Source organism: Natator depressus, chromosome 4 (genome assembly GCF_965152275.1).
Source record: "Natator depressus isolate rNatDep1 chromosome 4, rNatDep2.hap1, whole genome shotgun sequence".
NCBI classification, from domain to species: Eukaryota; Metazoa; Chordata; order Testudines; family Cheloniidae; genus Natator; species Natator depressus.
Window position 1 is genome coordinate 97,623,087 of NC_134237.1, and position 61,166 is coordinate 97,684,252.

At 41.1% G+C, this 61,166-nt stretch overlaps 1 protein-coding gene across 3 annotated transcripts; it reads right to left on the reverse strand.

Moving 5' to 3' along the window:
- Positions 1-464: 464 nt before the first annotated feature.
- KLF3 (KLF transcription factor 3) lies at positions 465-41,721 on the reverse strand. 3 transcript variants are annotated; one of them, XM_074951545.1, is made up of 7 exons: positions 41,644-41,721; positions 28,477-28,530; positions 19,831-19,921; positions 11,518-12,013; positions 10,764-10,914; positions 6,911-7,071; positions 465-5,012 (listed from the first exon to the last, which is right to left on the reverse strand). In XM_074951545.1, exons 3-7 carry the CDS (start codon positions 19,885-19,887, stop codon positions 4,831-4,833), a joined length of 1,047 nt encoding a protein of 348 aa, XP_074807646.1. In that variant the 5' UTR covers positions 19,888-19,921; positions 28,477-28,530; positions 41,644-41,721; the 3' UTR covers positions 465-4,830. The 3 variants fall into 3 exon arrangements, with proteins under 3 accessions (XP_074807646.1, XP_074807644.1, XP_074807645.1); XM_074951543.1 differs by lacking the exon at positions 41,644-41,721 and adding an exon at positions 33,382-33,782; XM_074951544.1 differs by lacking the exons at positions 28,477-28,530; positions 41,644-41,721 and adding an exon at positions 33,382-33,782.
- Positions 41,722-61,166: the final 19,445 nt, after the last annotated feature.

Sequence of the window (61,166 nt, forward strand, 5' to 3'; positions counted from 1 at the left end):
AACTTTTTGAAAACGTTAGTATAAAAAAGTTTGGTTGCTAGGGAACAGCAAATAATAAAGAGGTAAGAGTAGATGGAATCAAAATCCAGTGAACTGTTTGCACTAAGTTTTTTTGTTTTGCTTTACCCTCTTCATTCAGATGTATCCATAAGAAATGTGATGCATGGACTGTAGTGAATCTACCTTGACTCTATATGATTCATAGATCAGCATACTCTTTAATGGATATAGAAGTATTTTGCATGAAAATATGTATGGTACTTTAGATATTCCAACAATCTGACTTCTGAATCCTAAAAAACCCTTCAGAAATGGGAAATTAAGCTTCTGGATTTTTTTGTTTTGCATTTTAACAAGTGCTGATTTTACATATTTTGAAAGCTTCTTTTCTGAACTTCCTGGTTCATATGTAAGTATACTCTGTTGTATGGTATATAACTACATGATCACATTTAATATTCTGATGGTTTTATTAACAAGTATAATACATATTGTATACTGTATATAGTATGAGAACTGTACAGTACAAATTTATGTTCACAGTTTGACATGACAAAATGTCATTACTGAATTCCCATTGGACTACCAAAGTAGAAACAGTGAAAGTACATTAAACATTCACATCTTTAGTAAGAAAGATTACCAAAATGTTTCAGTATTTGCAAGTTATAGTAATGCATGCTAGAAACCTTTAATTACCCAGTCTTATTAGCTTATAAAATATATTACATTTTATTAAAAAAATTTCTGTATAGTTTATACAAGTAAATGTAATATCCCTGCTACATTTGCAGGTAATGTTTTAAGAAATGCTAAGCAGAAAGATTATTTTGACCCTCTAACATTTAAAGTACATAAATAGCAGAAAAGTGCTAATATCTGTAAGACAATGAACATTTTTGTAACCCTCTTAATACATGTAAAATGTTTTTTGTTTTAAGAAAGGATTTGCATTCATTTACAGTTTGCTAACCTTGACAGAGACAAAACACAGACAACATATTCAGACAAGCTTGTGGCATTAGACAGATCACTACAGAACTACAGTGTATATTTAAATAAAACCATATTACTGTCATACCTGTTTAACTCCGAAGGATTGTCTCGGAAATATGTAATCCATTTTAATGTTGAATGGTACATACAGGTACAATATCAGTATAATGGTATTCCAAGTTACATACTGTACAGTGCAATACTGCTAGTGCACAGGTTTTTCTTTTAAATACACAAAGCAAATCCTGCAGCAGAGTTGTGTGTGTGTCTTTAGACCCAGTCCTGCTTCCATTCAGGTCAACAAGAGGAGGAGTGAGCTCTCTAGACTGGAGCTGATGCTTGTTTAGTATTTCCTTAGTTATATTTTTTTTTGGATGCACTCCCCAAACCAAAGTTAGAGTTAATGCCCCATTTAAAATGCAGATTCACATTTTAAACTAAAAAGATAAAATTTACTTTGTAATCGCTTTTCTGACTTCCCAGAAGATATGACGCCACATATATAAAGTGAAAAATCCTATAACAAGACATTTACATGAAACTACCTTATTTAGTTACCAGTAATTAAGATTCTATTTAATGTTTAAATTTAAACCTGCTGTCAATGTCCTATATCATAAAGCATATGGCCAAGGGCATTATATTGCATCTTAACAGTATTTCTCCCTACAACTCATTATAAATATCTTTAAACAGAGGCAAACAGGTTAACAGCTGATTTAATAGCCTACATGTCAGGGATTTAATGCTCTGCTGGAGTAACTTCATTAACTTCAGTGGAGTTATGCCAGAAGACCACGCAGCCCCAGATTATAGTGAGCAAAAGATGCAAACACTTAAAACTGTTTTATGGAAGACAAAAAAAAAAAAAATTAGCAGCACAGGAAATTTAATCTCACAAAAAATACCAAATTTGATGCGAATAAATTAGTTAAAAGTAGAAATAGAATTAGAATGTCTGACACCTGCCTTTCTTTATAGGATCCTATCTGCTTGTTTCCAGGTTTTAATTGAGTTGTTTTCATCCACAGCATGCCAAACACCTATCCTCCTGTGATATGTTTAAAAGTTCAAATTCAGGAATTGAGCCTGTGGCAGCTCATTGTGTGGAGCCCCTATTAAAGTCAATAGAGTTCTTCAGCTATGGAACAGCTAGCTGTAAATAACTAGAGCTTAATTTTGTTATCAATTTTGATTCTGTGATGTTACGGGCACTTGGAAAAAAAAAATTGTCTAGTCTACGCTAGTTCTCTTTCCAGGAAGTTTTTTCGTACGTGACAGAGCCACGTATCAACAGAAGGCTGAGAGAATTTACCTGGTAATTACATTTCTATCCAGTTACACAACTATAAATCTGGCATAGCTTCAATTCCAGGATTCCATAGATTCCAGGAAAGTTACTCCAGACTTACAGTGGTGCAGGAGAGCAGAATGTGACTCAGATCCCTTACACCAGCATTCACACAAAACTTCCAGGTGCTGGGAGATACGGTATGAAAATTCTCATTCCTCACTGTATGTTTTGACTGTGTAACACCACAGCACTGCAAAAGGGTAAGAGATTCCTTAGATCAGAGGCTCTCAACTTCTTTCTTTCTGAGGCCCCGCCAACATGCTATAAAAACTCCACAGCCCACCTGTGGCACAACAACTGGTTTTCTGCATATAAAAGCCAGGGCCTGCGTTAGGGGGTAACAAGCAGGGCAATTGCCTGGGACCTTTGGCTTCAGCCCTGGGTGGTGGGGCTCAAGGCCTCTGCCTTCAGCCCCATGTGGTGGGGCTTCAGCTTTCTGACTTGGGCCCCAGCGAGTCTAATGCCCTGCTTGGTGGAACCCCTGAAACCTGCTCACGGCCCCCCAGGGGGCCCCAGGCCCCTGGTTGAGAACTGCTGCCTTAGATAAATGGATGTCCAGTTCCATACTTTAGTATATGTTAATTTTAGAGCAGGGGAAATATTTCATATTTTACGTCAGAAACACCCTTTGCACTTTTCTGTACAATAAGTGAAAATATCCCTAATTACTCTGACACTCGGCATTAAAGTTCAGATAGCTGTAAGGTATAATTTTATTCTTTACCCCCCCGAACATCTATACATTGGCCTATATTTATACTACTGGAGACGCGCCCCTTCCTGCCAGTTTTGCTGACAGAGGGGAGCAGCTGTCGATGTCAGGTAAATGTGAACCACACTGCCAAGAGAGTAAACTGGCACAACTCTTGGATCTGTAGGATTTTCCAGGTGTCCACAGTGTTTAGGGTCATGAACACTTCCTGCGCCACCGGGTCTCAAATTCTTTCGCATAGAGGGCAGCATGCAGATATTTTCTTTTCCAGTGGGTTTTTCCATGAGGTGAAAATTTGACTGACATTTTCATATTGCAGGAACTATGCCTGATTTGCATAATGAACTGAACAAAAAACGTTGTGGTGCATGACAGTCTAGACAAATACATCTGGTTTCCATGTGGTGCCACAAAAGCAGCCAACTAATAAATGCAGGAACCTCCCTTTTAATGCAGTTAACACCTCCAAAGTTCTGGAACATATTTAGCACCAAACTTTAGGTTATTTATTTTATTTTGTTAACTGAAACTGGGAGTTGAACCTTTCTGACTCAATTTTTTAATACAACAAGCACATCCATGGGATCTCTTGGTCCACCTAGCATCAAGAAACCACAGAGCCACAAATCAAATCACAGAGTCATTAAATGGCTTATCAAGCCTACTCTTGTCATTTGAGACATTTACAGAACTCAATTTCTCACAGGAAGTGCTTCCTATTGGATGCCATTTAGCTTTCTGCCATCAAAAAAATCTTGTGAACTAAAATTTAAATACTGTAGTGTATCAAATTGGCACTCACTTCCACCAATGGTACAGTTTGGAGCATTCTGATATGACAATTGCTGCTTTTGAGGTACGATGAAGTTTTTAAAAGAACAGGGGAGTGATTATCAAGGGATACATCTTTACCCCTGAAATGAGGTATGGTAGGTCTCTATGAATGTCATTTCATGTCATGTCACAGGAGTACCGTGTGTGTTCCATCTGTACGGCTGCACACAAAACAGAGATAGTGTCACACAGGAATCACACACTTAAGGAATCTACCGAAGCATCATGCAATAAACACAAGCTCACGTACTGCAGTATAATACAAAAGATAGGTGACGTTGGTTTAGAGGCACAATCATGTGTATACATCAATTTCTGCTGATGATTCTTCAAATAATATTATTAATTTAGCCCAAATCAGTTATCACTTAATTTTTCATGATGTAAAGAGAGTACTTTGCTTAGGTTAGCTATTACAGTGTCATTCACTGTCTTGGCAGAGGGGATTTCTACAGTGAGAAGTGTCTTTCTAAAAGTGTTGCTTTAAACATGCTGCTGTAACCAGCAATGTTGGAAAGTCCATTCATTGCACTGTTGAGCATAAAAGGAGAGCGTATCCTTTGCAGGGCTCATAAATAAAGTCTCTGGCAAGGACTGGATATTCAATAACATTTACTAGTTGATCAATATATGCTGGCTATATTATAAGGCAAAACCAACAAAGTTGCTAGTTTACAAATTCCCTTATTCACAAAGGAATACATAACATATACTGTCTGCAGGACGGGTTTGCTTAGCATCCCTCGGAAAAAAAAAATGTTCACATTCTTTAGGTCTGACCCGTGGCAAGGACATAGCAGGGTTAGATAACATCTATTACTGACCATATGGAAGCGTTTAATTGTGTAAGATCAGAGATTCAGACCAGCTGAATTCAAATTAAAATGCACATGTAAAAAAGAAAGTGTGATGGGAGTTGAGGGACAAGAGACATTCAGACTAGCATATGGCGTTTCCTGTGGAGAGCAAGATGGTCCGAGCGTGAGAAACTACGGTCACAGTCCGGGCACTGGAAGGGTTTGATTCCGGTATGTTTACGGAAATGTCGTGTTAGTTCATCAGAACGAGCAAACTTCCACGTGCATCCCTCCCAGGTGCACTTGTATGGCTTTTCACCTGGGAAAGGGAACAGAAAATGAGGGATTTAAAGTGGGGAAAAAAGGGTGGGGCTTCTCTGGGGTGTTTCTGAATGTTAACACACAAACATGTGAACTGCTTTATACCATACGATTCATCCTCTCTCCCCCATTCAGACCCCAGCTAATTCTCTTCTACTCACCCAAATTGACCTATCTAGCTAGCATAGTTTGTGAAGTTCTTGGTTAGCTTATGAATTTCTAAATGTGCATGAAGTGACTAGGTCAAGAAGGGTTGTGTGTTACATCTTGTTTGTATTACTCTGTCAACACATCCCTCCCTTTCTTACCCCTACATGTTTGTACAGCATCTAACACTACAGGGTCCCAATTTGGTTGCAGTCGCTATGAGTTACTGTAATGTAAATAATGATGTTGTCATAAGAGGTATAGTTAAAGGTGGATCCGCTTAACTAATTTCCTTTCTATGAGCCTGATTCTCATTTCCACTAAGCTCCATTACATTGCTGGGGAGTAAATGGCCATAGTGTAACTAGGAATCAGGCCTTGTGTCTTCTCTGAACAGGTCTTACTGTCACAAACTTCCAGTGTATGTCCAAACAATGTGTCAAGGCATGCCTGGAACATGGTGATTGAGAATAGGTATGGGGACATCTTTATTTGAAAGAAGCTCTTAGAAAAGAGCATTCAGAAGGAACCTGACCAGTGTTTAAGAGTGGCTGGATGCAATGCCGAAACCTTAACAGACACTTTACATTTGGCACCCAGTTCAGGCCTGTGTAAATGAGTGCTACTCCTATGGAAGTCTCAAAGCCAAATGTAGCAGTGATGTAAGTTGTGAGGTAGTGCAGCTTGCACTGATTTGGCATTTGGTGGGTGTGCAAATGAGTACCTTGCATGCCATGTGGGCAGAAGTGGGTATAGCAGAAAGAAAAGAAAAAAGCAACTGACATTAGCATATAAGAGATACTAGGAGGAGCTTACTTTGACTTACAACCTCCTGCTAGCTGCTTTTCCTGCTCCATCCCCCTTCTACTCCATGGCCTGTAAGGGCATATTTAAGCTTGGAGTGAGGGGGGTTATTCCCAGCTCAAGGAGATATACACTAGCTCTGACTGACCTAGAGTGCTAAGAACAGATTGTTGCCGGAGCAGCACAGCAGGCAGGAGGGGATGCCTAGAGTACGTACCCAACTGAGACCACAGGCAGGCACGCGGGGTGGCTACACTGCTCATATCATTGTGGATACACTCTGTTTGCAGTGTGCTAGTTCAGTCAGAGCTAGTGTGAATATTTCTCCTTGAGCTTTCACACCCCTAGCTCCAATTGTAGACATACCCTATGTTACACACATTTTAACATAAGAACAGCCATACCGGGTCAGACCAAAGGTCCATCTAGCCCAGTATCCTGTCTTCCGACAGTGGCTAATGCCAGGTGCCCCAGAGGGAATGAACAGATAATCATCAAGTGATCCATTCCCTGTGGCTCATTTTGCAAACCCAAATGAATGTCTAACCTGTCTAACCTGTCTGACTTCACCATTTATACCTGACATGTAACCTACCATTACCACTGAATTTTAATCTTGGGTTTCCACAGCCAACCCAGACTAAAGGGAAGATTTTACCACTACACAATGGGACTTCCTGGGACATGTGACTAGGACTCAGTGAGCTGGCAGAAGGAGATACGGTTAGATTGCTTTACCCCTTCTTTCTTTAAAATGTTGTCTTGGTGGTCTGTACTTTAAACAGAACTCGGATAAATTTATGTTAGCCCATATATTTCCTTTAGTTTGAAAAAGCCTGAAGCACCTGTTAGATATCTAGAACTGGTCTTCTGCAGAAACCAGAAGTCTGGCCTGGACTGACCCAGACCAATATGGATGAAAGGAAAGTGTACCAAGACTCATACCTGTATGCGTTCTTCTGTGAGCTTTTAGGTGGGAGCTTTTAGTATAGACCTTGTTGCAACCTTCATAATCACATCTGTGTATTCTGCGTTTCCTTTGTGTGTCTGGAGATTCCACAGGTAAAGGTCTCTTTCCTGGCTGAACTATAACTGAAGGGTGATTCCTATGAAAGTGAAGATGTAGGTTATGACTGATGAAAAGTATTTGACAAAGTAAACCTCATTCAATGATCCACAATAAAGCCCCTTTATTCACTACCACTCTGTCTCTTGGCAGTGTGAACTACATTACGTGTATGTAAAAGAATTTAAGACGACTTAGCAAATTTCATAGATTTTAGCAATAATATTTTGATTCTTTCCTCTTTTGAGTTTATTCACTTTGTGGCATGAGCAAAACCAAAGATATCCTTCTCAGCATGCTTGGATTTTAATTTATTTTTACTTATAAAGAAACGAAAGTCAGACTCTTGTTTCTCAGGCAAGTATGCTCAGGATTTCCAAACTCTCTCACTGAGTTTCCAGTTAACTTTCATTGCTTTTGTTTACATTTTTTATTCTTCCTTAGAAGACAGCTAATTTGTTTTTAATTTAAAACAGCTTTTCCATATTATTAAAGACATCATATCTTTAGTCTTAAAGCAGAACTCAGAGTTTTTATTGTTCCAGCCACTCCTTTAGAGAGTAATTAAGAATTTCCTGTTTGGTGCTGGCAGAAGGGTGCGGCCTCCCTTTACGACTGACGTCAATTCCTAAAAGTAGAGTTTAGACTGCATGTCACACCCACAGGATGTCTGAAATTGGCACTCCACCTTCATAAACATGATTTTCTTGCCTTTAACCCCACAGGTACTATTCAGGTAAGACATATACATATTTTTTTATATATATATATATATACACACACACACACACACACACACACACACACACACAATTATGTGTATATTGAACAAACACACCTTTCTAAGGATATTATCAGCTGCATATATAAAATCACTGGGACCAGTCATGAACCTGCCTTCTATGCCAATGTTAGAGGAAGGAAAAGAGCAAAATATATATTTTTAAACAGATAGGCCTTTTAAATCACACAGCTTCACCGGACACATTTTTCAACTGATTAATGAATACATATTACAGAGTCTTATATATTTTCTAGCTTTTAAGTGAAACTTAATATGCCATTTTCCACAGCTCACATTGGCCAGGAACAGCAAACCGCAGCCACTGGGACCTGGGGGGGGGCCGTGCCTGCGGACAGTCAGCGTAAACAAACTGTCTCGCGGCCCGCCAGCAGATTACCCTGATGGGCCACATGCGGCCCAGAGGTTGCCCACCACAGCTATGAGTCCTGAGTCACTTGGTGACTTCTTTGTGAGCCTAAAGTGCCATGAGTAACTCAAAAAAGCATATCCAGCGATGGAAAGATTTGTTGTTCAACATCATATTAACTGTAGTTAAAATATTATGATGGGCTCACCAGATAATGCTGTTATACAGTCCCACATGTTCCCAGAATGTGAGCAAGATTTTAATCTTAGAAGAAATGTTCTATTATTGTTAGTTTTGTAATGCAGTAGTCCTTTGACAGATGTTGTGGCAGACAGAAGAGAGTAAATTCTCTGCTTTATTCTCTGTATTTGGAGGCAATTCTTGAGACACCAGCTTCTTGAGAAGTAGGCATTGGTGTGCAAGCTGACATTGGTGGAAGAGGAGGTTGCCTGCATGCAGTTTGTGATGGCCTTTGTTCCAGACTGGTATAGGTGTGTAAATAAAGCAAGTTACACTTAGAGTACACGCAGACTCTCTCTTTCTTATTTCTCTTCCATTGGGAAGCCAACCTGCAATACTACAAAATTCTGCAAGTGATTTCCAGAGTGGGACACTGGTTTAAGAAATGAGACAATGGTGTCGGAAGAAGGGCCAACATTATTAAATAACTGCTGAAATAAAAGATCATCTGTAATTCCATAAGGTCTTGTCTCTGCTTACACAAGCATATCTGAATTCATTTGAGCCTTGCGCATGTGGGTGTTTTTCTCAAACAGCTAACAATGTCTTCCAAAAATCATGTTATGACAGTTTATTTAAGCACGGCCTTGTCCCCACACCCACAGCCCACGTGATGAGGGTAGCATGAGTCAAACTTTGATTTCACACAAACAAGAAAACACAAAATTAAGGCTTCATATTACGTTTCATCCATGTCTGTGTATGGCAATAGTCTGAGAACAATACATGAACTTTGATTTAAAGGGAGAACTCGGATATTTCTTTAATTCCTACACAACAGATATTGACTTTGGGTTAAGATAGCTAGATTGTACAACCCACCAATGCTCATTGTAAGACTTCAATGGCTTTTATATATTTTACATACAACCCCCCACCCCTTTCAATATTTACATAGCAAATTCAAGCACTCAAGAGTTAGAAAATGCCAGATTTATGGTTGCTTGTGCCACCTTCATTCAGTCCCCTTATATGTACATCCATGCACTGAAAAGGCAAGGGTCCTGTAGAAAAATAGCATGTTATTATATAAATATAATAATGCACGTTCAGAAGCGGACCAAATTAAGGTTGCATGCGAAACTCAAAATCTGACTCTAACTTTCAAGTGCTTGATTTTGCAACTAAAATAATGTTAGTTTAGTGCAATATTTTGTATATGATGTCCTAGGGTTTTTTGAAAGGACAAAGTTAAAAACTATTATGTACAAATGACCTCCCTATCATGCATCAATAGTAGGATCTGAACCATGAGCCTTCAGCACTACAGCTCAGATTGCAACCATTGCAGGACTAACAACACTACATGGCAGTAGGAGAAGGCTGATATGCCAGAGTGGAGGAAGGGCTGCTGGTGCCCTATGCTGGGTCCAGGGGGTGATCAAGGGGAGTCCAGCCCAGCTCATTCTCTCTGCTCCACCCTAGGCTACTAGATCCAGGGGTTTATTGCTTGGCTTTCTCTCCCTGCACCCCTGGGAGGTAGGGGACTCCTGTCCCATATGATGCTTCTGGTAGGGATGAGACTTTGGGGCCATGTGCCAGGCTGTCGAGGATGGAGGGATTATTGGGGGAAGCCCAGCCCAGCTCTCCCCAACTACTGCTATAACTGTTCTGGCACTCCCAGGCATTCCCAGCATAGTGTCGTCTGCTTTGGCAGAAGCATGGGCCAGGCTCTCTAGAACGTTCAGTGACTGTGGCGGCTGCCAGAATTTTCCTGAGGAAATGGTGATTTTTAACACTACAACTGAGGTAGATCTGAATGGAGTTACATGGGACAAAAACGGTATTTCTGTAGCCTGAGGAGTTTCTCCCTGGAAATATCAAAGGCCTGCTACCACCAGGAGGTGTTGCTGCTTCTCTAAGAAAAGGTCACAAAAATTCACCCCATCCCCAATGTAACATTTTTCCAGGTTACCACAATTTAATAGCTGTTTAAATATGGGCCTGGTTCTGCGAGACTATTACAGGAAGAACTACTGTTGACGGTACTGGAAGCTCCATTTGTAGTGGTTTGCAGGACTGGGCCCTATATCACTTTAGGAACACATTATATAACTACAGAAGATCTATGCAGTTCACATGTACATAGCATGCACACTAACCATTACACTGCTGAAAACAAAGTTGAGGCTGAAGGGCAGAGGAGGAAAAAACTAAGCACGAACTCCAATTCATTTACAATCTGCAACCCTTATTTATGATATTTTACTACATGCTTCAAAGCACAGTAGCTTTCCTCTCAAAGAACTTTTGTTGCCCCCGTATATGGAACCCAATGTATAGCAAGGCAGTATGCTTCATTGTTCAACTGAAGATAGATACTTTAGGACTAATTACTTACTCTTGCAACATTACTTGCTGAGGAGACAAGGAGGTCATCATTGGAGGAGACATTTGTTCAGGATAGAACTCGGTTCTTGGTGGTTCGATTCCTGGTTCTACTTTGATTGTTTTCTTTAATGTGGGCTTCTCATAAGATTCAATTACAGGCACTAGAGGAAAAAAAAATCAAATATATATATAAAAAAATCAAATATATAAAGAGTTATAAAGAGTTATGTGAGTTATTGATATCAATAGATTTATATGGGTATCAATAGAGCAGAATTTGATCGAGTAAAACTAGGGGAAAATATTCACACAGTAAAGTCTAGGTATTGTATGTTTTAGAAGAAAACAAAAGAATATTTGTCTCTCTTTTTCATTTCCCTTCAAAATATTCTGGCTTATCCTAAAAAACTCAGGGATACACAGTTATTTTTCCAGATTTGACTAGCAAAAAACGAGTAGTGGCACTACTTGTTTTGCTGGCCAGGGAAGAAAATGTGTCATGCCCCTTTTCCACAGCAACTGAGCAAAACAAAAAAACCAAACCACACCAAAGCAAACTAAAAAAACAAAACTCCTCCTCCCCTTATAGTCAGCTGACTGGAGTGGAGGAACACCTCCTCTCCTCCCCAAAACAAAAACAACCCCAAACCATTGAATGGCACAGCAGTACAGCAAGCCCCTGGAAGTTGGTGCCCAGGGCAACTGTGCTGCGTAAAAGAGCACTGGTCCCGCATAAAAGAGAAACATAGCACAACAGCACCCACCTGGCATGCTACTTGGATTTTCCAACTCTTCTGCAAGAACAGTAGACACCATTATAGGTTGATGGAGATGTGGAGCATACATAAAAGGAACAGGCTGGACCACAAGTGGCTGTATAACTGGAAGTATTCCAGGGCTCCTAAGTCCAGGGCGTGAAAGAGCAGCCATTACTGGAGGGATTGTTAATGGCATGGAAAAAGGCTGAACTCCTGGGGGAGGTGGTGGCGTGAATTTTTTCATAGGCGGGCTGGGAGAGGACAAAGTTAATCCAGGTGAGGCTCTTCTATGTACAGTCTGAAATTTCAGAGGAGAAGGAGAACTTCCAGCTGAACATGGTGAGCTTCGTTTATTCACTGTAAGGTCAACTGGCTCCATTTGGATTCCATTAGCTAGTCCTTCTGGGGTTGGATAGAATTTATTGTGCAACATATTTGGGGTAGGATAAATGACACTGTATTTGTTTGGCTTCATTTGGTCCATGTAATTGGACTGGTATGACTGTGAGAGGGGAAAAAAAAAAAAGAAGATGAGAATTGATACAGAAGCCATAACAGGGGAAAAAATAAAAATCTAGTGCTAAGTTACTAATGGCTGATCAAGTGAAGGAAAACAAAAAAGATGCAGACATGACATTTTCATGTACTCCTTTCTCTGAGAGAATCTACAAGATTTCTCACAGGGGAAATTATTCAATTCCTGATTCACTAATCATTTGGAAGCAATACACAATACGTGATGAAACAGAGAAAAAAAAACAGACAACTCAAGACTTATTCAAAGTGCTTTACAAACATTTATTAAGCTTCATATCCATCCTTCATGGTAGGTACATTAGGTACTATCCCCATTTAGAGATGGATAAACTCAGGCACTATGGAGACTAAGCAAGACAGTGGTGAAGCTGGAAATAGAACCCAGGCATCCTAAATCCCCCGACTGTTCTAATAACTGGAAAACACTGTGCCTCAATCTTCATTAAAACAGAAATCTAAACACAAACCCCCCTCCCAAACCAAAACGTATGCAACTGAGCTCTGCAAACAGTATCACAGACAGTAAATATGAAAAAGCAAATTGGGAAATGAGTACATTCTAAACCATTTTTTCAGTGTTTTTTCTTGGAAGGGGGTTGGGGAGAATGCAGCTAACTTAGCTGTTTTAAACTTGGAAAACAGCTATCCGGAAGGGGGGGCAAAGTCTGATTATCTGAGGTGCTGAGTCAGAATTTCCTGTAAGTCAAGGGGAGGAAGTTGTTGATGCTTATGCCCATTCAAGATTAGGCCCATAACTGACCCTTTCATACCTAAGCAATAACATTTTCCAGTAAAACACTGAGAATCACCATAGCATTGCATAATATGTATCACCTCTGAGATACTCTACTGAACAGTTTCTCATATTAAAAGTGTTTAAAACAATGTTATTTTTAATGAAGATAACTAGTTATATGAACTGATGAGATGTGCCAAAATATGAACTATACAAAGTGTAGACTATCCATTCTACTAATTTTTGATATCAGCAGTTTTATTAACTGACTTTCCACTTGTGGTTCTTGGATAAGTCAATCCTCGCTCTGTAGCTATGCTGTTTCCTGACAGGAATAAAACACAGTTTAGATTTTTGGAAGCACATTGGACCAGAAAGGGTGTGTGGGGTAAATTTTTAAAAATGGTAAGGATAGAGATAATTTATGAGCATAAAGCTAATGGACTCTAGTATACAATCACTCCCACAATATTTTTAAATGCATTTTGTTAGGGCTAAAAATTCTAGCTAGGTCTTGCCTTGCTCTTACATCTGTATTCTCCTCCTCCTCCCAGGTATATTTTAACTGTTATTCATTTGAAGCTTAGCCAAAAACATTACTGTAAAATGTTTTGGATTTATTGCCTTTGTTTTGATTATTGCAAGAAACAATTCTATGACACTTTAGAAAATGGGAAGTTCTTCTGTAGCACTCCTAAGATTGTAGGTAGATACAGCAACAAAGCTGAGTAGCTTATTCTGTACTCTATGCATACACATAACTAGCATTAACTTTTTTAAAAAAGTTACATACACATAGGGAAATTAGAAGAGAACTGCCACCTATGTGGTTGGTAATAACATTTTTCATTTCTAGAACTTACTTAAAATTATATAATGGATTAAATGTAAGAATCTTTGTAGCAATTATATTCAGTTGATCTTAAAGGATTATTTTTCATATAAAATAGAACTTATGCTTATACCTATAGTAAATTAATAATTTAACTAACATATCAGTATTTGTTTTTGATAATAAAGTTCACAGGAATTAATGTTGTAAATCTTAACTATTTTAGCATGTGTGCGTCTCAGAGCAAGATATATACAGAACTCACAGAGCACTGTTAGATAAGGAAATAATTATATTTATTAGAATTCTGAGTGATCAAGGCCACAGACTACTGATGGAGTTTAATATTTAACAGTATTTAGCATCTGCTGAATCTGATTAAGGCGTGGATGTAGATAGAAATTCAAACACTTAATACGTAAGCTGTATTAAGTGCTTATGTTAAAACTTATGTTATTGGCCTACAGTACAAAGTCCACTTGACTTCACTATGCTGTAGAAACATTTAGTGGTACAGCTAGACATCAGTGGAACCCTGGAAGAATTATCACAACATCACTATGTGTACATTAATTTTTTGAACTGCGTTCCAACATCAGTGAACAATAGTAGAATTCCTAGAACATTTTTCATCCAAGTAAAGTAATCTTATATTCAGCCAATATAAGGTCTTGAACCTATAGACATTTGTGTATGTGACTGCCTTCATGCACAAGAGTAGGCCCATTGTGTCACAGTCTGCAAAAGTTTCTGCAGAACTGGGGCCTAACAAGTCTTTCTGTTTTTAAAACCATGCTATATTGAGAAGGCCTAGGAGGATTGTAACGGAGTACTGGAAAGGCAAAATGAGGAAAGACTATCCAATTAAAATCTTAGTTTAGAGGAGAGAATTTTTTCAGTAAAGTAGGAATCCGCAGAAGAATGAAACACCTTTGGGCTATAACCTAGTTCATTAAAACATTTTTCTTTCTTTCAAGACTCCAGGTCAAATGAAACACATTGGAAAAATGCCAATCTATTAAAACAGTAGTGCAGAAAAATATTGCAATGATTCTGAGCTGTTTGGGGAACTTCTTAGTATTAGTTTAGAAAAGTTAGAGCTTAAATTCAAAGTAATAAAGACTTCAAAAATTAGGATGATGACAATTATATTTTTAAAACAGTTGATTTGTTGGGGATTCAAACCTGCTCTTGAATTGCTTTGAATGAAAGGTTTTCATTGTTGTAACTAAACTGGCACAGATTTGACTTAAGTCAGCTATTCTTTTGTGCCAGACTGGAGAGGTTGTCTCATTTTTCTAAGCTTTCCTTCACTCTGAGATTTTACTTGCCATGTTCCTATTTGAACTGCAGAAAACGTTAGTGATAAAAAAAAGTAGGAGACAATGTTTTTCCTTACAGAATTTTTTCCTACTTAGTTTTGTAATCTTAAAAAGTAAAAGAAGAAATGCTAGGTATAGAAAACCTTAGAAGTCAATGCAGGTATAAAGAAAACAGAAAAAAGTTTAACAAACTTCTCAGTTCAGATTATACATATAAAAATCATCCAAAACATAGTCAACCATTTTCTACATTATATTAAGCACATAAAAAACTGAAACAAAAGGGCAGGCTATGACATTACAGATCAATGTAAAGTAAGAGTATTCTGTCAATCAAACAGACTCAAATAGCATATACAATACTACCCACTTATACTGAAACTCATATAGTGCGCTAGTGACTGCACTTCAAGTTAGTGAAAGTCACTTTCAGCTGAATCTCATTCCTCTTATATTGAAGCTTCATTTGTCTTCTAGAAGAGTGAAACTTCATTATGAATTAGTTTTAATCCCTCTGGAATACAACAATTACCATGATCAGATTGATAAGAATTGATACTTTTCAAAAAGACTGTCACTGCCCCCTACTTCTCCACACTGGCCTGGAAAAGCTTGCCATCACATAGGGGGAGCAGTAAAGAAGAATCTCTTACTACAAGAACTCCCAATAGTAATCAAGAGAAGTGGTCTGTGATCTTGCTCCCCACTAGGAGTGATTACCTGGCCTTCCAGAACCTCCAGTCACAGCAGCCAGTGTCCCTGAAGCCTGCAGTTTCAGGGGGTGAAGAAAGGTCTCCCATAAGAGATCTTTTCCTACTGGTAGATCCCGTTCTTCTAGGTAGGAACTCAGTTAACAGTGATGGTTTGTGTGAAAGATGTACCTAAAGATGGCTCCAAATCAGCAAACAACTTAATAACGTGGTGAGCCTTCCACTGAAGTCAATAGCACTACTCACATGCTCAGAGTTAAGCATGGGGTTAAGATCTGTACTGAACTGAGGGTTGTTAAAGAATCCCACCATTGTCCTGTGACTGCAGAGGTGGTAATGGGCCACTATACCCTGATTGGTCCCTTACACTATCTGCTAACTATTTATGCTAAAAAATGCGTTCCACCTTGCATTTAGCTGTGATACTGGGAGTACCTTTCTTAGACCTGAAGAAGAGCTCTGTGTGGCTGAAATCCTGTCTCTCTCACCAACAGAAGTTGGTCCAACAAAATATATTACCTCACCCACCTTGTCTCTCTAGTGTCCTTGGACTGACATGGCTACAACAATACTGCATACCCATCAAACACACACCCCTTAACTTTACAGTGACAATATAAAAATGTTTTCTGTTTTGTAATGCTAAAAATAGAGAATCTCCTGCCAATATGCAAGGAACATTTTACAAGTAAGAGAATAACGCAAAATACCTTAGAATATAATTAACTCCAATTTAGACTCAATTGTAGATTACTGAAATACTACAGGATACTGTATCACCACAGAAGATTAAATATTAATTGCTACATTCCATAAAAAAAGTTTGTGGTGAAACAACTCAACTACTTGACAGGCTTAGTTGTCCAGTTGAAGTCACACGAGAAGGGTGACCAGGATTTAACCTGAAATACTATATAATTTCCCCCAAAGCATTTTTATAATTCATGCTTACAAGATGAGATTTATTTACAAGTGCACTAGTTACAAAATACCTCAAGGTATCATGCAGCTAGGGCACTTTATCTTAAAAAGTTGCAAACCAAATAGTTTTGGAGACTGCTTTGGGACACAAAGGTTGTTCACTTCAATTCCAGAAGAAAGTAGGCACCGCAGAAAAAAAGCAACTTGGCAAGTAAATTGTCACTGTCTTTGCCCAAGCATTTAACAAATGCTTGTAACAAATATTCACTTTATTTTAGGTGGAACTGAGATAACACTGTAATTAGATCTATTATATACCATCATTTAAATGTTTTCTTCATATAATAAAATGTGCACAATAATTCAATGCCACTAAGCGTATGGGCCAATAGTAGGATGACAAAATACTTTGGGTGCGTGCTTTAACCATCTGAGAAGTGTAGCTAATTCTTTAAACCACATACCTTGAAACAAGCTTTGGTGTTAAAACTTTGTAATTTGTTTCCTTCCCCCACCCCAAACTTGTCATAATGTCATAAGCTAGCGGTGTTTTTGACATAATTTTGCATATACAATACATGGTGCATTCTGACATATTTTAATCTGGTTTTGCTATTAAAATAACTAATGATTTTTAATAGTTTCATTTTGTTTGATTTCTTACAATGCTATCAAAGCAGCAGATACAACACGTATAAGGCCTGATTTTAAAGGCTCTGAGCACTGTTGGCTCCCAGTGAAGTTAATGGAATGCTCATCTCCTCTGAGAATATGGACAATAGCTCTTCCGCTACCAATCCCATGGGAGATGGTTAAGAAAGTTAGCTTGCTTAGGCCTGGTCTACACTTAAAAATTAGATCAACCTAGCTACAGGGCTAGGCCCTGAGTGCAGTAGTTAAACTTGACCTAACCCCTGTTGTAGATATAGCTAGGTCAATGAAAGAATTCTTCCATCAACCTAGCTACTGTCTCTTGGAGAGGTGGATGAACTACATAGATGGAAAACCCTCTTCTGTTGATGTAGGAAGCATCTATGCTACAGCAACACAGCTGGAGGATAGACAGCCCCTCAGCCACTATGCTACTTTTCTTGCCATGCTCTCTTCACACTGAGATCCCCACGCTCTTTAAAGGGGGCTACAGGCCAGCTGTCTGCTAAGGCCATGTCTACACTTCAGCATAGTTATGGAACTGTAGCTATGCTGCTGTAACCCTGCAGTGTAGATGCAGACTACAGAGATGGAAAGGGTTTTTCCGTCACTGAGCCATGGTTGCATTATTCCATCAACCTAGCTATGTCGACTCTGGAGGCTAGGTTAGCATAGTGATGGTACTCAGGGATATGGATTTTTCACATCCCCAAGCACTGCAGCTATGTTGACCTATATTTTAAGTGTAGGCCAGGCCTAAGTAGTTCCTGATGGCCTAGCTCCAAGGGAGCTGCACTACCAGGGACAGCTGGGAAGACCAGGCTCTCAAGGGTTTGGGGGATTAAATTGCCAGTTTGCCCATAGAGGTAGACTCAAAAATTTCTACTCTCCTGAGGAGGAACTGAGGAATCTCTGAGAGGGGAACTTCACTGAATTTTCATTCCTCCTTTGTACCTTCTTATGAGAGAACCTACAATCAGGCCCAACATTATTTCCTTTTCATAGCTACACTCATTTAATGCAGTAAGTAAAAGGACAACATGCATATTTAATAAAAGGGAATAGCTCTGAGATGGGTGGCCAGAATGGTGGCAGAAAGTAATCTGCAGGGCAGTTTGAAGTCCCAGCACAGGGAAAGTACAATTTATCTTCAAATGGCACATGGAAGAGCAACATCCCACTCTTGGGCTGGATTACTTAACTAAAGAAACACTCAAAGGGTATGTCTGCACTAGAAATGTATGTGGACCTATTAGATTGACTTACAGCCACTGTGGTGGTGCATGTCCACACCACCCTCATTGGGTCAGTGGTACGCACCCTCACCAGGAGTGCTTCCACCAACCTAAGAAAGGCAGTTTGGGGAGCTGAGAACTCAGTCTCCCCTTTTCCCCCACCACCATCCCCACACCCGGAGCCAGGCAGCCATGTCAATTTCAGGCTCACGCCACCGGGGCTTCTCCCCCTGGCTCCCAGCCAGGAGTGGGGTCCATTCTCCACCCCACCCCAGAAGCGGGTGGCAGATGGGCTCTATCTGCCTGGCAGGGACGCAGTGTCTACATAGACACTGCGTTGCCCTAACGACACCGACATAAGCCTTACATCTCTTGTGGAGGTGAAGTTATTATGTTGGTGTAGTAGGGCACTTGCATCGGCGGGAGGAAGGCTGTAGTGTTGACACGGACATAATTAGGGCAACATAAGCTTCCTTGACCTAACTGTGTAGTGTAGACCAGCCCATAGTATTTGTCTGTTGACTAATTCCCTATTCCTCACTGCTCGAACAGGCATTTCCCTGCCTCTGCTCAGAAGACTGCAATGTAAACAACACAGCAAAAAAGTAAATTGTGTTTCTAAAATTCAAGTAGTTTAAATAATCTAAAGGTATTTTAGCAACCAAAATAAATAAATGTATTTAAAATTGGATTTAAATTGATAGTGCCCCTTTTACATTTTTTAATTGGTAAAGGCAGCAAACTTTTCGCTGAAAGCTGCTTTTCAAAGGCTTTCTACCAAATATTACAAACAATATCCATGACAACTTTGTTTCTAGGGCCTCAAACTGACCCTTAAGTCTTGTATAACCACTGTTGGCAGGAACAGCAACAGCCAAAACAGAGATGATCTAATTTTATAAGCTTCTCATTACCAGCTTTCACATAAAATACACAGTCCAAATTTTTCCCTTTGCAACTATTTTCCAAGTATACGGAAGCAGAGGCCTATGGCACCAGACTCACCCAAAACAGCCTAGCCGAACCTTAGTTCCTTGCCTAGGGCTCAGATGTCCCTGCAAGGTGTTTATTCTTTTCCCCTCCCTCTCTCTGCATAGCTCTCATGATAAGTCTCAAATATCACCATGAAAAGTAAACATGGCATTGGCATCCTGACCAATGTAAGCAACGCTAATGGCACTGTCTCCAGAAAGAGAAAATAATGCTACTAATGTGCAAATTTAGCTATTGCTGTTACTCAGGTATTCCATTTCACAGCAGTTCTCCGAGGAGGCCATGGCTCTGTGAAGTTCACAGGAGTTTTGCTATTGATTTCATTGGCAGCAGAAGCAATCCCTACATGGCAATCAGGGTGATAACATGTTTGAAGACTTACCACTGAAATAGGTTCCATGGCTTCTTGCTTGATAGGGACTGGGTCAAACATTAGCATCTTTTCAGTGAAATCTTCTGATGTCTGTGTAGTCCTGCGTTACAGGGAGGGGAAAAAAACCCACCAAGTTAAGTTGTAGGAATGGCTAGAATCAAGTTTCTGAAATTTTTTTTGAACTCATTAGTCCATAAGATTAGATGTATTTGATTTAGTTCTTCCAAATCTAGAGATAAGCTTTATGTTTTCAAATATTCTATTACAATAAAACTGTTTGGTGGTAGGATATAAAAGTTACTTTGTAATTTCAGTAAAACCCTATGATCAGAATATATTTAGGCATAGTCCAGTGGATGATCGATCAAAAAGTATCAAACAGGGGTTGGGCTGAGGACTACGGCTGGGGGTGCAGGCTCTGGGGTGGGGCTAGAGATGAGGGGGCTCAAGGATGGGGCAGGGGGGTTCAGGTGTTGAGGGTGGTGTGGGCTCTGGGAGGGGACTCTGGGCTGGAGCAGGGGGTTGGGGTGCAGGGGGGGTATGGGGTCCCAGTGATGCTTACCACAGCTCCCGGGAAGCAGCCACCGGGTCCCTACAGCCCTTAGACACATGGGTGGCCAGGGAGGCTCTGTGCACTGCCCTTACACCCACAGAGACTTCCCCAGCAGCTCCCATTAGTCGCGGTTCCCAGCCAATTGGAGCTGCGGAGCCGCCCCTCGGGGCAGGGGCAGTGCGTGAAACCTCCATGGCCACCCATGTGTCTAAGGGCTGCAGGAACCTGGTGACCACTTCTGGGAGCCACGCCGAGCTAGGGCAGGCAGGGAGCCTACCTTAGCCATGGGCCCCTGTTGCACTGCCAACTGGACTTTTAATGGCCCGGTCAGCAGTGCCAGCTGGAGCCGCCAGGGTCCCTTTTTGACTGGGCGTTCCAGTCAAAAACCGGACACCTGGCAAACCTAGATTAATTTTTTGTTTAGCTGAAGAGACAGTGAACATGAACAGATCTGAATCAGATTCAGGAAGGATGGCAGCCCAATACTTGCTAGTCTCCAGTCAGTAAGCCTGATGACAATATTGGTAACACTCTGGTGCTTTGACACCTACTTCCACGCAAGGAAGAAATTAAAAACAAAGCTAATTTGGAGAGGTACAATAGACAGACTCCCAATCAGACATCACAACTGATAATTCAACTATTTCACCAAAAGGAACTATGACAACTCAACCACTATTTTGAAACAACTGTACATTTCCAAGAGTTTCCTTATTAAAAACAAGATTTCAGAATTTAGATTGTGTTCTGTGTATCCCAAATTGCTTTAAAAAGGGAGCCATCTACTTTGTTAGCTTGTTCAAGCCTATTTTCAAGTCTATCTCATTTACAGTAACTTAACTATCGCAGGTAATAACCATATTTACACATTTACCAAGGATGACAATTGTGGAGGAAGGATGGGAAGATTTCAGGGAGGACCAGGAGCCTTTGGAGCGGGACAGAGAAATACTAGAGAGGATACACGGTAAAGCCAAATATTTTAGACAAGTGAAGGAAGTTAATACTCAAAGATATTAAAAAGTTCCAGCTGACAAGTTTTTATAAAAAACATTTAATATCATTTTTGAGAATGCAGATATCCTATATGAGAAGGCAGAGCCACTTCCAGAGTACAGCCTGGAGGACTGACAGAGTATTCCAGATAACAAGGAGAGTATGGGATACAATTGGTCTGGGATGGTGAAGTTGTATGTCCTGTACAGTATATGCAGTTTTCAGAGTAGCAGCCGTGTTAGTCTGTATCCGCAAAAAGAACAGGAGTACTTGTGGCACCTTAGAAACCAACAAATTTATTTGAGCATAAGCTTTCGTGAGCTACAGCTCACTTCATCGGATACACGCAGTGGAAAATACAGTAGGGCGATTTTATATACACAGAGAACATGAAACAATGGGTGTTACCATACACACTGTAACAAGAGTGATCAAGTAAGCTGAGCTATTACCAGCAGGAGAGAAACAAACAAACAAACAACCCTTTTGTAGTGATAATAGTACATGCAGTGTTGTAGCTGTATTGGTCCCACAATAAAAAAGAGAGGCAAGGTGGGTGAGGTAATATCTTTTATTGGACCAACTTCTGTTGGTGAGAGAGACAAGCTTTCAAGCTCTTCAAGAGCTCTGTGTAAGCTCGAAAGTGTCTCTCTCACCAACAGAAGTTGGTCCAATAAAAGATATTACCTCATCCACCTTGTCTCTGTACCGTATATATAAAGACTGATGTTAAGTACTAAACAAATTCAACTGCATCCAGTAGGTGGCACTAGAAATCTGTAACAAATAAAATGCTACTCTACTCCATCAAGACAATTCCACTGGGTATAAGCTTACTAATATATTAAAAGGTTTAATTGTGTCTGGAATTTTTTTCTTATGAATCAAACAGTTTAAATGGGACACAAGAATATATATGCCCCAAATTAGACCAATTCCAACAGTTCTACATTAATGAGCAATCATGCAATAGTCAGCGTGTACGCACTGGAGAAAACAATCTGAGATACGTGAGAGAAAGAAAGAGAATGAATTGTTTCAAGCCTACCAGGGATTTATTTTATAAATCAAGGGCAAAGCTTAGCAATTTATGGAAAATACTACAACAGTATACTTTCTAAGTACTTGAAATGAACAAAGCTTGATTTCTAAAGAACAAACTAAAGCATCACTGAATATAAGCATGAATATAATCATCCTGATAAATGGGAAGGGCCTGATTAAACCAAGTTGAGAAAAAGAGAAACAGATACAGTAGTTCAAAGAAACTGCCAATTGTGTCTAAATTAGAAGTAATAGCTTTGAAAGATAGGAAATTTTATAATTTGGATGTGTCTATGTACATTTGTCAATAATGCCTGTGAGAAAGTTGAAAAAACAATTATGCAATGTTTCCTGCAACTTCAGGGAATTACTTAAATTAGATATTTTTCTGATTTTAAGCATTTCATATAATTTTCTGACAATTTACATTTTCCTAGTCACTTTCATGTGAAGAAACATTGTCTATACATGACTTCCCAAAGACACAGATATATGCATTTAACAATACATGAATGGATAAAGGATATCCCACAATGCAAAAACAACCGAAGCCTACACTGCATGCCAGTCTTTATATGTATGAGAATTAGTAAATATTGACTTTCAGGTTTCCATTTTTTAATTTAAATGTGTTTTGGTGAAGTGACACCATCAACTTGTAATCTAGTCACTTGAAGGGGAAAAAAAGCTTAGTAGTCTCAGATAAATACACCTTCCCTCACCCCCCAACCTGTTCCCTCTGCCATTTTTTGTAGTTTTGAAAATCACATTTTTCTATTTTTAAGGTTTGTTTTTTTCTCTACTGCTGCTATATGAGAGACCCACATAGAAAATCACAGAAAGTGATTAAGACCCATATCCTGTAAACACTTAGCATACGCCTAAATTTACATATGTAAAAGTTACATACATGTATTTGCAGAATTTGGGGCTAAGTGACTGTACAGAGGTTACAATGAAACCGACAACAGAAAGTGTCTTGCAGAGAGTAAAAGTGAAAAATTCTTTGTCTTTCATAGTCATCTAAAGTAGTAGTTAAAATTTTTACTTTTATTGCTGTATCATAGTATATAAGTTGAGTGTCCCTTTAATGTGTTATACTGTTCTTTTACTGTACTATTTCTACCTAAATAGTAAGAGAGGCTGATTTTGGACAGAGGGCAATACATTATGCATGATCTTTTGGTCCTGCAAGGCTGCGTTATATGTCTGTATTTTCAGCTGGTGTAATATGGTGTAGCTCCACTGGAATCAGTTTACTCCAGCTGAAGGTCTGACACTTATGAAATTGTCATTCTGGGATAAACTCTAAGGGTGAAAATAAACGCATGGAACAATGGTCTTTGTATTTAAAAGAACAATGCTTGAATGGAAGAAAGACACACTGGTTGCGAAGCCTGAATTTATTTCAAGTAAACAAAAAAATTGGATTTTATTATTTATGATAATATTTTATAGTAAAGGTTCTGTAGTATACTTGTAAAAATCATACATATGTAGGTATGTGAGATCTCACTATACTCCCCTGCTACTAAATGTTTGAGAAGCAGTGGGAGACTGCCTTATTTGTTTCAAACATAAGGTGTGAAGAATAGTAGGGATCTGCCTACACACTGATTTCACAACATACTTGTTTCACAGCCCACAGCTTGTTTAGTAAATAAGAATAATTTATAGAAAACTAAAGTATCCTCTCAAGTACCTGCGGCACCCTCCAGACAGCAAAGCAAGGAGAAAGCATAAAATTCACACAAACCATATTAAAAATAAATAAATAAATAAAAATCAGAAGAGTCGTCTTTATCTTTCTCAAATTAGATGAGCTATTTTGCATTGAAGTGCTTTTATGTGGGTAAAAGAATTTATGCTGTATGTAATCTGAAACTAAATAATTAACTGCAATGCAGTAGGCAAACATTCCACCCTCTCTCTCTCTCTCTCTCTCTCTCTCTTTGCTAACAAGCCACCCAGTTTTACTTTCCTGCCTCCTCCCATTCACTCCACCCTATGGATCTTTGCCAAGGCAGTCCAACTTGTCCAAACAGGACATGGCTTTTGATAAGATTCTGCTCACACCCTGTATTTCTAAAAGACAAGCCAAGCAATTCATTTTTGTATGTAAATAAGGACAGGTGCAAAGATAAAGTCCAAGCAAAGTCCCTCAACAATTTCACAGCTAAAGCCAAGCGAAAAGACAGCAGGTAAGAAAAAGACAACCCCCTGCCCTTTACTAAAGGAAAACACTATGTTTAAATCCTATCCAATATTCAGTGCTCCATCTCTTCTGAAAGAAATTTTTACGATCAAAATAGTTAATTTTCTTGTCAACATCAGAGACTTCTCCGTTTTAACTTCTTGACATGTATGGTTTAATGTGAGTTAGAGTACTTAACATGTGTTCCAGCAATAAGGATTTGTACAGACTGTTTACTCTGGATGAGATTCGCCCATGGGCATAGCAGCCACAGCATTATACCACTTGAACACAAGTGGAGGTGGAGGGCAGCCACAAAGCACAGAGGGGCTCTGCATACCCACACATTGGTCCACAAGCATCATATAGCTTTCTGTGAGGGGAGGTAGTTTTGGGTTGGGGGCTGGTCTTAGCCACACAGATCTAGCAGTTACAAACCCCCAAGAGAGATGCACAAGGGCTTTGGCCCATGTTCTAGTTAAATATCTGGAATAGTGGTGACCAATGATCTGATCCACACAATGGCTAGGGGTGGTGAGAACAGATTCTGCCCCTCCCATCCTCTGCACAGTACCCCACACAAAGCTTGTTTTTTCAGTTTTTGTGTCAGGGGGCAACAGGAGATGCCATCTTATTGCTGTGTGAGGCTCAATCATTGTTTAGAAACTGCTAAGTATTATTGGTATAATTACAAAGTAACTTAATGATTGCCACGAAATCAACACTGCATTAGTGCCCACCACTGCAGCTTTTGCAGTAATGTATCTACAAGGCAACTTGAATCAAGTGCCCACGGTTTTGCAGTCAAGGCTCTTTAGAACCAATTCTCATGATCTGAAACTACCTCTTCTTTCATGAATCTCAAGCTAAACTTCCCCTCCAATATTAAGGAGAAGTGATAATATTGAAAGAACTATACTGATGATATCCAAAGGCCAGGGAAGCTTTCTGAGACTGAATGAGAAATAATCTTCAATGGAGCCTTAAAAGATAGCAGAAACTGGTTCTCCTCTGTTGAACTTACAGGATTCCCTGGAAGGGGTAAAGGAAATCCCCTCCACAGCTGGCACCAAGATTTCTTTGTACTCATAGTAGTAGTATGCTCCTCAAGGCCCTGGATCAGCAAAATACACAAGAACGTACTCGGACTTCCATGGGAAGTAAGGATGTGCTTTAAATGCTTTCCCTCATCAAGCTCCAAAATAGCACCAGCCACAGAAAATCTCAAATTTAGATTAGCCATTAGAATCAGTCAGAGAGAATAAGAGTGAGAAGAGTGAAAATCCAGGGTGTGTCTGCACTACAGAGACTATACTGGCATAGCTACATCTCCATAGCTATGCCTGTGTAAACCCGTAGCGTAGATACAGCCTACACGGATGGAAGGGGTTTTTCAGCCAGTGTGGGAACATCATCCCCACCCCCAACGATGGTGGCTACATCAATGGAAGCATTCTTCCATCAACACAGCTGTGTCTACAATGGGGTTTAGGTCAGCATACCTATGTCGGTCATGGGTGTGGTTTTTTCACATCCCTGACTTATGTAGCTATGTCGACCAAACTTTTAAGTGGAGACTGAGACCCAGAGACAGCACTGCTAGGGAAAGGATTATAGGAGTTTGGCCCACAAAGAGCCATGCTGGGGAAAGTTATAAGGAATTGGCTGTGCAACAAGAGAATTTCTGCTACTGGGTAGCCTTTTTTTAAAAAAAAATAAAAATAAAAAACCCAGTGGATTTCTAATGGGAATTGGAATAACTCCTGAAACACGCTAGTACAGTACTGAGATACAGAAAATGCACAACACAACCTTCCCATTATTAGAAATCACTTTGTTTGATCTAGAACTACTTTAACATATTAATTTGTCAGAAGCCATGTAGCTAGGGTGACCAGACAGCAAGTGTGAAAAATCGGGACAGGGGGTGGAGGGTAATAGGAGCTGATTTGAGAAAAAGACCCCAAAATCAGGACTGTCCCTATAAAATTGGGACATCTGGTCACCCCACATGTAGCAGACTAGTCCGTATTTCACTGAAATTTACAGCTGTGTTGTTATGCACACTCCACAGCAGTATGGCTGAAAAACACATTTTCCCTATATTAAAAAAAAAATCTTAGAAAACAGTTTCTAAGGGTATTCATAAAAGGTATTTGTTTTTTGAGTTTGAAGTTTCCACTGAGGAAAACAAACTTTGCATCCATACAACCTTATACAATTCCTATTTTATATCTATTGGCCCTAAAGAAGAAAGACAGAGAAAAGATCTTTAAGCACCTCCTTAGACAATACTGCATACAATACTCTCCCTTATCAGGGCAGACTGCTGTCTGGTTTCCTGTCTCAAGCTACTGCTTACAAGGAGAAATAGTTTAGTAAAGAGAACAGATCAGGCCTCTGAAAACAAGTGAAGTATGCAGAATGGTATGACAATCTTTCCCTTCCAAACTGAATTTTTTAAAAAAAATAAAAATAAAAAGTTAATTTTAAAGAGAATTTGAAAGGAAGAATAAAAGTAGCCTTTGTTCTATTCGGGAAGACTGGCTGGGAAACAGAGAGACAGAAAGAGTGTGACAGACCTCAAAGCTAATTTTACATGCATAGAAATCAGGACCTGAAAATCAGGCTGAGTGTCTTAAAAAAAAAAAAAAAAGTCAACATCAGGATACAAAATATCATCCTCTAATATTAAGGTACAAGTCTGCTCTGTTACTTTCTCAAACATATTCCAGACAGATTTTTACACCTTTGACCACATGGGGCAGAGCTAAAAATCTCTAAACTATTAAGTGACAAAAAGTACATTAACAAATAATAGTTTATACTCTTAATTTCAATGAAGATTTGAAAATAGGAAAGAAATGTCCATGAGCATGTGTGTGTGTGTATCTAGGGAAATGAAGAGAGAGAAAGCGGATGGTGGCAATGGAAGAATGATTAAATAAACTTGCAAAGAGAAAAGGAGTACTTGTGGCACCTTAGAGACTAACAAATTTATTTGAGCATAAGCTTTCGTGAGCTACAGCTCACTTCATCGGACGCATGTGTTAGTCTCTAAGGTGCCACAAGTACTCCTTTTCTTTTTGCGAATACAGACTAACACAGCTGCTACTCTGAAACCTAAATAAACTTGGACTCTAAGTGTGGAGGTTTTGTCACTCTTTCGTGTACCAAAGTTTGTTAGCAACCTCTCCACCCCCCCGCCCCCCAATCTCTTTCCCTGATGGCTTACTTTAGTATTTAAAATCTGTTAGAGCTTTATCTTTCTATTTAGCTAACACACACTTATACTAGTTTCCCTTGGGACAGATCAACAATGGCTATTAAATCCCTAAAAGGAAACCTTGGCATTAGATAAAACGTTAAAAGTGAAGGGTTAAATCTGTTCCTAAACTAGCTCTGCCAAACTTCACATTGTGGATTGGAAGCAACTAGCCTTGGAATGAAAACACAAAGCTTCAATACTGGCTGCATAGAAGAGTTTTATTTTTGAAAGGACCTCCTGCTAGCTATGTCAGTTAATTTAAAAAACTTGTTCTACAAAATGCAGAATTTTGTTGTAATATGAAGCTCAGTTTCAGATTTTATAGAAACTTGACTACAGAAAGTTGTGACTAGCAAAATTTACTATACTTACACACTGGTTCCCAGTACTAAACTACTAGTTCAACACCTTTTGCTGATCCAGGGAGAAAAGATGAAATATGACAGAGGCTCAAATCCTGTACAGTTTAACTAGTAGCTAAATTACAATATTTATTCACTGTGCAATGACAACATACTGTACATAATTTTCTAATAGCAGTAAAAGAACAAAAGTAAAAATCCCTGAAATAGAGGAAATAAAATTAAAAATACAACTTACCAAAATTATTAGCTTATGTGTTCACCTGAAATACTTTTCTTACAATTTGTATTTCTGAAGAGACAAAAAGCAAAATAATGTAAGTATCCATATATAGTATATGTGCATTTCAGCGTGTTGCTACTTATAATTTAGATATAGTTAAAATTTAGTTATCCGTGTTCACTGCAAGTGTCTCTAAGTCCTATTATGCTTTTTGAAAAAAATATTGCAAGTGTGTTCAATATAAACTTCCCCCCTTTTAAAGTTTAACATCTAAAAGCCAGCAGCAGCAGAAGAAAAATTTGAAAAACAAATTAAATAAAAAGGACATATTTAAAGATGGAAACATTTCTGTGTGCGTGCAAGAAAACGTGTATTTTTTCAAACATAAGTGAGAGAGAAAGACAGTCCATCTCCTATTTTCATGTAATTTCTCATTCATTTAGGGCCTGATCCAAAGCCCTTTGAAGTCAATGGGAATCTTTCTATCAATTTCAATGAGCTCTGGCTCAGGTCCTTAGTTCTTCTACAGTCAGATGGAGAGTAACAGAAAGATTTCTTATGTCCTCTTTTTGAATTTCCTCTTGATGTTTCTCTCTGTCGGTCCGCAGCAGACAAAAGAAAAAAAAATCCGATAGCAAAGTAGAAAAAAAACCATGTACTTTACTCCTTCAAAAAGTGCTCAGAGTTTAGCAAAATATAGGACTGCCATACCCATTTAATCCAAAGAAAGTTGTTAGTGTCTCATTTTCCTGCATTAAATCTGGAAGAGTATGGATCCTTGAATTCAGGTAATAGTACGATATTTCTTCCCCTCAGAAAAATGGTACAATTCTAAACTTGATCAAAACTGGAACAGAAAATGATCACGGTGGTATCTTCAGAACAGATATGGAAAGAAGCCAATAGGTTTTCACAGAAATTAATATATAGGGCTGGATTCTCTTCTCACTTGCAGTGGTATTATACCACTGCAACTCCATTGACTTTAATGGAATTATTCCAGACTTACATTGGCACAGGTGAGAGGAGAAATCAGACTCAATTTTTTGAGAGTCAAACACAGGTTTTTAGAAAAGGGAATGAAACTCATTATTCACCCATGTAAATATACTGGAGTAGAGGGTGTGTGTTAAAAGGTTAACTCAGACTTCTCATGCTGACATAACACAGGCATCTTAAGCAATCACGAGTGTGTAGAGACATGATAACTCACTGGGTGGGGACTGGGAGTTGCAGGGCAGTGACAAGGGGCCTGGACCGGGCTACTGGTCTACTAAAAAAACAGCCTGAAACAGGAAAGAGCACACATATGCCACTTGGAATGTATGACGCAAACCCCAGCCTTGAAACAAAGAACAGGAAACAGCTCTGCTGGCTGTGCTGGAGAGAAAGCACAGAGAAACATTTAGACGGCCCTCTCTGACCCTATATTCATGAGCAGCTGGAGTTTTTTAAACAACAACAGTGGGTGGAGGTGTTTGTTCATTGGGTGTGAATACAAACACTGTCTTTATACAGGAGACCTGTCCTACAAACAAGCAAATATCTACACTTAACGGAGGAAGACATGTGATTTTAGACACCACAGGTCATGATAATTAACCTCAGCCTTCCCTTGGATTTCTTTTTGCCTCTAAACTGCTAATATTTAACTACAGCCTGAATTTTATATAACACCATACAGCTAACTCTTAGCCTAAAATTATCTTCTTCAAAGAGAAAAACTGAGTGATCGAGTCGTTACAAGAATTAATTTTTGAAGTACAGCCTATTTTAGAAATTAGCTATTTTCCCACTGCAAAAATTCAGGATGGTTTGACAGCTGAAGACTGACATAATTTAATGCATGCAAAGTGTTGCTGTATCTGTTGGTCCCAGGATATTAGAGAGTCAAGATGTGTGAGATACTATCTTTTATTGGACCAACTTCTGTTGGTGAGATAGACAAGCTTTCAAGTGTACACAGAGCTCTTCTTAGTGCACTGATGACAGAACTTAAATTTCAAGAGTTATTAAAGACTCACTCTACTAAAACACATACTAATAACAATCCACACTAATTTTCACTTTTCTGTACTTTGGCTTTGGTTACACTTATAGAATGAGATTTTAACTGTAGAACCAGTTAACCACAAATATTTTTTTTATTTTTGACAAATCACTAATACACATCACACTAAAACCATCAAGCTGTTTAAAGAAGAAAACATACTGAGAATGAGCTATGCAGGTGAGAAAGCATACCTCATCTACATGAAATGTATCAGAATAAGTTTATACTTGGTTTCATTCAAAACAACTACTTCACTATTCTTCCTTTTACAACATGCTTTGAACTAGTTCCGCACGGTGGGTCGGACAGCTGCTGTACCAGATATTATCAGACATGGGAATGTGTTACTGCAAGTTATGTGGATTAGCATCCTAGTAATGACAGTAACCACTGTACATTTCATTTTAGTAACTGCAGTTTCAGAAGTACATGAGATTACAACTAGTTACAGAAGAATCTACACAACAGTGTATGGTTGTACATTCTATAGTTATAGTTTCTTACTTTTTATACTTACCTTTTCAAATGTTAAGTATGAAGAAAATATCTAGGTACTTGCTTAGCCCCTCATCACTGTAGTATCTGAGCACTTTCAACTGACTTAATTCACTTTTACAACTTTACTTACCTGAACACTTTTGTTTTTGTAGTGCTGTAGTCATGTTGGTCCCAGGATATTAGAGAGGCAAGGTGGGTAATATGGTTCTCACCCACCTTGTCTCACTTGTGGTTTTGGCTGATACTATAGCTGTTGTGTAGGTGTAGTGTATTTTCATAATATTGTAGGGCACTCTCATAACTGTTATATACTGACAACATTTCAGTTTCCTCATAAAAGGAAAGGACCATTTTTTATCTTCTTTCTCCACCCACCTCCCAACTCCAGGCTTTACCTACTATTATACATTAACCACTGTAGGCAAAACATATTTACCTGCTTGGATAAAAGGAAAGTATGCCACTCAACTAAACTCTGCTGCAGACTCTTGTATTTGAAAATATTAGTGCTATCAAACTAAATCATACATTTTAAAGCACAAGGGATAAAGTTAGTTTGAAGTAAGTGTCCCCAGGGTCAGACAGGATTATCAAATCCAGATGTGGTTCCTCTCATAAAAGAAGTTCCTTATACAACAACCCCAAGAGAGCACATCTTAAAACTATTCTATGGAAAAAATACATGCGTGAGCAGCAATTGTATTCTTTGTTTTCAATACAGATTAAAGAACATTTATGGACATAAATTTCAATAAAACCAAAACCACAAAGTCCCTCATTCAAAGATGAGCCCTGTGAATTGTGACACTTCCTGAGTTTTCAAAGGGCCACTATATAGAGGCAGAGCACAAGCAAACAATGCAGGTACAGTAAAACTGAATCAGGATGGATAAAGAAATTGATTTCATCAAAGAATTTCTGAGTTAAAAAGAATGACAACTTGAACAATTCTAAACTGGTTATTACAGTACTCCTGATTTTGTGCTACTTTGTGTAGGATTTCAACATGGGGTCTTAAAGAACTTCTTTCTCTAGTCCATCCCCTCTCGCCTTCCCCTCCTCTCCACTCTCCCGCCCGCTATAACACTTCTGTTTGAAATCTTACATCTGACAAAGATTGAAGATAAATATTCCTATTCCCATTTAAGCATAGTAAAAACAACATTCATATAGGCAGGAAGTCAATTATGGATGTCAATTCCAATTCCCTATAAAAGTTACTTTATATTTTAAGTGTCAGAGCTATCATAAATATTAGAGATTTTAACTTTTTCCTAGAAAAGTGTTAAATAAGACTAGATATGTTAATTTTTTTAAAAAACATTTGAGGACTAATTTTATCCCTGGTGTAACTCCACCACAATCAGTCGAGTTATACCAGGGTTAAATTTGGCCATTAAACTATTCCACAGTGCTATGACCCTAACCATAATGTACTAGTGATAGCGTACTATTTTAAAAACCCAAACAAAAACCCCCAAATCTCTTCACTGTTTTTTCTCCCCACAGAAGACAAACATTTATAATCCAACAGAAGCGAATGAACCCATTACACTGTCCAACTCAATTTTGTACTTTAATAGCATTAGCAACCTCTGCTGACATTTTAAATTGTAGACTTGTCTATTGTACTGCAGTCCCCCATCTGCCAAAAGATGCTCTGCGGGTGAAACAACTGCTACTGAGTAGTAGGAGCCCAAGAGAACTTCTCATATTGCCCAAGTCAAGAGCCGGAAAGAAAGGGACTCCCTTTCCTATTGAGACAATGGAGCAAACATACACGCCTTGGGATCAGCACCAGAGAGCCGAGCCAAGGCCACACCAGGTGTGTGATTTTTCTTACCCAATCTCTGTAAAAGCCAGTAAGACAGAGGAAAGCACACACACCAGAGCAGACCCCTCTATTTTGTCCCACCCTCTCTTGCAAGCTTTGCAGCAATCACAGAAGCTGGGGATGGAAACATCTGCAGAAAACAACCCTACTCGCCCCCCTGCACACACACACGTGACCTTCTGTCCCCTCTTCCCAGAAAGAGACAAAGTATCATCGGAGTTGGTAACCCCTCCTTCCGCCCTGTGCAGAAACGCATAATAAAGCGCCACAGGAGTTGGAGATAGAAACATACGTTCTCCCCCGAACAACTTTCGCAGAAGTTAGGGCGCATCAGGCCGCCGGGACAAGTCCGCGGGCGCAGCCCTGGCCCCCAGAGCAGCCCGCTCCCTCCGTAGCCTCAGCGGGCTCGCAGCTTTGCATGCCCCCAGGTCACCTCAACGCTGACTCCCACCCCCGGACTTCTTCCAGCAGCTGGAAACTTTGGCACGTTGCAGTCAGACGCGAGGAATAACCCCACTCCGCTCCCCGCGCTCACCCTCAGCAGGCAGGGGGCCTCCGCCGCCGCCCGAAGCCCTGCGATGGGGGCTGTGAAACAGAGCAAAGCACCCGGCCCGCGTCCCGGCTCCCTGCGGCTGAGGCTGTGCGCTCCGCGGTGGCCGTGCGTCTCTGGGCGAGGGGAGGGCGCTCGCTCGGCTCGCCCGGGCTCCTGGCACTAGTCTCCGCTGTCACATGACGCCGGCGCCGCTCGCTCTGCCAGGCTCCCTTGGCCGGCGGGGTAAGGGGAGGGTCAGGGAGGGGAGCGCGGCCAGGGCGGCTCCCAGCCCGCTGGGTGGAGGCTGCGCTGGAGGGGCCGGGACGAGTCACCGGCTCGCACACACCCAGCCAGGCACGCACTGCCTCCCCCCGCCCTGCCCCCCGGAGGCAGACAGACTCACAGACACTAATTATCCCCAGCACCACCGCGGAGCCGCCGCCCGACCGGCCCTTCCAGCTGCTCCTCCGCCTCTCCCTCGCTGCGTGTCAGGCAGAGGCGTGCGCCTGGCACCCGGCGCCAACTACACCCCCTGGCCGCCCGAGCAGCAAAGCTGCGGCAGCAGCCAAACAACCGCGCGGCGCAGCGCCCCCGGGGCAGCAGGAAGGGAGGCGCTCAGGGGCGGGCTGCCGCGGAGCTGGCTTCACAAACACGGGCTGGGCAAAGGGACCGGCACCCAGCCGCCCACGGAGCCCGACTCTGCCGCCCTTTGCAAGGCGCCTGGCGCTGCGGCGGGGCACGGGACCGCTCGGCTGGGGCACGGGCGGCGGAGCTGCAGCCGGCGTGGGGCAGGGCGGGCAGGGCTCCTCTGGCCGGGCTGCCTGTGCTGCTGCCTGGGGGCGGACCCTTCCCTTAGCTGCCATTGGCTTGGGGACTCATGTTCCATGTAACGTGGGTGCACCCACAGGCCCTGTGTGGGGCTGTTTTTAGGACTGCTCCTCTGTGGCTCCGAGGTAGAGGACAGGGGCATCACATGCATGAAACAGACACGAAGTGTAGACTCATTGCTATTAAATAAAAAGGGGAAACAAAGAAAACAGTTCCTTCAAATACCATTGCGGCTGAGTTCTGCTCTCTGATACACCAGTGTTATGTGCTCAACAACTGAGCCAACTTCTTATAAGTGTCTAACTTTAGGTACTTAATGGGTTTGGTCAAAGTGACCAGGTCAAGGCAACACAAGAAGTCCTGAATTATGCTCTTGGGCACACCAATGTAAATCTTAAAGTCAAAGGAGTGACTCTGGATTTAGACTGCTGTCAGCATATACTCTGACCCTTAAGTGGGAAACAGTGTGAGAAATAAAACTCACATCTCCTGACTTCTAGTACCGTCCTTTAACAACAAGACTGTTATTGTTATTTATTTAGGGCCAAGTTCTGAAACTCTTACGCCACAAACAGTCCCATTAAGGTCAGTGGAACAATGTGTGGCCTCACATGCTACCCAGCCTTAATAAGGGTGTCAGAATCTGGCCCTTAGTAACACTGGTGGGCTCAGCACAGTTCAGACTATAGAAGAGGATACTGTCCTTGCCCCAAGGAGATTACAATCAAATACAATACAATACAAAAGTGATATATAAGTTGAAGGTCCAAGGATATTCAAATTTTAGAGTAACACAAATAATGGGACAAATTTTGCTCTCTCACACACGCAACCACAGCGTGAAAGTGGTATTTGCCCCATATCTTCAATTTATCTGCATTTACTTAGGACAGAAGTCTCAGTGGAATCTGCTGAGTGCTCGGGACTTTTGAAAATCAGGTCACTTGCTTAGATGCCCAAATATGGATTTTAGAGCCTAACTTTAGGAGCCCCTTTTCGAAAATATTGGCCTAAAGTTCCCAGCTTCATGGTTTAGACTATGATTCTGCCATTGAGTTGACACATTATGGCTAGGAATTGTAACTCTTTCAGTACGGTGTGTGAAATCATGCATTCCCCTGAGACATCTATAATACCTAAAAATAAGACCAGGCAAGAGACAAATCCTGCCTTTACTAAGGCTCTGATGCTGCAGAAAGAGCTGTGTGGACAGATAAGCATTGGAGCATTCTGTGAATACAGTGGTTCTATGTGTAGTTTTCTTATTGCAAGATCAGGGCCTTATTTTGTAAGTCAATGAGAGTTGCTGGGTACTCAGTACTTTTGAAAATCAGACCATGTATTTCAATACCTAAATAAGGACTTTAGGCATCTGTTTTTCAGAAGATTGATTGTAATGTATTCCATTCCCTTTGATTTTTTATAATAATATTATAAAAGCAACACAAAGACCTAAAGGCAAAAAACCCTAGTTGTTTAAGCAATCTACTGTTTGCTTTGTTTACAGACACATTACAATCCATGCTTTTTAAGTTCAAGGATATTTTAATGTATTCTTTGGCTCATCTTAGCACATTCTCTAGGCAAATATGATATTTTAAAAACTGAACTAGGCACCAGTCTGAAACCCTGAAGAATATTACACTGACACAACAATAAATTGAAATCTCTCCTGCTGAGTGATTATGATACATCATGTCACTATGCAGTATTGTTGAAATATTATCATGCAACTCTTAAAATGTGAAATTTTATGTTGTATAAAATATATCAAAAATAAACACACACTTATTGTGTCAGTACACACCAAATGGTCACAGTACATCTCAGTGTAATGAAGAGGAGCTGCTGCAATGCTCCTACATGCATATGCTCAAGTATAAGGTAAGAGAAAAGTAATACTACTAATTATGTCCCAATTCTACCTTAATTTATTCAGCAAAAAAGAACAGGAGTATTTGTGGCACCTTAGAGACTAACAAATTTATTTGAGCATAAGCTTTTGTAGGCTGCAGCCCACTTCATCAGATGCATAGAATGGAACATATAGTAAGAAGATATATATATATATACACACACAAACAGAGAACATGAAAAGATGGAAGTTGCCATACCAACTCTAAGAGGTTAATTAATTAAGATGAGCTATTATCAGCAGGAGAAAAAAAACTTTTGTAGTGATAATCAAGATGGCCCGTTTCAGACAGTTGACAAGAAGGTATGAGGATACTTAACATCGGGAAATTTATTCGTCCCTAAGGTGCCACAAGTACTCCTGTTCTTTTTGTGAATACAGACTAACATGGCTGCTACTCTGAAACCTGTAATTTATTCAGGTGGAGTTACCATTGGCTGCACAGGTAATTAAATGTGTGAAATCTAGAATAGAATTGACTCAATCACAGTGTAAATTGTTGGAAGTATCAAAATATCTAACATATATCCACTGGGTCCCTCTGCCGTCCCCCATCCTGATTCAAAGGGAGTTTTGCCTGTTATAGTCTGATTCTGTTCCACCAGTGTAACTCTGTTGACTTCAGTGGAGCTACTCTGGATTTACAGCAACGCAAGTGAGAGGCAAATCAGAACTGTGAGTCATTTTTGGCTGAGTGAAGGATGGCCCTACACTCGACTCTATGACATTTATCTGTTTGTCTGTAATGCAGTAACTTTTGAATGCTGCAACCTATCAATTTCAAAATTTCACGGCATGTTCTAGGCATCAATGGGCACAACCTTATGGATTTGGGTGAAAATGGAAAAACTGGAAAGGGGAAATGAAAGACATGCAAAGCCCTTTGCACCTGGTTAGCACACACATTAGCTTCAACCAGATCTGAATCTGTCTCTAGATCAAATAACTGGTCGATAGCAGTCATTAATACTCTCTATCTCTGTCCATCCTTCCAATAAAGTTTAAAATGTAGGGGAGAATGGAGGACCTTGCTGTGGGGGGAGGGAAATAGGTTCACACATAGGAGGAAATGGGTGACGCACAGAACCTCTGGCATAGGAGAGGAGAACATATGGGACTCTGACATAGGGGGAAGTGGAATGAGGGGCATCACTGGGTGGGAAGGTGAGAGAGTTGCAAGAAGTCACTGAAATAGAGAGGTGTGGAAGGGAGCTAGTGACAGAAGGGGTGCATAGAAGGATTCAAGGAGCTCCTGTGGTGCGCAATGAGCTCAGACTACAGAAGCAATGAAGTGGACCCCTAGTTAAAATGCTTAATGGGCCAGTCCAAATTCATGGTAGAGGACCTAATTCTCCCTGGTGAAATTTATCCCTGCGGAAGTCAGTTGAATTACAAGGATGAATTTGGTCTAAAGTACCTATAAAATTATGTGTATTAAAAGTAAGCTACTTTTTAAATTTTGCTTCTAAGACAAAATTAATTTAAATGAAAAGTCATAAAATCCAGAGCTGAGAACTCTGCTGCCACAAGCTTTAGAGGCTGCTATAATATTTTTAATCATTTCACTAATCTTTTGGTGCCCTGCTGCCTACTGGAATTCACAGCCCCAAGTTAGGTTACCAGGCTGCCTATACAAGGCATGGGGAGAGTTAGACATCTAAAAAAGGAATTCACAAAATGCTGAGGCAAGGGGTGAGGCCTCAGCCCTGTCCCTTAAAGGGATTTGGCTGTCTAACTTGGGGCTGGAAGGAAGCATTTGTCTCTACTGAGGATTCACAGCCATTGGAGATAAGCTCTCAAGCCAGGTTAGTTGTCTTTCACAAAAACCCAAGGAGAAGCCTGTGATAGCCTGGTGGTCAGAGCACTCAAGCAGGAAGTAGGAGACCCAGGTTCAAAATTCCGCTTCTACCTCATATAAAGCAGAGCCTGGCATGTAGGTCTTGCACCTCCCAGGTGACTGCCCTGTTTGACTCAGCCCTATTGTTCCACAATCATTTCTCACTCAGTTCTGGATGCTGGCTGGGGCTGGAATCAATTTGCTGCTTGCAGTGAAAGCCTCTTGTATGGCCTGTTGTAGAAGCTCTACAGTCAGGAAACACTTTATCAATAACAAATGGAAACTTCCCCTTTAAAAAGTCAAGCCCTGATCCTGCAAACACACACGAGTAACTTTATGCATATGAGTGGTCCTGTTTAAGTCAACCTGCATAAGTGTTTGCATAATCGGGCCCCTATTGTTTAGGTGGAGGAAGGGTGGGGGTGAGAAGTAGCAAGGTAGAGCTCCAGACTGTCTGTGTCTGTAGTGCAGGTGCAAGGGGGAGGAAACAATTAGAGACATTTAGGTAGGAGCAGATTTCAACCAACACAACACGGGGTTGTCACCATTGCAATTAGTCAGTATGGTGCTGGCTGGCTGCTCTTTGTCAGCCCAAGCCTTAAATCTGCTACCACCATCGTTACTTTTCTAGTACTTTATTAATTAATTTATTATTATTTATCATTATTTTTTATTATTATTATTTATTATTAGAAGAAATCTAACTCACAGCAGCAGCAATCAAAAATATATTGAAAAGGCTCAGGCCAGAGCTTAGCTTCTGTGTGTGCCTGTGTCTGTGCGCTTTTGGGAGCCAACATGTTTCTGCTGCACTTGTAATTGGTACTGGCTGCTGGGCTTGAATTTCATTACTGAAGGTCCACAGGGACCATTGTTATTATTTATAACATAGATTTGATCCAGGGACACCTAAAATTTTCATATTCTAAAGTGCAGCACCAATCTCAATAGCAAATAGTAGAGATTCATGTGTAACTACTCTAGACACCAGAGACCTGATTCTGATCTCAGTTACAGTGGTGTAAATCCAGAGTAATTCCATCTATATTGACATAACTAAGATCTCCATCCGGCCATGTGTTCTTTTGAGAGCCAGTGTGCAGCTGCTCGATTTCTTACTTCTGCTGGCTGGGCTTGAGTTTCATTACTTGAGGTCCACAGCAACTACTTTAGATTTTGGTACACAGTGGTGCTGAAATTCCTACCCAGTGGGCAAAATGAGGCACAGAAAGATGATGTGAGTTATATAAATAGGCATATGGACTCAAAGTTGGGAAATAGAGTCCTGTTGACTACAGATCCCTGATCTCTATCTACTATACCACTCCCAGAGAAGCTGACTGGAAGCAAAGTGGATAAGCAGTTCAGAAGAAGTGGAACACTCCTTTGAGCTCAGATTTTTTGAAGCATAGTTATGTAAACCAGTCTTCTGAAATCTTCTTTATGTTGCTGATGACTCCTACTGAATAAATGCTGGGTCCTTCTTTGTCCTGCTCCCTGAAATGAGCTACAAAAGTCCTGAATGAATGATACTGTGCTCATTGATGTGACATATGCTGCATTCAAAGAAACCTCACTATCTCTGCTGCTACCCTCGTAAATTCTTCCTTCAAGATCCAGTTCTACCAACTATGGTCTAAATATCTTTCTGTGTTATGGTCCATTTAGACATAAAGGGCTAGAATCTCAGCAGTTGTAATTTGGCATAGCTACGTTGACTTCAATGAAGCTATGCCAATTTACAACTGCTGAGGATCTGCTCCATCCCATAGAGGCTGCTTTGATTTTGCTCAGTCAAGCAGTTCAATGCGTGCAATGCTGAGTTCCTTATTGCAGGCAATGATATCCTGGATCTAGCTACTGGTAATTAGCCTAAACTACTGTATTTGCAGTGCTAGCTGGTAGTTATTTGTCTTGACTTAGTGCTAAAATACTTAGGTTAGGCTCAAATCAAGATCTTTTTGTTTCTTTTTAAGATCTGCTTTGGGTTGATTTTTTTCCCATTTCCAGAGCTTTAGGCATTTTTATTGGCACATGGCTTCTGTTTATCATAATTTTCTTTTGAACTATATAGATGTGAGCACCACAGAAACCTTTGGGCGTGGAGCATCCAAACATTACAATCTGTTATATTTAGTATGTATCCTAGTACCAGGAGGGCATAGTATGTCGGGGGCAGTGGAGGGATTTGGGTTTTCTATTCTTGGGGGAGCATTTTTGGGTATAGTTTGGGGTGACTTTTTTTCTGTTCCTAGTCTGTGTTTTTATTGGAGGAAATTACTTTTTGCACATAATTAACATTTTTATATATAGGGTGAGTTTACTTCTATATATAGATCAGAAGGGGCCATCAGAAACTCAGTCAAATTCAGGCCTGACATGACTCTATTGATTTTAGTGGAATTTCCACATTGATGAATGACTCATAATGCCCAATATTCAAAAAGAGCATCTAAAGGCATTCAATTTGAAATGACAACATTGTGTGTATCCCAAAATCTGGATTTTCATGAAAATCTGTAAATATAATGTGAAAAGCTGCAGCTGTTCTAAGACCATAAGTCTGATTCTATTTCATTTTAATATAATTGAATATTTATTAAAAGTGAGCAAATTGCTCAGCTACTTTGTGAAGTCCTAAATAACAAATTTCATTTCAGACAGAATCAATTCTTCCATATCAGCAGGTGTTATGAACTCAGCATGATACAGGTCAATGTCTTCTTTCTGTTTGAAATAACCATGCAGAATCTGTTTAACTTCAGACTGGAGTTAACCGTTGGTACATTCAAACCACCATCTCATTCCAGTTCCTCCTGTGTTTCAGTAACTAATTTTCAGCAGAGACTATGACATCTGAAAGCACATTGGCAAAATAATCTGATCCATAGCAGTACATTAAGAGCCTGTTTAATGAGGGCGATAAAGGTCATAATGTATCCGGTTCAAAACAGGCCTGGCCTTGGAAGGCTCCATTTCTAATTTTAAATTAGTATAGTTATCCAAGATGGAACATAAATAAAAACAAATCTGAACACGAAACTCATATTTACAGTCACCTTAACTTCACATAATAATCGAAACAGTAAAGTAATAACCACCGGTTCCTTTTATCTCTCCTACCATTATGTAGTATTGTATGCATTACCAAGAGTTATTCAGTTCTACATTTTCACCAGCAGGTATTGCCAGCAATTTTTATATCACTACAATGCTGAACTATAAATGGAGTAGTCAGGGTTTATTTTAAGAGACGTGTTTTAGCTAGATTCAAACACATCTGATTTTTTAAATTCTTACCAGAAAAGTTTTCTGAATAAGACTTATTACCTTTAATTTTGTGAGGGTCTTACATGAAAGATTTTTATAAGTGATATAAAATCACAATTCAAATACCCATTTATTACTAAACCCCTACCAGCCCTCTCCCCCGCGACTTACCCTGAACACAGTTTTGACCCTGAAAAGGAAGATCCAGAGACTCTGTGAAGTCTGCTAGGGACTTTGCTATAACTAATGCTTTTATCAAAAACAACGAGGAGTCCTTGTGGCACCTTAGAGACTAAGGCATTTATTTGGGCATAAGCTTTCATGGGCTAAAACCCACTTCATCAGATGCATGCAGTGAAAAATACAGTAAGCAGTATATATATCACAGCACATGAAAAGATGGGAGTTGCCTTACCAAGTGGGGCATCAGTGCTAACGAGGCCAATTCAATTAAGGTGGAAGTGGCCTATTGTCAACAGTTGACAAGGTGTGAGTATCAGCAGAGGGAAAATTACTTTTTATAGTGACCCATCCACTCCCAGTCTTTATTCAGGCCGAATCTGATGGTGTCTAGTTTGCAAATTAATTCCAGTTCTGCAGTTTCTCGTTGAAGTCTGTTTTTGAAGCTTTTTTGTTGAAGAATTGCCACTTTTAAGTCTGTTATTGAGTGAAGTTAAGGGAGATTGAAGTGCTCTCTGGTACTGGTTTTTGAATGTTACAATTCTTGATGTCTGATTTATGTCCATTTATTCTTTTGAGTAGAGACTGTCCAGTTTGGCCAATGTACATGGCAGAGGGGCATTGCTGGTACATGATGGCATATATCATATTGGTAGATGTGCAGGTGAACGAGCCCCTGATGGTGTGACTGATGTGGTTAGGTCCTTTGATGGTGTCCTTTGAATAGATATGTGGACAGAGTTGGCAACGGGGTTTGTTGCAGGGATTGGTTCCTGGGTTAGTGATTTTGTTGTGTGGTGTGTAGTTGCTGGTGAGTATTTGCTTCAGGTTGGGAGGCTGTCTGTAAGCAAGGACTGGCCTGTCTCCCAAGGTCTGTGGGAGTGTGGGATCGTCCTTCAGGATAGATTGTAGATCCTTGACGATGCGCCGGAGAGGTTTTAGCTGGGGGCGGTAGGTGACGGCTACTGGCGTTCTGTTACTTTCTTTTTTGGGCCTGTCCTGTAGTAGGTGACTTCTGGGTACCCTTCTGGTTCTGTCAATCTGTTCCTTCACTTCACCAGGTGGGTACTGTAGTTTTAAGAATGCTTGATAGAGATCCTGTAGGTGTTTGTCTCTGTCTGAGGGATTGGAACAAATGCAGTTGTATCTTAGAGCTTGGTTGTAGACAATGGATCGTGTGATGTGGTCTGGATGAAAGCTGGAGGCATGTAGGTAGGAACAGTGGTCAGTAGGTTTCTGGTGCTTTTATGTGGACAGTTTTATGTGGACGGTTCTCAGATATTATAGTGATGGGCAGCAGTATAAAACCCTAAGATAGATTAATATGTTACAAACATGCCTTTATGAGTATCTAGCTGTGCTGGGTACCTATAAGCCCTCCCTCCCCATCATTACCATAATACTGTATATGAGACTCTCACAGTCTTTATTGTATTTACCCTCACAATACCCCTGTGTGGTAGTGCTATTAGTTGCATTATATAGATGGGGAACTGAGGCACAGCGAGACTAACTGACTTGCCCAAGGTCACAGAAAGGTCTGTGGCACAGCAGGGAACTGAATGAGCATCTGCCCAGTTCCATACTTGTCTACATCAGCTGCAGTGTCTGTGTAGGATACAAACACTACACATGAAGCTGCAAGCTGCAGTGAAAAGCAGGCTGCATCCACACTGTATAGCTCCTCGCAGCAGTGAAAGGATGTGGCGGTGGGTCTGACTCCCCCTGCCAGAGCCTTTCCCTGCTGCCAAAGTCTTTTGGGGACGCAAGGAAAGGCTCCACCAGTGGGGAGGCAGTGGGACATTACACTGCTAAAAATAGCAGTGTAGATGGGAGAGGCATTGCTTGGGCTTGTAAAGAGCTGTGTAAGAGAGCTCTAAAAGTTTGGCATGTCTTTACTTGCCTAAGCAGTGCCTCACCATAACACTGCTATTACCTGTGCTAGGGGAGTGTGCATTGTATGTACCCTACACACCACAATAAGGAGTATGCAGTATAGACATACCCTTGGTTAGCACCCTACCCACTGGACAGTCCTTCCCCTCTACGTAGAGTAGCCCTATTTATTTTTTTAAATAATTTTTTTTCTCATCTGTTGGTGTTCCTTATTGAAAATTCAAAATTGTATAATGTAAAAATACATTATAGCTGCACATTGTTTCATAAATATTTTTCTTATAAAAGATCAATGTCTCATTTCTCATTTTTTGTTTCCATTTTCATGTTTCCAGATAGTTTTTTAAAATACTGTCTTTTCTTTTATTTTGAACCTTGCAAGATGTGAATACACAGGCTTGTTCCACTTGTGATATTAATCATCATGGAAAATGCAGTCTGCTTAGTTGATGTTTCGCTCTCCCATTTGTGCACACACACAGTGACAGCAATATTGATGTTCTCTCATATGTGCATGAAAACCTTACTAATGAAATAAATGGTAGGATGAAATAATCATCAATAAAACCTGTTCAGAGGAGTACACATCTTTATGTCTGCAGGTCTGGGTCCCAGAATCACAGAATTCAGAGAGGGGATATACCTATTAGATTATCATTAGCTTGAGTACCTCACCCTCACATTTGCAGCTGTAGTACAAAGCATATATATAATTTCATTATTAGAATATGAGCAAATACTTAAAGACTCTACAGCCAGCGGAAACATGAGATGAGGATTATCTTGTAGGTCTGGTTTTTCATCCTAGCAGGGTGTGGTGTTACTTTAATAAATCAGCTGAATAATTATCTATTTACAGATTCAGCAAGCAGTAAGATCACACTAGCATTTCTTTATATAGGTTATCAGAACCATATTGAAGACATAAGATTAGTTAAACTGTCTTGACATTCTCCTGTGGGGTTGTTTCTAACAGACAGGGGACACTGACCTGTATCATACCAAGGGTATGTCTACACTGCGGAATGTACCTGAGTCTGGGCTTCTGTTCATACTAATTCATGCTTGCCTAGCCTGCCTGCAAGTGTCCACACAGCAGAATCACACATACCCCTTATCTGGCACTGCATTGGCACATGTTTGGGACTAGGATTTCTGGGGTTGTATTCATAGATTCCAAAGCCAGAAGGGACCATTGTGATCCTGTAATTTAACCTCTTGTATAACACAGGCCATAGAACTTTCCACAAATAATTCCAAGAGCATATCCAATTGATTTATAAATTGCAAGTGATGGACTATCCACCATGACCCTGGGTAAATTGTTCCAATGATTAATTACCCTCACTGTTAAAAATGTATGTTGTATTTCCAGTTGAATATATCTTTGGAGCCATCCAGGTCCTGTATCCCAGGGTTCTTAGTATCTTGCTACCTGAAGCTACTCTAGGATTTGGTTCATGGTGTATAGTGGGAGAACTTGTCTGTCATTCCCAAGCCCCTCTGTGGAAGTTTTCTTGGCCCACCAACACATCTAGCCATGGCATGTGCAGCTCTGCACGTTGCTTGCTTTTGTCCATTCCAGCCAGAGCTAAGCCCTGGATCCGGAACTGATGGAAGAGCTGTTCCTGCTCACAGCTGCACTCTTATTGCCGGACACAGATGGAGAGTCTGTGAGACAGTGGTGAACATTTCAGCAGCAGTTTTTGCCCATTTGAAATCAGTGGCAGGGGCTCTCAGGGAAAGGGGGTGGTTTACAGCCAAGGCTGCCACCTGTGGCCTGCCCAGAAGCTCCTGCTATCAATGATGCCAGTCCACAGACACAATGTATAAGAATTACATATTAAATTCATTAAAAAACAAAATTGGGGCCTGGTTTGGGAGGATTGAAAGGACATCTCAATAAGGTTCAGGATACCCATGTTGGTTTTAACATTATTTCAGGTCAGGAAAATCTTGGAAGATGTTAATCTCTTAGAAATACCAGAGTGGAAAGGAGGACTATGTTTCCAGGTCAGTAGAGGTATTCCATCTATCTGTGTGAAGGAGATTTTTTGGCATCTGATGCATGAATGGAGAGTAGAGTTTCTCCTGCATGAAAAATTTTCAAGCATCACCAGCCAGAAGTGAGGGAAAATTCAGGCACACATTCGCAAAATGTTGAGCTAGGATGCAGAGGCTTGCTAGTAGCAAAACTACCCTCCCCCCCACCTCTGATCCCTCTCTTCAGTCCAGACAACATGCTATGAATGAACAGGGGGGCCACCATCCCCAAATACCTGTCCCCAGTGAGCCTTTGCTGCCTGCTACAGTCACTGGGACTTATGCTCCAGACAGTCTTGGACACTGCTGCCATGCTAGCAGTGGTCTAACTCTCTAACAGTTTATCAATGGAACAGAATTACAAAGAGAGGCGTATATGCCCAAATATCCCACCGCTCCCACCATGTCAGGGTTCCTTCCCTACTCTGAACTCTAGGGTACAGATGTGGGGACCTGCATGAAAGACCCCTTAAGCTAATTTCTACCAGCTTAGGTTAAAACTTCCCCAAGGCACAAAGTCTTTGCCCTTGGATTAAGTAAACACTGCCACCACCGAGTGATTTAATAAACAATCAGGGAAAGGACCACTTGGAGTTCCTATTTCCCCAAAATATCCCCCCAAGCGCTTACACCCCCTTTCCTGGGGAGGCTTGAGAATAAACAAGATGAGCACAAACCAGCCTTGGATTTTTAAGACCCCAAAAAACCCCAATCAGATTCTTAAAAAACAGAACTTTATTAGAAGAGCAAAAAAAAAGATAAGAGAACAACTCTGTAAGATCAGAATGGAAGATAACCTTACAGGCAGTCAGATTCAAAACATAGAGAATCCCTCCAGGCAAAACCTTAAGTTACAAAAAGACACAAAAACAGGAATACACATTTCCTCCAGCACAGCAAAGTTCACAAGCCAAAACAAAGAAAATTTAACGCATTTTCTAGCTAGATTACTTACTAACTTTATAGGAGTTGGAGGGTTTGCATCCTTGATCTGTTCCCGGCAAAGGTATCACACAGAAAGACAAAAGCCTTTTCCCCCGCTCCAGATTTAAAAGTATCTTATCCCCTCATTGGTCATTTGGGGTCAGGTGCCAGCCAGGTTACTTGAGCTTCTTAACCCTTTACAGGTAAAAGGACTTTGCCTCTGGCCAGGAGGTATTTTATAGCACTGTATACAGAAAGGTGGTTACCCTTCCCTTTATATTTATGACATGCATGCTAAGCCTATAACCCAGATTCTTTTTTCTGAGCATATAAATTACTAAAAAAATAACTGCTCGATCCTTGTTAGAATAGCTAGTGGGGATTGAGGGGGAGAGAAGGGGGTCCCAGGGAAATGGGATGGCTTTCACAGAAATGTAGGGCTGGAAGGGACCTAGAGTAATCATAAGTCAAGTTCCCTGTGCTGAGGTAGGACCAAGTAAACCTAGACCATCCCTGACAGATATTTGTCTGTTCTTAAAAACTTCCAGTGATGCGATTCCACAACTTTCCTTGGAAGCCTATTCCAGAACTTAACCACCCTTATAATTAGAAATTTTTTCCTACTATCAACCTAAATCTTCCTTGCTGCAGATTAAGCTCATTACTTTTTGTCCTGCCTTCAGTGGACATGGAGAACAGTTGATGATATTCTCTTTATAACAGCCCATAACATACAGTATTTAAAGACTGTTATCAGCTCCCTACTAGGTCTTCTTTTCTCAAGACTAAACTTGCTCAGTTATTTTGTTAACCTTTTCTCATAGATCAGGTTTTCTAAACCTTTTATGATTTTTGTTGCTCTCCAATTTATCCACGTCTATCCTAAAGTGTGCTGCTCAGAACTGGAGACAGTACTCCAGCTGAGGCCTCATGCGTGGACGGCGGGTATCATAAGCTGGGGGTAGGGTTGCCAATTTTGGTTGGACATATTCCTGGAGGTTTCATCACATGACATAGTCTTTACTTAAAGATTCATCTTTAATTTCTGGAGATTTCAGGACACTCTTGGTGGGCTGGCAATCCTAACTGGGGGAGGTTGTGCCCCCCCAAACAGTCAGGTGTGGCCCCACCTACACTCTGCCCCAAGTTCTGCTTCCCGCTCAGCACAGTTCCACTAGTCTCTGTGGCCCCCACTTGTGCCGTGCCTGTGCCACCCGCCCTCCCGGTGCTCCAGGGATGGGGAGGCTAGGGCCACACCACCCGCTCTCCCATCGCTCCAGAGCTGGCGGGGGGCTGTGGACATGCCGCCCGCCCTCCCGTTGCTCTCGGGGGAGGGGTGTTGGTCACCTTCCCGGGTCTGGGGGGTGTACTTTGGGGGGTGGTGAGGCTGGGGTGCTCCGGGGCTGGGGGTACTAGCCTGGGGCGGGGGCCAGAGGCTGCGGTGGGGGGGCTTTTGGCCTCCAGCAGGGGGTGTGAATGGGGTGGGGCCTTGGGCAAAAGGGGCGGGGTTGGGGGCTAGCCTCCCCCAGCTGGCGGTTCACACACCACCCATGGCCTTATGGGTGCTTAATAGAACAGGACAATTAACTCCTTTGTCTTACATATGACACTCCTATTAATACACCCTAGAATGATATTATCCTTTTCACAACTGCATCACACAGTGGACTCAGATTCAACTGGTGATTCATTCTAACCCTCAGATCCTTTTCAGCAGTACTACCACCTAGACAGTTATTCCCCATTTTGTAGTTGTGCATTTGATTTTTTTCTCCCTAAGTGAAGTACCTGGCACTTGTCTTTCTGGAATTTTGTTGTGTTGATTTCAGATCAATTTACCTATTTGTCAAGGCTGTTTTGAATTCTGCCCTCAACAGAAGCTAAATATAACCCCCTGCATGTAATTCCTCCATATCAACCCCGCCTACTTATGCAGCAATTCTCAATGTGATAAAGGTGGCTGACACTACTTACCAGTCTCTGGCTTCAGGTCCTGCCCTGGTGCTACTTCTTCTTCAGACTCCTCCCCAGGCCCATCCCCAAAACAGATCTTTGGAATATGGCACCAAGATGTTCCCTCGCCCATCCTGCTGTGTAGCCTGATCCAAGGCCAGTTCCAGCACTGTGGTCTGTTCCAGGGTCTGCTCCTCTGACTCTTCCACCAGGCTCACCTGTAGTGCTGTCCCTGACCCCTCTGCCTCTACTCTGAAAAGCATACCTTTCCCACTCGGGAGATAGTCATAGAGGACTGTGAGTTCTGTGCCAGGGGTGGTGGCGAACACCTGGTTGAAGAAGTCTTCATAGCGGTGGCAGGTAGCCAGAGAGATGCTGGACTTGCCATTTTCATTCTTTGCCTTGCAGTAAGCAGACTGGAGGTCTTTAATATGCTCCCTGCAGTGGACAGCAGTCCAGTTGATCCCCACTGTTCCCAGGCTCTTGGAGAGCTTTTCATGTAAATTCACATTTCTGATGCTTCTTCCAAAATCATAGTCCCTACAGTTCTTACACCAGAGATTAACCAGAACCTTGGGGCACTCCTCTGGCCAGCTAGCAGCATGCTGAAGGGGCAGCTTCTGTCTGTCTGAACTGATGAGATGAGGTGTTGTTTCTGTGCCCTGTCTGAAATGCAAGTTGTTAATTTACGGCTCCTCAGATTATCTGAGAAATGTGCTAACTTTTAACAAATATTCAGTGCTCTTAAAATGAAATAGAAACAAAGATGTTTTACGGTCTCACAATATATGCATCTTTTCTAATTGTATTACCATTTTTTTTCAATACAATATGAAATGTGTTTTTACAGTACACATCATACAAATATCACAGGGCATTTACATAATAAAACAAAATTAAAAGCAACATCAAATGAAATAGTTTTCTAGCTAAACTTAAAAACATAAACATGATTCAGCATTTTACTCCTTCTTGGTCTTGCCCGTCCATCCTACAATAGCTAGCTCTGGCCTAAATTTTCATAAAGGACTAGTGATTTATGATCCCGAAAATTTTGGGTGCTTAGCTTGAGACATCTTAAAGGGGTCTCATTTTCAGCAAGTGGGTGATCAGTATGTTCTAGAAATCAGGCCCCTTCAACGTATCTCAAGTTGGGCACCCAAAAATTCACTAGTCACTTTTCAAATCCTCATTCCTGGTGACTGAAGAAAGAGGAGTGGGAGGAAAAGAAAAGATGTGTGTATGTGTAAATATCTATGCACTGCCAGCACTCCAGCCACCTCTCCACATAGTTGGACAATCAGTTTGGGTCATTTCGTCTTTTATTTTAATTTTTAGTATGTAAGTTTAATTGGCTTGCTTCTGATCAGACTACACTGGTATAAATCAGGAGTAAATCCATTAACTTAAATGAAGTTATTGTACACTGGGATAAAATCTGTTCAGTCAGATCAAAATTGGGCCCCTTTTCAATCCTGCATTTCAAAGATAGTACAGTAAATGTTGATTACCAGTATGTGACTATTGAAAAATGTTCAAATATTCCACTGTTTGATGGATGAAACTGCACAGAGATGGATTAACTTCCCCTTGCAAATATCTCAGTATAATTGATGTTTGAAGAGGTGTGATCAAATAAAATTGTCAGAGGAGGCACATAGTTTGGAAAAAACTGAGGTCAACCATCAGGCAGCCTCTGGTTTGCGGAAAGGCTGTTCTGCTTGACTGCCAGCAGTCACAAGATAAGGAGTATTAGTCTGGGTTAGAATCTGGATGGGATACCTCCATGAATTTCCTGGTACTACAGGAGGTAGTATTGGTGAATCAGTCTGTGGCACTCTTTGTTGTGTCTGCACAGAATACCATGCCCAGCATGGTCCTAAGGTACATAATCCTGTCTTTCAAATAAAATTGTCAGTAAATATCCAATGGTGCTTTTCAAATGAATGTTAGCTCCAGTGTCCTAACCAAATTCCATTTGATGTAATTAATTGTGCTCTGCCTATGTACATTCCCTTGAAATTTTAATTGAGTGTTATTCACTTCCTGTTCTAAGTGCCTGCATGCTATTCCTATGCCCTGTTAAACACTTGCCTTGTTTTACTGAAGAAGGGGAAGTATTTTTAGTGGTGGGTTGCGGTCTAAAGTCTGTAATGGCACTATGGATCTGATCCACCAGTCATTACAGAGACAAAACTCCCACGGACCCTAGTTTAATCAGCATAGCATCTGGCTCTTTATATATTTGGCCTGTGGCAAAATTACAATTTGTACATCTCTCTATATGACCTCTATCTGTACACCTCACAGTCAGTAGGGGATTTTGTCCTCATAATACCCCTATGAGGTAGGAAAGTATTTTCACCATTTTAAACATGGAAAACTGAGGCAGAGTGTAAAGATTATGGGTAAAACTTTCAAAAGCACCTAAATGACCTATCAGTCTAAATCCCATTTTCAAAATGAACTTTATGCACTTAGGAGCCCAAGTTTCATATAAAGTCATTGGGACACTGTGACACTTCCTCAGGGGTACCCAGGGTTGTGAGGGACCTTACTACCACCTGCCCTTTGCGTGAAGAAGCCTAGTCTGTGCCTGCCAGGGGTCAGTTTCCTGATTTCAAGAGACACAGGCAACCCAAGTACTCTCCTCTCAGCCTACTCAGGCTCTGCCATCCCTTTGCAGGTTAGTGATAGTTACGTTCCAACCCCCAAGTCCTTTGAGCATCCCCCTCTAGTGTCCAGCCCCTGTTCCCAAAGGAATAGTGCACACCAGCTTATTAGTTTTACCTCAGGATTACTGCTCTGTTTAACACACAGTACTGAGATATGTTTATAGTGAGAACAAGAATAAGTTTATTTAACAGAGTAGAGATTTGAAAATAAGCAGGTACGATTAATGGAAACAAAAGGTTTCATATAAAATAAAATCATAACACGCATTCCAGAGCCTAAACATAACTAACATGATGCCCTTTTGTCTAATAAGGTACTGCTTACCCAAAGTCCTTCTCATAACATTTTTCAGCCTGGATAGCTGATACCCTCCTTTATTAAGTCCAAGCCCACTGACTTGTCTACCCAGATGAAGGATGTCAGGGCGTCTCTCTGCACCCCTAGATATATTAGACAAGACCTTTGTTTTTACCTGTAAGCAGGGTCCTTCTGCAGTTCATCTCTTCCTGTTAATTTCTTCTCCTGAAGTCCCTGCAATCTCTTCATTAGCTGCCAGCTCCCAGACTGCTGCGCTGGGCATCACAACATGGGGAGTAGATGGCCAGCCCTCTGTGGAGAAAGAGGTGGTTAGGGACTATTTAGAAAAGCTGGACGTGCACAAGTCCATGGGGCCGGACGAGTTGCATCCGAGAGTGCTAAAGGAATGGGCGGATGTGATTGCAGAGCCATTGGCCATTATCTTTGAAAACTCGTGGCGAACGAGGGAAGTCCCGGATGACTGGAAAAAGGCTAATGTAGTGCCAATCTTTAAAAAAGGGAAGAAGGAGGATCCTGGGAACTACAGGCCAGTCAGCCTCACCTCAGTCCCCGGAAAAATCATGGAGCAGGTCCTCAAAGAATCAATCCTGAAGCACTTACATGAGAGGAAAGTGATCAGGAACAGTTAGCATGGATTCACCAAGGGTAGGTCATGCCTGACTAATCTAATCGCCTTCTATGATGAGATTACTGGTTTTGTGGATGAAGGGAAAGCAGTGGATGTATTGTTTCTTGACTTTAGCAAAGCTTTTGACACGGTCTCCCACAGTATTCTTGTCAGCAAGTTAAAGAAGTATGGGCTGGATGAATGCACTATAAGGTGGGTAGAAAGTTGGCTAGATTGTCGGGGTCAACGGGTAGTGATCAATGGCTCCATGTCTAGTTGGCAGCCGGTGTCAAGTGGAGTGCCCCAGGGGTCGGTCCTGGGGCCGGTTTTGTTCAATATCTTCATAAATGATCTGGAGGATGGTGTGGATTGCACTCTCAGCAAATTTGCGGATGATACTAAACTGGGAGGAGTGGTAGATACGCTGGAGGGCAGGGATAGGATACAGAGGGACATAGACAAATTGGAGGATTGGGCCAAAAGAAATCTGATGAGGTTCAATAAGGATAAGTGCAGAGTCCTGCACTTAGGACGGAAGAATCCCATGCACAGCTACAGACTAGGGACCGAATGGCTATGCAGCAGTTCTGCGGAAAAGGACCTAGGGGTGACAGTGGACGAGAAGCTGGATATGAGTCAGCAGTGTGCCCTTGTTGCCAAGAAGGCCAATGGCATTTTGGGATGTATAAGTAGGGGCATAGCGAGCAGATCAAGGGACGTGATCGTTCCCCTCTATTCGACATTGGTGAGGCCTCATCTGGAGTACTGCGTCCAGTTTTGGGCCCCACACTACAAGAAGGATGTGGAGAAATTGGAGAGAGTCCAGCGAAGGGCAACAAAAATGATTAGGGGTCTGGAACACATGACTTATGAGGAGAGGCTGAGGGAACTGGGATTGTTTAGTCTGCAGAAGAGAAGAATGAGGGGGGATTTGATAGCTGCTTTCAACTACCTGAGAGGTGGTTCCAGAGAGGATGGTTCTAGACTATTCTCAATGGTAGAAGAGGACAGGACAAGGAGTAATGGTCTCAAGTTGCAGTGGGGGAGGTTTAGGTTGGATATTAGGAAAAACTTTTTCACTAGGAGGGTGGTGAAACACTGGAATGCGTTACCTAGGGAGGTGGTAGAATCTCCTTCCTTAGAAGTTTTTAAGGTCAGGCTTGACAAAGCCCTGGCTAGGATGATTTAATTGGGGATTGGTCCTGCTTTGAGCAGGGGGTTGGACTAGATGACCTCCTGAGGTCCCTTCCAACCCTGATATTCTATGATTCTATGATTCGATTCAGAATGCCAATAGACTTCCATTGTAAGATACACAATACACAATGGTCAGCCAGAGAGATAAGTATATTCTACCGCCTGTTTTGTGGAACCTGTCTTAAGGCATTTTACCTCTGGGTGACCTGTCTTTAACTTCAAGACTTTAAGAACATAGTTTTCAATATATATACATACCTCCTTACATACTATCTGCACACACATTTCACAAAGGTTATGATGATCAGTGTAACACAAGGTTTCAGCTGAGTCCTCACATGACACTCTTTGGTGAACTAGTATGTAAATACCAGACCCAGGGAATCCCTGTAACACCTATGCACCCCTGTGTCTTCTGCTAATTGGCACCAAGAGCTCCTTGGGTCACAGACATAGAGTCCTAAGTCACTGATGTGCTTCTGAAAGTTTTACTCCATATCTGCTGCACCAGAGCCAATAAACCTGTGTTCACCATCAGCCTCTCTGAGAATGCCCGAAGTCCGTTTGTGCCGTTTGCCATCTCACAATACCTGCTACTCTTAAAGGTTTTACTAAATGTCCTATGACAAGTTTACAGAAGCTTTTCGCACAGTCATTCTTAGATGCTTCAGACATGTTGAATCCTCTTATCCCTTATGGGGTTGAGGGAAGCGATGTAGAATACCCCAGCCTGGAGAGGGGCTGAGGTACATCTCTTTCTGCACATGCCATCATGAATCTGCTGGGTACATGTGTCATTTTAGCAGTAGTGTCACTATCCTTGCCTCCATCTATGCAAGTTTCGGTTATATAACTTCATGCAGGTGAATTCCACGATCTGTGATAGTTACATTTAGACAGAAATAAAACAGAATTCCAAAACCAGGAAAAAGTTACTGAAAACTGTTCAGAAATCAGTTTACCTCTCCTCTGCCAGAGAGACAGGAAAGTCATGTCTTGTAGGACACTTTTGAACCATGGGTGAAGTCCTCACCCCTGTTCCATCCCCTTTACAATACGTAAAAGGGCTAGAACAGCACAGAGGGGATACAGAAGTTCAGTTCTGGCTAGGGGAGGATTCTCCTGCACAGATACTGTGGAAGACAGCTGTAAAGCTGCCTTCTAAGGATCTCCTTGCAAGCCCTGGCAAAGGGGTTTGGTGCGGGTGGGGCTTGGAGAAAGAGGGGGCATGTTAGGGGCATGGCTGCAATATGCAGTGCTTTGGTGATTCTGAGACGTGCTGCCAGCAATAAGGCAGCCCAGGTAGGTTGTCAGGGGTGTCTAAATTATGCTGGAGACCCTCCAGATACCAAGGCAGCCCAGGATCAAGAGGGTGCAAAGGTGGCTTTAAGCCAGCATAGTCCCCTTAGCGTTCTGTGCTGAATCTCAGAGGCGCAGAACAGAATCTCACCCACAAATCACTCTGCAAACCCAGACAGCCCCAACTCAACCCCTGAAAATAACATCTCCTGCTACAAGGAATTCTCATCTTATTTCACAGAGATGATCATCTCTGCATCTGTGGTAACCTCATAGGACACCAAGAATAGGAAGTTGTCATAAATATAAAGGGAAGGGTAAACCCCTTTAAAATCCCTCCTGGCCAGAGGAAAAATCCTCTCACCTGTAAAGGGTTAAGAAGCTAGGATAACCTCGCTGGCACCTGACCAAAATGACCAATGAGGAGACAAGATACTTTCAAAAGCTGGGAGGAGGGAGAGAAACAAAGGGTCTGTGTCTGTCTGTAGGCTGCTTTTGCCAGGGATAGAACAGGAATGGAGTCTTAGAACTTAGTAAGTAATCTAGCTAGATATGCGTTAGATTATGATTTCTTTAAATGGCTGAGAAATTAAGTTGTGCTGAATAGAATGAATATTCCTGTCTGTGTGTCTTTTTGTAACTTAAGGTTTTGCCTAGAGGGATTCTCTATGTTTTGAATCTAATTACCCTGTAAGGTATTTACCATCCTGATTTTACAGAGGTGATTCTTTTTACTGTTTCTTCTATTAAAATGTTTCTTTTCAAGAACTGAATGCTTTTTTTCATTGTTCTAAGATCCAAGGGTTTGGGTCTGTGGTCACCTATGCAAATTGGTGAGGATTTTTACCAAACCTTCCCCAGGAAGTGGGGTGCAAGGGTTGGGAGGATTTTGGGGGGAAAGACGTTTCCAAACAACGTTTTCCCAATAACCCAGATAAATGTTTGGTGGTGGCAGTGGAAGTCCAAGGGCAAAGGGTAAAATAGTTTGTACCTTGGGGAAGTTTTAACCTAAACTGGTAAAAGGAGGTTTTCATGCAGGTCCCCACATCTGTACCCTAGAGTTCAGAGTGGGGAAGGAACCTTGACAGAAGTCTAGAGCAGAGCTAGAAGCACACCACCATCCTCCCAAGGATTTGCCCTGTTCACCCATGAAGATGTTATAGAACTATTGATGGCAACCAGGGCCACTATTTGCAATTCTCACCTCTGTCCTTCCAGGATGGTGAAAGAGAGCAGAGGATTCCTTGGACCCCTACTACCAGAGATCATCAATTATTCCTTTGATGAAGGCAGTCTTCCGCTCTCCCTAAAGCACCATCTATCTGGTCACTACAAAATAAACACTTGCTTGAAGTTAGAGACCTCATAAACTACAGCCCAGTCTGTAAACTCCCCTTTCTAAACAAACTAATTGAGAAGTTAGGGAAAGAAATCTCCAGTACTACCTGTTGCTCACTAATACAGTGAATTCTTCTAGGTCACACTTGAGGCCAGGGTTTAATGCAGACAGTACCTGTTGATCTTGTTGGTGACTTCTCTCTGTCTGTAGAAAAAGGAAATGTATCCACACTCATTCTGCTGGACTTCTCTGTGGCATTTGATACTACAGATCCCCAAATTGTTCCTGTCCCATCTCGAAGAAGCTTCATGGGTGACCAGAAATACCTAGAAATGGCCTGTGTTCCTTCCTCTTGGATTGGATGGTCAACTGATCCACCACTTCCAAAGTCCTCCTCTGCAGAGTCCCACAGGCTCTATCTTCACCACTATATTATTTAACTTCTACATGAAGCCATGGGGATAACTGATGTGACAACACAGGCTGACATCCCAGCAGTACACAAATGACACCCAGCACTAAATCTTCTATACAGCATTACTCCTAGCTCTCTCAGGGTGAAACTCACCCCCCTGCAGAGGATAAGCACATGGCCGACACACCAGCTGAATACTGCTTATGTCTTCCTTGTTCATATTAAACCTGCTGCCTGTTCATTTCATTGCATGACCCCTGGTTTTTGTATTGTGTGAAAGGGTAAATAACACTGCTCTATTCACTTTTTCCATACCGTTCATGATTTTATGGACTGCTATCATATCCTCCCTTAGCTGACCTTTTTCTAATCTGAACAGCCCTAATCTTTTTAGTCTTTCCTCATATGGAAGCCATTCCATAACCTTGATCATCTTTGTTGTCCCCTTTTCTGAACCTTTTCCAGTCAACTATATCTTTTTGAGGTAGAGAGACTTAACTGGACACAGTATTCAAGGTATTGGTGCACCATAGATTTATATTGTGGCATTATGATATTTTCTGCCTTATTTTCTATCCCTTTTCCTAACAGTTCCTAACATACTGTTAGCCATTTTGACCTGTGTTGCACATTGAGCAGAAGTTTTCATAGAACTACCCATGGTGACTCCAAGATCTCTTTCTTGGGTGGTAACACCTGATTTATAACTCATTATTGTATATGTATCATTGGGATTATTTTTTCCAATGTGCATTCCTTTGGATTTATCAACAGTAAATTTCTTCTGCCATTTTGTTGCTCAATCACCTGGTTTTGTCAGATCCCTTTGTAACTCATTGCAATCTGCTTTGGACTTAACTATCTTGAGTAAATTTGTATAGTTTGCAAACTTTGCCACTTTGCTGTTCACCCCCTTTTCCAGATCATTAATGAATCTCTTGTAGCACAGGTCCCAATATCGATCCTTGGGGCACCTCTCTCCATTGTGAAAACTGACCATTTATTCCTACTCTTTGTTTCCTATCTTTCAAGCAGGTACTGATCCATGAAGGCCCTTCTCTCTTATCCTATGGTTACTTAGTTTCCTTAAGAGCCTTTGATGAGGGACCTTGTCAAAGACTTTCTGAAAATTCGAGTGCATTATATTGACTGAATCACCCTTATCAACATGCTTGTTGTCTCCCTCAAAGAATTCTAATAGATTGGTGAGGCATGAATTCCTTTTACAAAAGCCATGTTGACTCTTCCTGAACAAATTGTGTTTGTGTCTGATAATTCTGTTCTTTCCTATAGTTTCTACCAATTTGCCCATTTCTGAAGTTAGGCTTTACCGGCCTGAAATTACCAGGCTCTCCTCTGGAGCCCTTTCAAAAGTCAGCATTATATTAGCTACCTCCCAGTCATCTGGTATAAAGGTTGATTTCAGTCTATTCAACTATTGTGGAATTTGTATTGCTCCAGTGGTTTAATGGTGCTGCTATTCTGTAATAGTCATTCTTGGAGGACCCTTAATGTGCTAAGTCTCTCTGGGGCTGATAGTTATAGATTTAATTTCTTTTTCAGTGTCAAACCATCTGTTTAGGTAATCATGTGACCTGAATCACTGTAGTATCTATGCACTTCACAAACATTAATGGCTTTATCCTCAGCACAGCCATGTGAATTAGATTTTACACATGAGGAACTGAGGAAAACTGTGGACCAGCCAAGGTCTGAGCCAAGAGCAGCCAAGTCTTAGTCCAGAGTCTTAACCAAAAGACCATTCTTTTCCGATGCTATACCTTATGCACAAAGCAGGTGGCATATCAAATACTGCAGCTCATGAGGCTGTCGTCCAGCATCTAACATTTGATCGACTGCTCCTGTGGAAATCAACCCATATTAATAAAGACAATGAGTGCATTGACCTTTGCATACTGGTTCAAGAGGTCTTTTAAATGGCTGACAAACTCCCTCCCCATTCCTTGTGAGTGTATAAAGCAAGCCCTTGCTACAAAATAATTGTTGGCTGGAATTTACAGTTCTTTACCTTTGGTGACCAACTGTTTGCCTCTTTTCTCTTTGGATATTATAATCCAGCACGAATGCAGGGAAGTGTGGTTGTTATGCACTCACTTTCCCCATTGCTTCCCTTTTTGGCCCCCCACCACCTCCAGTTTCTTGCCCAGTATCACAAATCAATCCCCATCCATTTTATTGTGCAGCTTTTGTTTTCCATTCAGTGCCTCCTTTCAAACACTATTGGTGATAAATGCATATGTAATCTATGCATTTGCTGACGTGTTCAACAATAAATACTTTATCTCAATACTCATAAATACCTGTCAATATGCATATGAAATACATGTTCCTTATATTGTACTATTTTATACATGCCTTTATCAATGGCAAAGCTGTCCCCATTCTGCTCACCTAGGAACTCCCTTTTCAGAATCTCTGGGTGGGTGGGAATTTCAGTAGTGCTCAGCATTGGCCTAATTCTGCTACTTCTGAAATCGGAACAGAGTTGGGCCAGCAATGAGCATATTTGAAAATCCCATCCTTTGTAAACAGTTTAGATACTCACATTGGAAATCCACTATAGGAATAGCAAGATCCACTTTAGCATATTTGCAAATGTGCTGTTATTCACTCCTGAGTATCAAGATGGGTCTTTTTTGCATTTCTTCATACTACACCTCATGCATGTACTTTAAAGGGGCATTTGTGCTACATTTCCATCTGTAGGCTTCCCATCTGCACTGTCATCTCATCAGTATATTGATATTGAAAATGTTCCAATATCCTTCACAATGTCAGAATTGCTGCCTGCCTCAAAGATCTATAAGATAATGGACAACACTCAGATCCCCACTCCAAACACATCGCCAAACTCATCCATTTCATCCTCACCCATAAGAATTTTACATTCAACAACAAACACTTTGTCTAAACCATGGGAACAGCCATGGGTACTAGGATGGCTCCCCAATATGCCAACTTCTTCACAGGCAAACTTGAGGAAGAATTTCTAGACAAATACACTATGAAACCAGTGATATACCTGAGATAAATTGTTGATATTGTCATCCTCTGGACAGATGACTTAAACTCCTTCATAAATTTCCACCACAACTTCAACAACCACCACCCAGCCATCAAACTCTCTCTAGAAAACTCTTGCACCAACATCAACTTTGTGGACACCATGATCAGCTTCAGCAACCGAACCCTACTGACAACTATCTACAAGAAACCCACAGTTCACCACACGTACCTTCACAGATCCCCAGACATACCAAGAAATCTGTTATCTATAGCCATGCACTCAGATACCACGGAATATACTCTGAGGAGAAAGTCCAGAATGTACACCATAACACACTTAAAAGTCATCTTCGCCAAACAAGGACACTCCATCAGAGAAATAGATCACATTATGGAACAGGTCACCCGAATATCCTGAGAGAACTACTTCAGTATGGAAAAAAAACCCAGCTATCTGATCACACACCCCTAGTTATCACCTACCACCCCACACTGGAACCCATACAGGGTATCATTAAGCAATTACAGCAATTACACACTCAGTGGGGACCACATTCTGAAAGAAATCTTTCCCAAATCCCCTCTTTTGGCCTTCAAAACAAACCCACCATCCCACCACACCAACCTCATCATCAGAAGCAAGCTGAACACAGACCAGGACCCACCAACTCAAAGCGGCACCAAATCCTGCCATAACAAGAGACAAAACCTGCAGCAGTGATCTGCTGCAATTATCAATACCCCTCACAACACACCTTTCAAGACTTATGGGTCCTACACATGCCTATCACAACATGTGGTATAGCTCAGCCAGTGCATTAACTGCCTCAGTAACAACTATGTGGGTGAAACCAGACAAATACTATGCTCTCAAATGAACTCACAAAGAAAAATGATGAGACAAAAATAGCAGATCACTTGTAGGTGGACACTTTTCACAAAACAGTCACTCTGTATCTGACCTCTCATCCCTGGTCCTCCAACAAAAACCTGCAAAACGCCTTCAAAAGACCAGCCAGTGAGCTTAAATTCATAGCTTTGTTACACACTAAAAATCATGGTTTTAATAAAGACATTGGATATATGGTTTATTACAACAATCTGTAATCCACTAACCAGGGCCGGCTCCAGGCACCAGCGTTCCAAGCAGGTGCTTGGGACGGCAATCTGCAAGGGGCGGCAGCCCGTGTGCCATTAGGGCGTTTCCGCGGTGGCAGCAATTCAGTGGCAGCTTCTATCTTCAGTCGCCCATGGCAGCAAATCAGCGGCAGCGTCTATCTTCAGCCACCCGCGGCGGCGGCAATTCGGCGGCAGCTCCCATCTCTCCAGCTGCTCGCGGAGGCGGCAATTCTGCGGCAGCTTTTATCTCTTCAGCCGCTCGCGGTGGTGGCAATTTGGCACGCTGCTTGGGGCGGCAAAAACGGTAACCACTGCCACTAACCCGCCCGCCCTTTTGTTCTATTACTGCAGAGATGTTAACAGGCCACTTCACCTTACAATATGAATATGTGTTAACTACTTACGCTAAACAATCTGTTCCACCTTGTATTTAGCTGTGACACTCTGAGTACGTTATCCAGTGCTGAAGAAGAGCTCTGTGTAGTTCAAAAGCTTGTCTCTTTTACTAACAGAAGTTGGTCCAATAAATGATATTAACCGGTCCACCCTGTTCCTCTGGCCGTGGTCCATCTTGTGCCTATTACAATCTTTCCTTGTTATCAACAGCTCAACAAAGAAAATCAAGGAGGGACACAAATATTAGGTATACTTCTAACTAAATGACTATACCAGTAGAAGACATACGGTTCAAATAATAAAAAGAAAAGGAGTACTTGTGGCACCTTAGAGACTAACAAATTTATTTGAGCATAAGCTTTCGTGAGCTACAGCAATATACCACATGGCAGTGAAAATGCAGAGTACTTGGGCTTTGAGCATGTCCAATCATTTTGTGGCATTATTTTCTTTGATGATGCCTAACATGGAATATCTGCGGTAGCAAAGTTCACACCTTTGGTGAAAATTAATGATTAAAAATAAAAGAAGAGAGACAGTAGTTCATAT

Bases quoted from the DNA above. Each gene is read 5' to 3' on its own strand.
- KLF3 (XM_074951545.1), bottom strand. From the start codon at position 19,887: ATGCTAATGTTTGACCCAGTCCCTATCAAGCAAGAAGCCATGGAACCT. The intron at 12,014-19,830 runs GTAAGTCTTCAA...CCCCTCTCACAG, and splicing joins CCATGGAACCTATTTCAGTG to TCATACCAGTCCAATTACAT. The intron at 5,013-6,910 runs GTATGAGTCTTG...TCCCTTTCCCAG, and splicing joins TCACAGAAGAACGCATACAG to GTGAAAAGCCATACAAGTGC.